The sequence below is a fragment of the Delphinus delphis genome, chromosome 19 (assembly GCF_949987515.2).
Source record: "Delphinus delphis chromosome 19, mDelDel1.2, whole genome shotgun sequence".
Lineage (NCBI taxonomy): Eukaryota > Metazoa > Chordata > Mammalia > Artiodactyla > Delphinidae > Delphinus > Delphinus delphis.
In genome coordinates this window covers 53,019,617-53,091,705 of record NC_082701.1, presented here as the reverse complement: position 1 = coordinate 53,091,705, position 72,089 = coordinate 53,019,617, and the positions used below count along the sequence as shown (strand labels likewise).

The following is a 72,089-nucleotide window of genomic DNA, read 5'->3' as shown; positions in this document are numbered from 1 at the left end:
AATGCAATGTGGTAGCCTGGACTGGATTCTGGAACAGGACTAACACATTACTGGGAAAACCTATGAAATTCCAAATTCCAAACAAGCCTGTAGTTTAGTTAATAGAAATGTACCGATTTCTTACTTTTGACATATGTTCTTTAGTTATATAAGACATTAATGTTATGAGAAACTGGGGGAAGGGTATATGAGAACTCTTTGTACTTTCTTTGTGATTTTCCTGTGAATCTAAAATTATTCCAATGTAAAAGGTTTATTTTTTAAAAGTCTAAAGGAGTCTGGATTCCCGATGGTATTACTGAAGCAGTGAACCAACACCAGCAGTGGCCTACCTCCAGATTTCTTGTTACGTGAGAAAAAGAAAACACATTTTAAAAAGTAAATGTCACTTAACTAGTCTGTTACTTGAGCTGAATAAATATGAACTGATAAAATGTGTTTATTGTTTGTCTGATGCGATTAGCTCTTGAACCCCACAGCTGAGAACAATGGCATTAAGTACCTCACAGCAACTGGGGCCAGTTCCTGACCCTCAGTGATGGCCAGCATCTGTCATTTCAGCAGAATTCACAGGACCAACACCCCACTCCACTCCCATCCCTAGTTTGGATAAGAGAAGGACAGGAAGTGAGAGGAAAGGAGTTGTCTCTGGGAACCTGCCTAAAGAAAACAACTAGTAAGACCCTTTAGTAAGTAGTTATGACACAAGATCAACACACAAAAAACAACAGCTTTCTTTTCAACTACATTCATCAACTATACATGAATTAGTAAATATAATGGAAAACAAATCTCACTCCAGTATCAACAAAGATTCCAAAATATCTAGGAATAAAACTACTAAAAATGAGCAAGATGCATATGAATAAAACTATAAAACTTCACAGGACATAAAAGACTTGAATAATTTAAAAAACACTATCGTGTTCCTGGATATAAAGATGCTACATTGTAAAGATCTCAGTGCTTCCTAAATTAATCTACAAATTAAATACATTGCCAATCAAAGTTCCAATGTAAAACCTAAATCATATATACTACACAAAAAGGATTTGTATCTAGAATATATAAAGAACTCTCAAAACTCAAAGTAAGGAAAAAAAACACCATTTTTAAAATGAGCAGGGCTACCCTGGTGGCGCAGTGGTTAGGAATCTGCCTGCCAATGCAGGGGACACAGGTTCGAGCCCGGGTCTGGGAAGATCCCACATGCTGCGGAGCAGCTAGGCCTGTGAGCCACAACTACTGAGCCTGCAAGTCTGGAGCCTGTGCTCCGCAACGGGAGAGGCCACGACAGCGAGAGGCCCGCACACCGCAATGAAGAGTGGCACCCGCTCGCCGTAACTGGAGAGAGCCCTCGCACAGAAACGAAGACCCAACACAGCCAATAAATAAATAAATAAATAAATAAATTTAAAATGAGCAGAAGATTTGAACACTTTCACCAAAGAGGATATGAGGATGGCCAATACGCACAAGAAAAGATGTTCAACATTAATCATTAGAGAAATGCAAACTAAAACCATGATGAGATACCATTACACATTGATCAGAATGATTAAAATAAAAAGTACTGACAACACCAACTGCTGACGAGGATACGGAAGAACGTGTACTCTCAGACATCGCTGGTGGGTATGCAAAATAGGACTGCCGCTGGGGAAAACAGTTTGGCAGTTTTTCCAATTAAACATAAACTCAGCATGTGACCCAGCAATCCCACACCTTGGTATTTAGCCAAGAAAAGTGAAAATTTATGTTCACACAAAAATCTGTATATGAATGTCTAAGATAGCTCTCTTTGTAGTGTCCCCAAACTGCAAACAACCTAAATGTCCTTCAGCAGAGGAGAATGAATAAGCTGGGGTACATCCATGCCATGGAATACTACTTAACAATAACTCAGGAACTTGGGTAAATCTCAAAGGCACTATGCTGAGTGAGAGATCAGTCTCAGAAGGCTACATTCTATATGATTCCATGTATATAACATCTTCAAAAAGACAAAATTATAGTGACAGAGAACAGACAGTGGTTGTCAGGGGCTATGGCTGGAGAAGGGTCTGACAATAAAAGGGCTGATAAAATTGTTCTGTATCCTGGCTGTGGTGCTGCCTACACAAGTCTACACACGTCAACACTCACAGAACTGTACATTCCCCCCAAAGTTAGTTCTACTATATGTTAATTTAAAAATTTTTCCAATGTAATTTTTAAAATGGAACTTGAGAAGCTAACACCCAAGCTCAGCCAGGAGAAAAAAAATGAACAAGGATAATGAAAACATTTTGAGAACAGTGTTTGAAGACCTGGCCCACCAGATTTGAAAACTTCCTATAAGATTATCCTCACTGTATGACATGGAAAGTATGGCTGGTACAGACAAATAGATCTGTAGAAAAACAAATAAATCACCAGGGGAGTCAGAAGCAGGTATATGTGCAAATTTAGCTCAGGATAAAGTTAACATCTTAGACCAACAGGAACAAGATGGTCTATTCAATAAATGCTTGGGAACGAATGGATACCTATTTCTTTCAAAGTACAGTTACATCACATTATGTATTAAAATAAAATTTAGCTACATTAAATAACAAATTGTATAAAACAAGATTGTAAATGTTCTTCAGAAATCTGTGTGTGTGTGTGTGTGTGTGTGTGTGTGCGCGCGTGTGTGTACAAGAATGTCTGCTGGGAGCATCATTTGTAACAGCAAAGAGAAACAGTGAGAAAGAAGACAAAGAAATATCCATCAGAAGTTAAACGATATACAGTCATACTATGGAATAGGTGTATCGACATATACTCTGATATGAAAAGATCTGGAAAACGTAGAGCAAAATGTACAGAAAGATGTCTTTATATTGAAGCTGCACGTCAACTGGTCTGGAGGGCGTGCTCCAAGTAACGGGGGGATAGAAGGGACAGAGGGGAGGGCGTGGTTTGTGTTTACTCTGCACACTTCATTTTAAACAGTTTATCGCTACAGAGAGTGATGTATTATTTACTGTTGAAACAACTAACTTCACCAGCATGGAGCTGCAGGAGGAAGGAGGTCTGAGAGAAGAGCCTTGGAAGTCTGGAGACAGGCTCAGCAAGTCTGAGAGAGGCTGTCACAAGAGAAGAGACGTTTGTGCCAAGTGACAGCCGGATCCTTCCTGGCCAGCAGGGCTTTTTGTTCAGGCCAGACCTTTCCCTTTGCCATCCAAGGCCCAGCTCCCCCAGTAAGAAGTAGTTGTCAAGGAATAAGAAGACTCTTCTTGTGAAGATCCAGGGTTAGTAAGTGTTTACTAATTTGCATTTCCCAATACTTTTCGCAAGAGAAAGAAAAGCAAGGGGTTTCCCTGGTGGCGCAGCGGTTGAGAGTCCACCTGCCAATGTGGAGGACGCGGGTTCATGCCCTGGTCCGGGAGGGTCCTGCATGCCGCGGAGCGGCTGGGCCCGTGAGCCATGGCTGCTGGGCCTGCGCGTCCGGAGCCTGTGCTCCGCAACGGGAGAGGCCATAGCGGTGAGAGGCCTGCGTACCGCAAAAAAAAAAAAAAAAAAGAAAAAGAAAAGCAAGGTAGTGTTAAACTGTGAAAAGAATGCTCTATCTTGTGCTCTTAAAGATGAGGACGAGTCATATTCAGTGTTACTAACTGAGGTTTAGAGAGTGAACAGCAAGTTCTAGACCCACAGAAATCCCTTGATGAGCACCTCCCGAGGGATTTATAAAAGTAAACCATTAAAGAACATTGGCAGAAATAACTTACACGTGTATATTTAATAGTTTACATATATGTAATGTGTATGTATACATGTATATACATACATATGCATGCACACATACGTACATATAATGCTATACAGTGTTTTGCCATTTACAACACCCTCTGCACACAACTTTGTATGTGGCCCTTAAAGGAGGACAGGTGTTATTATCCTGACTTGACAGATGAGAAACTAGAAGCTTGAAGAGCTTCATGATCTGACAGTTCTCTCAGCAGGTCTCACGGCCGTCCCAAGTGGGTGCCCCAGCATAGGTGAGGTACCTGCACCACCAGAAGGTGCACCTCACAGAACACACCAGCGGGGACTTTGCAGCTTCTTTGGAAAAACACACAGAAAAGTCCATCTCACCTCAGCAATGGAAAGAAACAGTTTGAAAAACATGGCTCTGAAAAATGCTATTTAGTGATTATATAACACATATATTTATGCAGACACATAAAAACTCCCTTTGGTAGAATTATTGAAGCCTCAAATAATAAGACTAGAACTTGAAATTACTTCAACAGAATAAACAATAATACTCTCAAGGTAAATTCAGCCCTGCCTTGTGTTTTAAACTTATTCTCAGTCACTTTAATTTTATGTGTAAAACACCTTGCCTCAGGAGGGAATTCCTTTAGCTGCCCTCCTAATCTTAAAGTCCTTTAATATTGCTGGAGTAAACTGGAGTCATATTTGGAAGTCATGGTGAGTTTAATTATCACAAGGTCATTGAGTAAAATTTCCTCTTATGACACAGTTTACCACTTGAAGTGAGCTAAATCAGCTTTCTACAAACAATGATAAGAAAAAATTTTTTAATTTTTTTTAATTGAAGTATAGTTGATTTACAACATTGAGTTAGTTTCTGGTGTACAGCAAAGTGATTCAGATATATATATATATTAATTTTTTTCAGATTCTTTTCCGTTATAGGTTATTACAAGATACTGAGTATAGTTCCCTGTGCTATACAATAGGTCCCTGTTGTTTATTTTATAGATAGTAGTGTATATCTGCTAATCCCAAACTCCTAATTTATCCCTCCCTCCCCACCCTTTCCCCTTTGGTAGCCATAAGTTTGTTTTCTATGTCTTTGAGTCTGTTTCTGTTTTGTAAATAAGTTCATTTGTATAATTTTTTTAGATTCCACATATAAGTGATATATGATATTTGTCTTTCTCTGTCTGACTTCACTTAAGTATGATCATCTCTAGGTCCATCCATGTTGCTGCAAATGGCATAATTTCATTCTTTTTTATGGCTAACATTCTATTGTATATATAATTCTTTTTTTTTTTTTTTTTTGCGGTACGCAGGCCTCTCACCGCTATGGCCTCTCCCGTTGCAGAGCACAGGCTTCGGATGCGCAGCCTCAGCGGCCATGGCTCACGGGCCCAGCCGCTCCGCGGCACGTGGGATCTTCCTGGACCGGGGCACGAACCCGCGTCCCCTGCATCGGCAGGCGGACTCTCAACCACTGAGCCACCAGGGAAGCCCTATAATTCTTATTGAATTAGAGTTTTCATCTTTTCCAGATACATGACTGGGAGGGGGATTGCTAGATCATATGGTAGCTCTATTTTTACTTTTTAAGGAACCTCCATACTGTTCTCCACAGCGGCTGCACCAAGAAAAAAATTTTTGTAATGTATACAGTTTCTTATAAAAACATTCATAGCTTCACAATTATGAGTCAAAGATCCTTGGAACTAGCAAAACACATTTTTAAATATTACAGGAAATCTCTTTGCTCATCTTAATAAAGAGACTTAGAGAGAAATTAAACGTCAGCAGGACAGTGCAGAGAGACTACTGATTTATCTTAAATCCTATGTAAATGTGTGCTAATCTTTTTCTTCTGACAGCATGTGATGACCAGGTGAGAGCTCATTTTCTCACAGCCCCCCCAGCCCCTTCACTTTTTTGTTTAAAACTGCCACCCAGGGTCTGTAGTTTCTGTCTTCAGTTATAATTTCTAGTTAGGGTTGAATTTAAGAAGACAAAGCTTAAAATGTTCTGTTTACATAACCGCTTATAATTACCATGCATTGTGCTAAGAGCCTTATCTACATTATGTCCTTTAGTCCGCACAGTATTACAGCGAAGGAAGCAACAGAAACTGTCAGAAGTTAAGTAAATGTGGTCAAGGCCACATGGCAGTAAATTTCAGAACCAAGACTTGAACCTCGCAGAGCCATATGAATCCAGAGTTTGGTGAAAATAAAGACCCAAATGTGGGATCTAACACTTGAAAATTGATAACTCACACATTTAACTTTGTGTTTTCTTTATAAGCATTTCACTAACGAAATAGTTATTGTGTCCACCAGGCTCCAGGAAATACCCTAACTGCTGGTCAGATACAGTGGTGGATGAGATTCTTGGAGCTTACATTCTAGTGTAAAGACACTAGACAATAACCTCACAAACAAGGGAACAGATAAATAAAAAAAGAAATACACTGGATAAGGGCTCTGTCGAGCACTACTGAGGATGAGGAGGGATTCTAGTTGTATTCCTGCCCCACCTTCTCTCCTGGGTTTGAGCTCTTGGAGAGTAGGAATACATTTCAGATTTCCCTGATTGGTCTTAAACAATGACTTGCACACAGTAGGATCAACACATCAGTGACACACTATTTAAAGAGCAAAGTATACTCTCTGATGACCTTTTATTTGAATGTAAATTACGGTTTATCTGGAAATTATACCCCTTTGTAGCTTCAGTTTATTCTACCTATATCTGAAGGTGGCATGCAGAAGGATTTTCCTCCTTCATTCTATAGGGTACAAGAGCTCATATCATACTCACTGTAGTCAGAAAGATCAGAAAACCCCAGAGTTTGAAACGAGCAGGACCCTATGGGGCCTTCCTGGGGAAAAGCCCCCACCCTCTGTCCCTCACCTCTTGTTTGTAGAAAACCTTTAGCCTCCTAGGCCTTCCCTGAGTTCCAGAGAGCAAATTTAATCAGAGAAGTGACAAAATGCAAAAACAAAGGAAAGCAGTCAAGAAAGACAAATCGATAATAGTTTAGCCATAAAACAAAGTCAAGGAATCTTAGTTCCTCCTCAAGGGCTATAGATAAAATCCTGAGCCATATACGTTGTTTTTACAGAAACCAAACTCCCACCAGATGAAAACTGCTGACCACTAGCACACAGACCTCAGAAAGGTTGGAACCAGAAGGTTGATTGAGATTCCTGAAACATCACCCTGTTACCTCACCATCAACCAATGAGAGAACTGTGCATGAGCTGATCACACACCTGCAACCCCCTCCTTCACACTGTCTTTAAAAACCCTTTCCTGAAAGTCATCAGGGAGTTCAGGTCTTTGAGCACGAGCTGCGCATCCTCCTTGCTTGGTGCCTGCAGTAAGTGTTGTCCTTACCTTCATCACAGTCTGGTGTCAGAAGAGTGGCTTTGTTGCACGTCAGGAGATGGACCCAGTTTGGTTTGGTAACAAGCTCAACATGGCAAGTTCTCCTGATAGAAAGAAAAAATGCAAAATTTAATTTAACTTGCTGAACACTTTTACTTTTTAAGTCTTGTTTCTCAAAATTCTCCCATAACTTAAATCAGTAGCTAGAACTATTAGATGAGCCACAAGTGCATCATTTATTAAACAGTTGATGCTGCCCTGCAATAAATGGCAGGGAGAGAATATCCATCTTCCAAAAGGCTTGCTCGACCTAATTTCTATAAAAGTCCCCAGACACTAAGACATACAGCTGTTCATTACTTAATTAGTGGGCTTCAAAAACATCACATTTCTTTCTTTTATTTGACAAATAATTTTGAGTCCTGACCATATGTCAGGCACTGAGACAGGTACTGGAGAAAGAATGGTGAGCAAAACTAAACCGTACCCTTCACCTCATGGAGTTTACTGAATGATGGTACTTTTTTCATACAGTTTCCTGAATTCCACCCCATACTTGCTGAATCAGAATCCCTAGGGCAGTGATTCTCAAACTTTAGTGCAAATCAAAATCAGACTGCTGTCCCCTCCAACTCCAGAGTTTCTGATTCAGGAGTTTTGGGGTTGGGTTCAAAAATGTGCATTTCTAACAAATTTCCAGGTGATGCTGATGCTGCTGGTCTGGGGACCACACTTTGACAACCACTGGCCTAGGGCATAGGACCCAAGCATCTGCACATAATTCTGATGTGTGTCCAGGTTTGAGAACCACTAGAGTACATCTGCCCATCACCAGGTTGGTTGCCACTGATCAAGGAATTTCAAAAGAAGCACAAGTCCGGTCCCTGCTTCCAAGAAACCTACACTGAGACGGGAGAGATAAAACACAAAGTCGAATTTTATGAACAGCTGCAGTGCCTTGCTGGGTGTTATTATTTACACAAAAACTCCAGACATATGTGTTCTCAGTGGAGGCTGGAATGGGTGAAAAAATCTGCTGGGTCTTGAAAACTAAGTGGTGTTTGGAGAGGTAGTCAGAAATTGGCAAGTTAATCATGGAAAATTAACTTAGAGTCCATTTCCTTCAACTATGGTGACAAACCGCACTACTAGTAGCAGTACGTGTGACTCTGTCACCAAAAGAATTCATAGATATTTTCATATCATACTTCAGTGGTTGCAGATATTTCAAAATATCTACAAGATATTATAGACATCACCACTTTGAAATTATAAGTTACAGATCTGCCTCTAGATTTTATATGAAGTGCAAATATATTTGCTTCTTTTAGCAACACAGCTTTCAAAATATTTTGATAACTATTTCAGTATAACTTTAGTATAAGTTTCTTTCGAAATTTTACGTATTTCACTGTATGCACTTAAAAACATTCTGAGAAGGGGTCTATGGCATAAAAATAGGTGAAGACAGCATTAGCAAGGCCTGGTGGCTGTGAGAACAGAGTACACACAGAAGACAGGGAAGCAGGGTGTGGAGCTGGGGATAAAAGTAAACTAAGTTTGGACTGGTTGGGTGAGGGCTTAAAAGCCAAGGAGAGAATCCATAAGGTATGGCGGATTGGTTGTCATTAAGACATGTAATCGTCGGCCTCAGTTCTAACTGAACAGCTGCCCTGGGGCTTCTCAAACTTTAGTACAGATAAGAATCCAAGGAGAGTTTATGAAAATATAGATTCCTGGGCCCCACCTGCAGAGATTCTGATTCAGTAGGTCTCGGCGGGGGCGGTGGGGGGGGCAAGTCTGCATTTCTAATTAGCTCCCAGGTGACTCTGACCACATACAGCGGTCTGTCCACACAGACTCCACTTTGATTACCTCTGATGTAATTAATGACATACACACAGAAAAATCAAGTTCAGGAACAGCTACGTGTTGTGTAAATACTTTCTGCCATTAGCAGTATGGTGCAAGTACGAAGTGGGAAAGAAAAAAGTCCCATAGCTAAATAAGTATATGAAAAACTTAGAACAATAAAGTCACACTTATGCTAAGAGCCTTCATCCATGCCAATGTGCACAGTCACTCTTCAGGAGAAGGGCATGGAAGGCGGCGTGTCCCAAGCTTATGTGACCACAAAGTCCCTTTCTCTTCAGTCGTGCTGGACTCAGGACACATTTTGAGTAAAGCTGGTCTATGGCACCTTTTGGAAGAACTTCCCCACGATACCAGAGATTGTTAAAAGCAGTCTGCAGATAAAGAATTTTTGTTCATAAGCCTTTGCCTATGGGTCCTGAGTAGCTCAACAAACATCAGAAGATTCAATTGAAGACAGCTCCTAGAAGCTCAATTTCCTTATTTCACCTACATTATTGATTTTCCTGAATGCTAAGTTAGAATCATTTGTTCTAGTAAGACCTCAGGGGAGAAGGCCTATCTAAACACCCAGCTACCCCGTGATGAGTCTTGAACAGCTCTCATTCCTGCCTTTTTCCTGACTGCACAGGGCACTTTTTATTAAGCACATGCATGCATGCTGGGTACATGTAAACACACAATACACCCACGTGTGTACACACACAGGCATCCAATCTTCAAACCATTCATATAATTTTTACTCTCAGGATTGTTCAAGATTGGCCAGCTAACACTTTCCATGAGGATATGATGTATCTTGGGGGTTTCAATGGTTATTTTTATTCTTATTGCTCAATGGGGAAAAATACAGGACACGAGGCTTCAGTCTCCCATGGGGCAATCAAAAGAGAGCAAATGCCTGTGTTCATTGACAGTTTATAAAAGGGACAAAGAATGAGGAAATCCACTCAAACATCTGCCGTCAAGTCTTTCGGACAGGCCAGAAGAACAACTGGGTCTCCTCCACAGCACTCGGTCTCTCAATGCTTGGCCTTTCGCTGCATTCCTTTTGAAGTATGCTTCCCAAGTCCTGCCAAGTGCCGGCTTCTGCACAAGACTAGTGCTTTGGATGACATTATCATCCTTTCCTTCAAATAAAAAAACCTGCTACCTCGAGACCTAAAAATACTCCTTAGCCTTGGAGCTCAGCCTTGTTTTCATCAACGCCTGTCCACTGGACCAGTTGCTCAACTGGGACAAGCCAAGAGCAAACAAAAAGCAGCAGTTTTGAGGAAGCTGAATCACATTAGGTTCTCCTCGAAATGTCCAGTTCACAGAAAGAGGAGGAATCTTTCCTCCTCTGACCATGAGGATTCTGTTCCCACCCCAAACTCACACTCTTTTTTAAATTTTTTTTTTTTTTTGAGGGGGATGATCTTGGTAGGACAGAATAAAAATTATTTTGATTGAGCTTTTTTCCTTGCAACTGGTACAAAGGAAAACAAGATTGGGTTAATTGAATACGTTTTCCATTCCTAAAAATTGACTTTAGAAATCTTTTCACAGTCAAATAAAATAAAACTTTCTCAGAGAAACATTGGGTAGATTTTACTTTAAACCATGTGTGAGATGATTTTAGTACTCAATGGTACAGCATTCTAAATTCATGGAGTATTGTTTTGGTTAATAGCCCCATACTTGGGGGACTAAATATCTATTTTATTCAAGTCAAACTCTTGTGTCTAGCCCTCAAGGCCCCTTGCCGTCACATGCTGTGAGTGGGTTTGGGAAGACAGCGTAGGAGCTGAGTAGTAGTCACAGCTGTTTCCAGCTCTGAGAGGCCTCAGTGGGCGAAAGGGCCGTCCCTAGTCAAGGGAGAGGGTGAGGAGCTAGGTGTCCTGACAGTATAAGCCAGCATGGTCCAGGGAGGAAGAGAGCAAGGGCAGATCAAGGGCAGAAGAGGAGCCCAACAGTGAAAGGCTATTGTGGTGAGTATGGATATGGGGGATGGAAAACCAACCACAGTGCAGAACTGAATGAAAAATAAGGAAACGGGGTGGCAGGGGCTCAGTGGTCTGGGGACAAAGGCAGAGAGCTCCTGCAGCAGGTGCTCTGGTCACAGCCTCGTTTTCAGTTTGGGATTAGAAGACATTTCATTCTGAATGGGTTAGTCGCAGAAACAGCTTCGGACAAATCTAGTCTCAGTTTGTCTCCCTCGACGTCTGCCTTACACATCTGTTCGGCTGGCATCAGACAAGACAGCTCCCTCTTCCTCAGACAGGCTTCAGGCTTCCCCTCTTCCCGCCTCTGTTCTTTCTGTTTCCGTTCTGGCACCCAGAATTTCTTTCTTCCTGGATTTCCACCTGTCAAATCCTACCCACTCCTTCCTGGACCATCTCAGATGTCAATTCTATGAAGCCTTCCCTCATTCCTCTACCAGATCCCATCCCTGCACTAAAGAAATGTGTGTGTACTGTTACAGTCAGTGCAGTAACTTCCAGGTGACTGAGAGAACAGGGTAGCAAAGGGTTGGGGGCAAGGACTATTCCATCCCATCTCCTCTGGGGGTGCACACTTAAAACTGTCTGCATTCCAGAATAACTACTGGTAAATTTATTTTAGTATATCCTCCTACCTTCCCCAGAACATTGTAAGATGTCTGGTGAAGGCTAGCAGTTTACTGACTTACATCCTAATAGTCCACCTGAAGGAGTTAGAGCAGTTCTAGAATGAACAGCAATCAGAGTTACATATATTAGGCATTAAAAGCAATAGAGAGTGGAGCAGGAAATCTTGATCTGAGCTCCACTCTGCTTAGGCAAGCCATTTCATGCACCCTCTGAATCGTGGTTCTTCAAATATAAAATGAGGAGAGTTTATCTGCCCCATCCACATGCCAGAGCTTTGAAAGACAAAAGTAAGATAATGCCCATAAGATGTTTACAGGCTGTAAAATGCTATGAACATAGTGGCATTACGAAAATAATGTTCGTTTATTTTTAATCATTTGACTAACATGAATTGATGTCTACTATTTGATAAACAGGAGGATAATTGAGACCAAAACATACTTATTACACCTCTTAATTGCATAATTAAATTAACCTGATACAAGTTGGTAAGTGAATGTTGAGATGTGCAGAAGTGAATACATTTTTCTCTAATTCCACCATTAAGAAATTATCTTGACTTTCATTCTTTTGTTGTTCTTTTTCCAAACTTCTAGAATGTCCACATACCGATATTAACTTTTGTCATTAGGAAAACAAACAAACATTGGTTTAGTCTTAAGGGAGTTAGTTATTCTTCTCTGAAATTTCTCCACGAAGGGTCACCAAACTCCCTTATCCACACACAGATTACATGCTCTGTGCTGGTGGAACTGCAGGGTGTCAGGCACCAAATATAGCCCACCTTCTTCTCTGCTAAGCACTTAACAGGATGCTTTACATACAAGGCTTTGGATTCCTGCCTTTTAGCACAGCACAGTTCCCGCAACTTCCTGAACAATTCTACCCACCAATGCGCACAGATACAAACTTTCCCTCTCCCACACCTATTTTAAATTAGGACTAAGTAATGTATTATTTCAAAACTCAATCCTCATTTTAGGAGGCCATGTAATACGTGACAAAACCAAATTATAAACGGCTTTTGAATGACCCTCACCATCTCTCTCAATAACTTTGAATTATGAGCACTCCCATAGGCCTCTTGATAGCCATTTCCTTTTTTCTTTATAAAGCAAATTCTCAGGGAATTCTATGACTAGACACTTGGAAGTGCAGATTTCTACTGATGGGACTTTACACATGTGGGTTGCTAGTACAAAGAGACCAATCTGAACCAGAAAGCCAACACATTCCTAGAAAACAACCTCAGCGTCCACAGTTTTCAACATGCTGACTGATGGAGTCTAATCTACAGAAGAGAGAGAGAAGTGGCCACTGAACACTTACCTCTTGGATCTCGACTCCTCTGTCTCTTATCTCTTTAATTCTGTGGTTGCAATTCTTTCAATTACATCCGTTCTTTGTTACATTTTTTAGAGGGATCCACTTTTGACAAATCATCACTTTTTATTTCTAAAGCAATTAAACATGCACCCAGCGCAAAAATTCAAAAGGTATGAAAGGTATAGTGTGAAACCTCAGTCTCCCTTCGACACTGCTACTAAACGTTAATTTCTCCTCCCCCAGGAAAGCACCAGTTAACCAGTTTCTTGAGCATTCTTTCTTTTCATTTCTACCACCAACTCTCTAGACTGGACTCTCATTTCTTCACAACTATCTTAATGTAACAGCTTGTGTCTTTCCAGGCCAAACTACCCTTCCTCTAGCAGGTAGGATAACTGCAAAAAATGTCTGGGTAAGTCCTGAGCTGGATTTTGATTATACATGAGATATGTGAATGATACAAAAGAGAGGCAGACATTCCATGGTGGCAGTGGGGAGCTTACCTAAGAGCCTGGCATATAGGAATGTTCTGGAAATGTTTACTGGGTAGCTGAAATAATCGGTGAAACAAGCATGTCTTGTTTCATACATGAATCAGAAAGGAAACTACTTCACTGCAACGGAGAGTTCACAGTAAGAAGTAACAAAAGATGGGGGCATAGAAATCACAATTGTTAATATCTATGGAATTAATAATGGGTGCCAGACACTGTTCTAAGTTTTAAGGCATTGTATTATTTATTCTTCAAACACCTTTATGAGGTATCCTTCATTATCCATTTTATAGATCAGGAAGTGGAGTCTACTGGGGAGGTTTAGTAAATACCCAAGGATACCCAGCTTGTGTGTATTCAAGTCAAATCCAGATTCCAATTTGTTGCTGGGAACAAGAATGATCAGGTTAAAGAAACTTGGAACATCGGGAATTTGTAAGCTGGAACCGGGGTCACTTTCTATATGTTTGCACCATTCTAGGTGTTGATGAAGATCAAACAGATGCCTAAAATATGGCTCCTTCCCTGCAAATAACTTGTACACTGTACTTTTAAACCTGCAATCACTGTTTAGAAGGTGACCCAAGCCACTTCATTATGCTTTTTTAGTTTCCCAGCTAAATTATAACCTTCTGAAGACAGTCAGTGGCTGCCATTCCCTTGGGACCTTCTTTAAGTATTCACTCTTGAGTTCCTTCTATTCCCAAGTTGTCACTATTCCTAAGTGTGATACATATCCCAAGGGGTAAGCAACAAAGTCAAAAGCTCCTGACACATTAGAACAGTGGCCAAAATATTGGCGAAAGCAAGAAAAATTCCAGAAGAATATGTGTGTCTTTGAATTGTTTGCGGAACGGAAAAGCAGATTATCCTGGCTGACATATTCCCTAAGCCCTAGTTCGCAGAGAACATCAACCAGGGACAAGTCATGAGCCACATAGCAAAGGGAACAATTAGAAGTATTTCTCAACCAATGGCAATGAGGCTTTGCATTTTCTTCTTTACATTAAAATATATATGTTAGGGCTTCCCTGGTGGCGCAGTGGTTGAGAGTCCGCCTGCCAATGCAGGGGACGCGGGTTCGTGCCCCGTTGCGGGAAGATCCCCCAAGCCGCGGAGCGGCTGGGCCCGTGAGCCATGGCCGCTGGGCCTGCGCGTCCGGAGCCTGTGCTCCGCAACGGGAGAGGCCACAGCAGTGAGAGGCCCGCGTACCGCAAAAAAAAAAAAATATATATATATATATGTTCGACACTTCTGTGAGTAAATACGGTATCTGCCAAAGGAGTTTACAAACCGAGGAAGCAGAATACATAACCATGACATGACTTAAAAATGGAGGGCATTTTGTAAACAACATAAGACAGGAAATATTTAATAAAGCATAGAGAAAATGCCCACGGGCATCAGGAATAGAACAAGACTTATCAAAATATTGGTCTGAGCAGTAAAAATGGCTGCTTAGTATGGGGAAATAGAACCACAGCTCACCTCAAAGCAGAGCTGCCAGCCAGTGAATCTTAGCATCAAAAAGGTTACCGAGGTGCCAGGCAATGTTGATCCCATCAGTCACAGGGTGGCTGATGGGCAGAGAGGCCAGTGCCTTGGGAGGTGCTCTCTAGCTGTGAGAAGTTAGCCAGGGGTTCCTCAGAGGGCAGCCTGGGCTGAGTTAGAGTTTGACATGACAGCGTACTCTACAATCCTCAAAGCAGGCAAGCACAGTGGTGGCATTAAGCATGTGCTGAGTGGAACCAAGAAGGCATGTACATCAGAAGCCAGCTGAGAGTGTGATGCTGCCAGCTGTAGGCAAGAGACCCCTGGAGTTTCTGGGAGGGCTGATGTTCCAGGATGCCTGGAACAAGGCGTGCAGCCAGAGCGCAGCCAGACCACGCAGGGGTATAGGAAGGCCAAGTGGGTTGTCTTATGCAAACAGCTCACAGTGGGAGCTCCAAATTTGGGCCTTTGACTCTATCAGACACTTCTGTGTATTTGTGGTTGATGTGCCCTTCCAGTAGTGACCAGCCTAGATGCAGGATGAATCCTCTAACGCGTGGATGTTTTAAAGATTAGGGCTTCATCATCTTTTGAAATATTTGATATAAAAAAAGAGTTCAAGTGGATTCAAAATTTATTCTCATTATCCTACAAATTTCAGCATTGTATTTGTCAATGAAGGAAAAACTATAAATTTTTAAAATACAATTTCAACAGTTGTAAAAAATATATATATATGGTTTCACATTTTTATAGCCTTCTTGGGCAAAGTTTCTCCACAGTGGTAATTATTAAGAATGCACATACTCTATGCCCTCTTTAAAAATTTCTGATCAGGAAACGTGTCATTACTTCAAGTACAAAGTCAGATATAAATAACTTTTGTTCATGGCACCTAGCTGAAATTTCTCCTTAAAAAAAGAAAATTGGAAGTGTTAGACACATTCAGTATTTAATATATTCCTTAATGCTATGCGTATTATATTTATGTTACATAAATAAAGACACGTTCTCACCACGGCCTTTATTTATATACATAACCAAATCACGCCCACGTTTTTCTAGCACGCTACACGAAGGTTATCATTTTTTTCTCCAGTGTGCTCACATGAAAAATATTGAAAGGTACTCCCTAAAAGCACCTTTAAATATTCAGCCTTTCTTTTTGCAGGCAAGTCAAATGAGTAGGTGGACAGGAAATAGTGTGCTGTGTAAGGACTAGCTTGGGCAAAAGCAGAACAGTGAGAGAGTAAGGGTATTCCCAAAACTACAAGAATATTGGAAGGGAGGACTTTCTTTTTAAATCGCTCAAGGCACATAGCTTAATTTTGCAGGGCTGGAAGAAAAAGATCGACAGGTAAAAATTAACCCTCACAAAATTAAAATAAATATTTGTCCTTTATTTCTATCATTTCATCTGTTAAGTATGTAAAGTGATGCAACACAACCCCAAAAGGCATGCCCAGCAAGGCCAGGAGGAATTTATGAGAGAAGCCAGGTATTCTCGCTGCCCCGCCACTGCCTTTAACCACCAGTGTGAACCTTCCTTTCAGATCATCTTCTCAAATTATCCATAAGAGATTTATCCACATACTCAATAAGAAAAATATTTCTAATTATATCCAACCATTCTTAACATGAATGAGATTTATGTGGGGATACAAGACTGCCAAGACTTTTTTTGCCAAACAATTCCTTTTGACTTAAGAAAGAAGAAGCAGCTGCATTGTTTCCATAGCTATCCATATAAAGGAGCCCTTGGAATGAGGCTGACTCGTCCTGCTTTAAAAAGCTCCAAGGTAAGTGGGAACAGGACCGGACTTTCAGGAGGAACACTGGCTAGCTACACCGCCCAGTGTCAGCTGCAGCTGCTGGCTGGGGTACTGCTCTTTCTGATACTGCACATTTTACGTCCATGACTTTTGTTGCCTTCTGTTTACAACAGCAAGTAATGCCACAAATGGGATTTTTGTTTTGCTTTGTTTTCTTTTTGGTTAACTAATCAAGTACTTTTTCCTTTTCTTTTATAGAACTGTCTCACTTCCAGGCTGCATCTTCTCACTTGCTAACAAGGTAAGATTTGGACTAACCAGTCCCTGGAGGAGAAGGCGAGAACCTCTAGAACAGATTTGTGTCATTTAGCAACCTTTGAGAAAGTGATTGTCTCAGGAAATATACCTTAACAACTGTATTTCAGGAAAGGTGTGGGAGAAGGAGACGGAGGACTTGCCTTTAGAGCGATGCACCTAGTCTTAGGACTCAGGCACTGGTGGGACGATATTTTTGCAAGAGAACAGTTGTTAATAGAATATTATTTTGTTTCTGTAGGAAAAAAAATCTGCGCTAAGATTCCCTGGCTAAAAATCTCAAATTTGATAAAAATGTGTCCTGCTTTTAGAATTCATTTAGCAAACATGATATCTAACAAATAAGAAGTACCTAGGAAAATGCTTCTTTTACTTCTTTAAAGACTTTTAAAAAGTTACTTTATCTAGTGCTGAGTGCTGTATGAAACCAAAACACTATGAAATTTTTGTCACATAGATAGTAAAGATATTAGTCTGCCCCACTACTACACACTGCATTTCTAAAGAGAGAGACTGGTGGGAAGATGATTAAAATGAGTTTCAAGTAATTTGATCACGTAATGACTGAAGTAGCATCCTCTGCTAAACCTTTCATTCTACTGATGCCACCGGCAACCTGCTGACAACACAGAATGGGGCAGCCGGAGCCTGCCTCTTTTGGAAGGAAATGTGGAATAGCAGAGGGAGACTTTAATGTGGAAGAATGAGGATAATGTCTGCTGTGGCTCTTATCCTCAATTAGTTTAACTGGGTTAAACTGATTAACGGGATTTAATATGCAAAGAAATTATGTTAGAGAAACTCTACTAAGCACCCAGCTAAAAAAAAAAAAAATAGTAAACACAATTATAATCCGACTCGCCGCCAAGTCCACTGAACATGAGCACTTCTAGCTGAACGTCTCGCAGAGAACATAAAGTTCTCTTACGTTATATGGCAGGAAATAGAATTCTCTTGCATTATAATAAATGACATTTTATATCTAGTAGCCTCAACTATTTCAATTTGCTTTCTCAGTCATCATTTTAACTTTTCTTTTTCAAAGTGTCTTCACTCTGTCTCATGGGTTGTGGATTCAGAAAGGCAATATTATAATCCCTATTCTAAAGATGGAGACACTGAGGCTCAGAAAGATCAAGTGCAACCCCAGATCACAAGCTCCTTAGCAGCATGCGAGGCCGCCACCCAGCCCTCTTATTAGAATGTCATTCTTGAAGGATGAAAGAAGAAAAAAGCCACTGTGTACAATGCTGGGTACACAGTGACCCCTGATGCCTCTGAGTCCTTGTAATATGTTTGTTTCAATAACTGTAGCATGGAGTACAGTGCACCTGCCTGATGGAATTTTCAACTGGGCCTATGAAATATCATCAAGATAGAGATTTATGGATATAGATGACAATCCGGAATCTCTAGTATGAAATGTTTCATCTCCTTTAGGACCTCTGAGTTCAGCAGCCATGAGTTCAGACCAGGAAATGGCCGTTTTTGGGGAGGCCGCTCCTTACCTCCGAAAGTCTGAAAAGGAGCGCATTGAGGCCCAGAATAGGCCCTTTGACGCCAAGTCATCTGTCTTTGTGGTCGAGCCCAAGGAATCCTTTGTCAAAGGGACTATCCAGAGCAGAGAAGGTGGGAAAGTGACAGTGAAGACCGAAGGAGGAGCAGTGAGTAGAGTCCCAGGAGCCTACCACATTCTACTCATTATTTTGTGTGGTCACTCAGTTGACAAACAGTTACCCTTCCTGTTTACCAGACTCTGACAGTGAAAGATGACCAAGTCTTCCCCATGAACCCTCCCAAGTTTGACAAGATCGAGGACATGGCCATGATGACCCACCTGCACGAGCCAGGAGTGCTGTACAACCTCAAAGAGCGTTACACAGCCTGGATGATCTACGTGAGTGCCCCCCACCCCCAAAGTGGGCTTTATCACTGGACCCTGTCAGCCCATTATAGTATAAATGGGTTACAAGTAGTGACTCGTTGCGCTCTCACTAGTAATGTCACTAGTTAAAAGGCTCACGGTTGCTGCTGTAAGGCTCAACCCAACAGCTGGCACTTAATCCTTTGTCTTCTCATCCAAAGCCAGGCAAGGCCGTTGTCCACAAGGACTGGGTTTGCCAGAGAGCCCTTGAACAAACGCTAGAGCAGCTACTGTTTATATCTCAACCACGTGCTTACATCTCCCCTCATCCCCATTCCTGATGCAGAATCATTCAGAAGGAAAATATAAACTCATGTATTAACACTTAAAAATAATGTTTCTAAAGACCAATTTTCACTCCTCCAAAATAACCACAATTTGTATCTCTGTGTTCTGGTCCCTTCTGGGTGGAATGCCTCTTTGATGAAAACTTCCCAACTTCCCCAGGCAAGGTTGGATGTCATGTCCTATTGTTTCTGTCTCTGCAATAATACTGACAATGTTTTTCCACCATCAGTCATTTACGTGTCTGTCTCCTACATAGACTGAAAGTTCCTCAAGGAACAACATCTCATTTATGTTTCATTCTTAGGGCCTTGCAGAGGCTTTGCACATAATACAAACTCAGTAGTACTTTCTAATTGAATCTATTATGTTAGGCTGACATTTCTGTATAGGGTTTTTTTGTTTTTTGTTTTTTGTTTTCTGGCCGTACCATACAGCTTGCAGGATCTTAGTTCCCTGACCAGGGATCAAACCCGCGCCCCCTACAACGGGAGCTCAGAATCCTAACCACTGGACCGTCAAGGAATTCCTGTCATTTCTGTATCGTTTAGCCACTGCTACTAGTCAGTTGGACAACACCTACACAAGTGTACCTGGTGTTTAGAGTCAGCATCAATTCTGATTGGTTTGTACTTATCCTAGATCAGTTGTCAAAGATTTTGGAAATCCATCTGTTGTAATCATAACGTATTTACATCATTTTGTGTTCTGTATCTTTATAACTCAGTAGTATTTTACAAATATCTCCCCAGTACTGCTGCATACCTTCATGTGTGCCTTTTTAAATGACTGGATCACAGTATCTTAAGAAGATTTTCCATATTGTTGAGTACTTCGGTACCAAATTTATGTTTTTATGAATTTGAATATCTTAATGCTACAAAGGAAATATATGCCCATTTTCTAAACTACAGTAAAAAATGTCTTATACTACATTTAAAAAACCCCACAACTTTGGAGCTCCTGCTATGTGAAAATCACTGTGACAAATCCCAAAAGGAATAATGAGAAGTCTAAGCTATAGTCCCTTCCCTCAAGGATTCTGCTGTCTTGTTGAACCTTTCAACTAGTTTTTGTGCTGATGCCTTGAAGACATGTAGAGCACTTAATTAAAGTGTTCCTTTTAGTGAAAATTCATTTAATGAGTTAATTGCACAAATCACAGCTAGTTATTCTTTCTTACTCCCTTGCATAGACCTACTCGGGCCTCTTCTGTGTCACCGTCAACCCCTACAAGTGGCTGCCGGTGTACAACCCTGAGGTGGTGGCTGCCTACCGAGGCAAAAAGCGCCAGGAGGCCCCGCCCCACATCTTCTCCATCTCTGACAACGCCTACCAGTTCATGCTGACTGGTGAGTTGGATGTTTTGTGCATCTTTTTAGAACAGAACCATAGGAGAAAGAGCCTCTACCCGTCTCAGCACACTCTTTGAGGTGGTCCCCTAAATGCTATTGCCCTTTGCCCAGAACCAACCTAAACACACTCCAGATTTTAAGGTGTATCTGGTATTAAAACAGTTATACCGTACGTCTTATTCCTAGAATATTGTCTCAGCTAGGTCAGTCTAAGGTACAAAGGTAACCTGGGGAAAGGGCTGAAAGATTTCCCCTTCAGAGAGAGTAAAACATCAAAATGAACTTTTACTTTCCCTAAAAATATGACTAAGGCCATGATTATTTCCAAAGGTACCACCTTTACCATATTTACTCCTTCTCACGCACTAAAAATATCTCTAATGCCTATTTTTCATTACTTCTTGTACCTACAATAAACATGTTACTAACTTGTCATCTAAATCCACCTGAAAACCCCAAAGTCCACTTTCGGTGAGTATTTAGTGGTGGAGTATAAAAAGAGAAAGTCTGCTGCTTCTTTGCAGCGTTCTGTTTCAATGGCAGTCTGTACACTAATGTGTGGCAGGGGTGGGCACAGGGAGCAGGAGAGAGCAGTGCTGGCAAAGGTGCTAGGCCTAGGGCCGCCAAGTCCTCGGGACTGCTGAAAAATTCCAAGTCCATGGGGCTTCCCTGGTGGCGCAGTGGTTGAGAGTCTGCCTGCCGATGCAGGGGACACGGGTTCGTGCCCCGGTCCGGGAAGATCACACATGCCGCGGAGCGGCTGGGCCCGTGAGCCATGGCCGCTGAGCCTGCGCGTCCGGAGCCTGTGATCCGCAACGGGAGAGGCCACAGCAGTGAGAGGCCCGCGTACCGCAAAAAAAAAATTACTAAGTCCATGCCATTTTATGTACTCTCCATTTACAAATATTGGGTTGGCCAAAATGTTCGTTCAGGTTTTTCCGTAAGATGTTAGGCAGTATTGACCGTCCTTAATCTCTCTTTTGTAGACCGTGAGAATCAGTCAATCCTGATCACGTAAGTAGATTTGATGCTTTCTTTTCATGACTGCAATAGCTACCAGCTGTGGGACCCCTACTGACTTGGTTTTTATTTGACAGCGGAGAATCTGGGGCTGGGAAGACTGTGAACACGAAGCGTGTCATCCAGTACTTTGCAACAATTGCAGTCACTGGCGAGAAGAGGAAGGATGAAGGTACTAGTGGCAAAATGCAGGTGGGTCTGATTGCCACGTCAGGATCCAAGCTGTCTAGTAAGAAACTCCCGAGCCCCACATGTGAGGAATGCTCTTGCCTTTGCAGGGGACTCTGGAAGATCAAATCATCAGTGCCAACCCCCTGCTTGAGGCCTTTGGCAACGCCAAGACCGTGAGGAATGATAACTCCTCTCGCTTTGTAAGTCTCTTGGACACTATTACAGACACTGCTCACTGGTCAAAATTTATGGGATGTTTGTGAAAACATTCTCTGAGTCTTTTTCATTCCATTCGAATTTAATTATATTATACCATGGCTCTTTCCTTTTCCTCTGAGCATGTAATAACATGGATCCAAGTCTTGTCTAAAAAGATATATGACCCGGGCTTCCCCGGTGGTGCAGTGGTTCAGAGTCTGCCTGCCGATTCAGGGGACACGGGTTCATGCCCCGGTCCGGGAGAATCCCACATGCCACGGAGCGGCTGGGCCCGTGAGCCGTGGCCGCTGAGCCTGCACGTCCGGAGCCTGTGCTCCGCAACGGGAGAGGCCACAACAGTGAGAAGCCCGCGTACCACAAAAAAAAAAAAAAAAGATATGTGACCCTATATCTGAGTTCATCTTTCACTATTTACAATTATCCACAAGTTTTAAATTTTAAAGATAAAATTATTTTACCTAAAAAATAGGAGATACACCTTTTTCTACCTGAAACAAATTGTCTCTGAATTGATTTAATATTAAAATGTCAGCACTTCAAGTGTTTTGAGTTTCTCAAAGATTTGATATGATTCAAAACCAAGTAGTAATGTTAATTTTTCTTTCAAGGGTAAATTCATTAGAATCCACTTTGGCACTACAGGAAAACTGGCTTCTGCTGATATTGAAACATGTAAGTGCTTGCATATACCTTACAATAATTTCTGTTTCTTATGACCTATAATATTGACTAAAATTTGCATCTCATATGAATTTTTACATTTTTCCTCTTTGTTATTTATTTCCTTCCAGATCTGTTAGAGAAGTCTAGAGTTACTTTCCAGCTTAAGGCTGAAAGGAGCTATCATATTTTTTATCAGATCACATCCAACAAGAAACCAGAACTAATTGGTAAGAAACGTAATAATTCCTTTCCAAAATTACTACAGCCGCACCTAGCAATGCCTGGTCCAACTCAGTATTCCACGATGGAATTTTGTCAACTGTACATATTGTCTTGATTTTGAAAACAGCTTTGTAAGTTTGGTAAAAATTTATGTGTGCTCATTATAAAAATTCAAAGGGAAAACTGAAAATAACACCTCCAAATCCTATCACTATGAAAATAATCACTATAAACACTTGGATGAATATCATTCCAGTCATTTTCTGTAGATATATCTTTACAAATAGATACATACATACAGTAACTGGAATCACAGTTACATGCTCTTCCGTAATCTCTTTTTTTCATTGGGCAATAACATATCACGGCTTTTTCCATCCTAGTGCCTTAGAATTTGTCTAGAAATCTGTTATTTTAATGAAGAGGATATTTCTGCTTACCTTTTCTCTGTTCCATGTACTTAGAAATGCTTCTGATTACCACCAACCCATTTGATTTCCCATTCGTCAGTCAAGGGGAGATCAGCGTGCCCAGCATTGATGATCAGGAAGAATTGATGGCCACGGATGTAAGTAGAACACAAGAAAATTAGAATGATTATTTGGGGTCAGAGCAACGGTCCCGCTAGATAAATCCTCAGTTTCTCATAGAAATCACAAAAGAAGATTCAAAGATGGGCGTGGATGTGCCACCTGGAGTCAACTGAAAAGGCTGGGATGTGCCCCTGCAACATCTCACTTGCCCATGATACTCTTTTAAAGAACTATCCTTTCCGAATTTCCCTAAACCATTTTTTAATAATCTACTTGCATTAAATCCATACCACCTCTATAAATAATAAGTTTACTATCCTTGTTCTCTATTTTAAGTTTACTTTTTGCATCTTCAGAGAGTATGCGCCTGTGATTCCAATGCTCTGTGCTGGCTTCCAGTTGACTAGCTCCCTAGACACCCAATCTAAAGAGTTCCTTGCTCCCATCAGTACTGGTAGTTTCCTCAGTCTGACCAACAAATCAGGAATTATCCAAATGTGAATTATTAATAGTAAACATATTAACTATTAACTATAAACATGTTAACTATTAACGTAACAACATAACCAGGTTATGGATCATAACCTGACAGTCATTCTATTGGTTGTGTTGGCAGAGTGCTATTGATATTTTGGGCTTTACTAATGATGAGAAGATCTCTATCTACAAGCTCACGGGGGCTGTGATGCATTATGGAAACTTGAAATTTAAGCAAAAGCAGCGTGAGGAGCAAGCGGAGCCAGATGGCACTGAAGGTATCAACTGAGTATCCACCTGACTTCATGTTTGTTTGAAAATCACACTCTTTTTTAAAAAAAATTATTTATTTAATTTATTTATTTTTGGCTGCATTGGGTCTCCGTTGCTGCATGCGGGCTTTCTCTAGTTGCAGTGAGCAGGGGCTTCTCATTGCGGTCGCTCCTCTTGTTGCAGAGCACAGGCTCTAGGCACGCGGGCTTCAGTAGTTGTGGCACGCGGGCTCAGTAGTTGTGGTTCAAGGGCTTAGTTGCTCCGCGGCATGTGGGATCTTCCCGGACCAGGGATCGAACCTGTGTCCCCTGCATTGGCAGGTGGATTCTTAACTACTGCGCCACGAGGGAAGCCCGAAAATCATTCTTAACTTGTTACCCTTGAGCTTTCCTGGGAAGACAAATTCATTTCCAAGAATTGCATTTGAAAGTATACCTATATAAGATATGTGCGGCATGGGTATTAGACATATGTCCCTACAATTTCTGAAGTTCTTCAGGGAACACTACCCATAACTAAAGTCTTGAAGTTAGTGAAAAAAACGGGCAAGAATACTCAAAAAGATATTCTGAAAACACTGCACAAAATGCCTGTAGCTTAAAAAATTTTTTTTTATTTGAGGAAGCGGGTTGCTTTGGGCCATAACATCATTCTATCCTTTCTTCCTTTCAGTTGCTGACAAGGCAGCCTACCTCCAGAGTCTGAACTCTGCTGACCTGCTCAAAGCCCTCTGCAACCCCAGGGTCAAGGTCGGCAATGAGTACGTCACCAAAGGCCAGACCGTAGAGCAGGTACGTACATAATTCAAATTCACAGCCAGGGATGCAAGCATTTTATGGTCCTCTATGAACCTCAAGGGATACACCTTTGTCTTTCAAGGTGTACAATGCAGTGGGCGCCCTGGCCAGATCTGTCTATGAAAAGATGTTCCTGTGGATGGTCACCCGCATCAACCAGCAGCTGGACACCAAGCAGCCCAGGCAGTACTTCATCGGGGTCTTGGACATCGCTGGCTTTGAGATCTTTGATGTGAGTTGGTAGTACGCTGCTAAGGGGTTTTTACAGTAAAGCAATGGAAACATCAATAAGAAGAAATCTGTGAATATTATAACCTTTTATTACCAATGTCAAAAAGTTATGCTAAAATTTAAAAGACAGTGATTGGGCAGCTAATCATTTATTGTAGTGGCAATCCCACTTCTATGAGAAATAAGCTACTTACTGAGGACTCTTTAACTTGCTACATGATCCAAAGGGAGTTGGGAATTAGGTGGTTGTAGTGAGAAACCCCACAATGCAAAGTGGAGTTAATATAAAAATATCAAAATAAACCTGTGCAGTGCATAATATGCTCTGAATATATGGTAGGGAAACCATTCAGAAACACTTAGGCAGATAATAAGAGCTGAGAAAAGGTCAGCAATTTAGAGTCAGCATTAATAAATTCAATGCAAGGAACTCTTAATTCTCATCAATGTGATATGGGATAAAAACTCATATTTGATTATAAGACACATTTTTCCTGCTTATAGTTTTAAAGAAGTTTATCTTTTTCTAATTATAAATGCAAAACTTAGGCACGACAGAAATTATGGAAAATGAAGGAAAAGGAGTCCATATTAATTCTGCTATTTGGATCTAGTTAATGTTAACATTTTGGCTTTTAAAAAAATATGAGTGTGTGTTAATATACTGTACATAATATTTGGAATCTTGATTTTTTTCGCTTCACATCAAAGAGTAGGGGTGGCAATTATTGCTCCCTTGCAATGCTGACCATGATGGCTTCCACACAACAGACTCCTCCCAGTCAGCTTCTAATGGGTTTCAAATTAGCTGTTAAATGAGTCAACAGAAAATGCAGAAGATGATGGGAATAAACATGGAATGATTAAGTAGGAACTCAGAAAAACACCTGAGTCAATTTAAGCAAGTGCAAGAAAGGAGAGTTAATAATGATGATGATTTAGGATTTTGTATAAAATGGCAGCAGAGGAAACAGTAGATTTCACAGCCCCCCAAGGACTTTGATACCCATAATCTAAAGGCTAGTCTACATTTTTAAATAAAGAAGCCCTATATCTTGAACTGCTCAATTTGCTAAGAGAAAAGTAAACGCATCCATTTATTTAGTTCAACAGCCTGGAGCAGCTGTGCATCAACTTCACCAACGAGAAGCTGCAGCAGTTCTTCAACCACCACATGTTCGTGCTGGAGCAGGAGGAGTACAAGAAGGAGGGCATCGAGTGGGAGTTCATCGACTTCGGGATGGACCTGGCTGCCTGCATTGAGCTCATCGAGAAGGTCCGTTTCAAGTTTTAGAAACTATGTTTTGTGAGAACTAAATTATTCACTGCACCTTGTTTAATTCTATAGACAAAGAAAAATGCTTATATAGAATTGTAACTTTGTGCTGTGGTCTGCTTCCAGCCGATGGGCATCTTCTCCATCCTGGAAGAGGAGTGCATGTTCCCCAAGGCCACAGACACCTCCTTCAAGAACAAGCTGTATGAACAGCATCTTGGAAAGTCTGCCAACTTCCAAAAACCCAAGGTGGTTAAAGGCAAGGCCGAGGGCCACTTCTCACTGGTGCACTACGCCGGCATCGTGGACTACAACATTACTGGCTGGCTGGACAAGAACAAGGACCCCCTGAACGAGACGGTGGTCGGGCTGTACCAGAAGTCTGCAATGAAGACTCTAGCTTACCTCTTCTCTGGGGCTCAAAGTGCTGAAGCAGGTAATGCTCAAAAAAATCCCAACATGTTCTCCTGATACTACAAAATGTGATGTTAGATTGAGGCTAGTGATATCATAGCCTAGGCTGAAGTGTTGCAGGGCCAAATCTATTGTGCCTCCAAGTCCTGAGTAAGTAGGCTGCATTGCGATTATACATTCACTCCAGCACTGATGGAGGCCCTACTGCAAAGAGTCAGAAAGGAACTTTCAACATCTCAACCAATGAAAAGGCTTGGCTTCTATGATTCTCTCCTGCTTTTTCCTCCGTATCTGCTGGTTATTGAGTACCACTGAAAAGTGGATGCAAACTTAGTTGACATATAAGATTCATTCAGGCTCAAACAGAGAGGTCATCTGTGTTGGAAAAATGTTCCATGTGAACACAGAAATCAACAAATAGGCAAGAAATAGCCCTGTCAATTCAAAACTATGTTTGAATGACAACTTTTCTTATTTGTTCTCCAGAGGCGGGTGGCGGTGGGAGTGCCAAGAGAGGTGGTAAGAAGAAGGGCTCTTCTTTCCAGACCGTGTCTGCCCTTTTCAGAGTAAGAAACAAACTGTTTTTGACACTCTTGTTATTTTGGGAATTAGTTTTTAAAAGCACAAAGCCTTCTCTCCACAAGTCATTTAGGAAAGGACTAACCTTAACTAATGGCTTCTGTTCATCTAGCTTTGAAGAGAAGAGCTTTAAATTACTCAGAAATTATCAGGTCATCTTTCATGCTAAGCCAAATAATAAAAAATATTTTATAGGAAATGTTATAAAACGTAATGCTCTGCTATGCATAATCTAGTTGAGTCATGCAAATAAGCAATGGCACGTGCTCCAAGAGACTAAATCATCAGTAGGACTAATGAAAATCTAACAGCTAGGCCTTAAGGAACCTAATATGGTATCCATGTTCCTAATCTAGTCAATTCTCAATTTAACTGGTAGGATTGTTCCCCTTATAGATAATCTTTATGCCCTAGAAGTTGACAGAGTTGGAAAGGGGAAGCTATATTTATGAGAATAAGTCCAAATGTAGTGTAGGCTTGTATTTCCTTCCTGGAGAACCACAGAGTTTGGTAGAAGGGTGACCATCCAGGATGGGAAGGCAATGGCTTTGTAAATGTACGTGGGTGGCCAGGGACAAGGGTAGGAAGGAGGACGGTGCTTGCATACACTGAGAAGAATCACCTGACAGCCTGCTTTATATGTGTAACTCCTGCCAACTCAAGTGGAGAAAGAGGTATTGAGGAGGAAACTGCATCTCAGGAAAAGTTTACCAAGGTGGTACCTTAAGTTAAAATGGTCCAGAAGGATCATTCAACTCAGCCATGGACATTGATTTTATAGACATCACCACATGCTCATAACCATGTCTAAATCTTAGATAACAGGATTTTCCCTGATTTCACAGGAGAATCTGAACAAGCTGATGACCAACCTCAGGAGTACCCATCCTCACTTTGTGCGGTGCATCATCCCCAATGAAACAAAAACGCCTGGTAAGAAGTTCTAGAGTGGAAGCACAAAGCATGACTGCCATACCTCCTTTTAACAAAACTCTGCAGTGAAATAAATATGGGTTTTTTTTAGGGGCCATGGAGCATGAGCTTGTCCTGCACCAGCTGAGGTGTAACGGTGTGCTGGAGGGCATCCGCATCTGTAGGAAGGGGTTCCCAAGCAGAATCCTGTATGCAGACTTCAAACAGAGGTCAGACTCTCCTAATTATGGTGTTTCCTGGAGTTTAGTGTAAATATATTTAGTGCAAGCAAAACAGTTTAGTGAAAACTATGCCTTTGTTATTTTTAATTTGCTACAAAAAGAGTAAAAAATTATAAGCCTCAAAACACCTTTAAAACACAGATATACCACATACTAAGCACTCTAGAGACTTTTCACTGGATTTACCATGCTCCTGGGCTTAGCTCATAGATGTCTACATTAACGTCAATAATTATGAGAACAACCATTTTTGAGTGCTTGATATGTTTGGATTATTTCATTTAATCCTTCCAAAACCTCAGTAGAGGGAAGCACTATCAACAGCAAATGCATCTAGCAAGGATAATATGTTACACTGTGTTGCTCATCTACACACTATGGGAACAAAACTGTAGAATACTTTCCTGAGAACAGGGTCTGATGAGGCAGAAAGGAAAGTTGCAACTGTGCAGGAAGGTAAAATGGAATAAAAATAGACAGTAGATACTAGATTGACCATCTATGTATACAACGTCCTTCCTGTGAAGAAAGAATAATTGTTTTAAAGCTCTGGGTTTTTTTAATGGATCATTTAATACTTAGCTACTACTAGTCTCATCAATAAACCAAGTTTTAAAAAACTATATTTACTTTACCAGATACAAGGTATTAAATGCAAGTGCAATCCCTGAAGGACAATTCATTGACAGCAAGAAGGCTTCTGAGAAGCTCCTTGGGTCCATCGACATTGACCACACCCAGTATAAATTTGGTCACACCAAGGTAATAGTCTCTAAGGCCCACCAGACACTATGCCTGTCCCTTTGGAGTCTGTGTAAAGTTTCTGATCTGCAACTCTGCCCACACACAGGTCTTTTTCAAAGCTGGCCTTCTGGGGCTCCTAGAGGAGATGCGAGATGACAAGCTGGCCCAGCTGATTACTCGAACCCAGGCCAGGTGCAAAGGGTTCTTGGCAAGAGTGGAGTACCAGAAGATGGTGGAGAGGAGGTATACAAACATATTGCTTGTCTACTCACATCCTTCAGAAGCATATTTGAGGTGGCTTACAGTTAAGGCTCAGATATGATAAGGCCACCAGAGTAAGAAGGAATGAATAGGAGTCTGATGCTGAAGTGGAGATATACATGTACCAGAAAAGTTAAGGTAGGAATCATCACCACAGAATACATCGAATGCTCAGGTAAAAAATAAAAAAGAGAGGGAAGCATAATAAAAAAGAGAGATGTGTAGGTCTTATCTAACAAGAGAAAACATACCATTGAGTAAGCAGAGACAAAGTGTTGCCCTAGCATTTGGTTCTAATATGAATTTACTGGGTAGATCATTAAATAAGATACACTGAACTGCATAGCAGACAGTATTTTCAACAGTGGTTGTACTCAACATGCAGAAACAACTTCTTCATCTGATCGTTTCTATTATTGAATTATTATGATTTAAATTATTAAGGGCAAAATTGGTGAAAAATATTTTTTCAGTAAGTTAATACAATTTCACCGAGGTACCTGGCTTTTTAGTGATCTAATTTGATGCAGGGACAGAGTTCTAAGACTACGAGTCAGGTGTCTCAAACTGCAGGACGCATATGAACGGGATCCATAGGGAGAAATGCATTTTATATTGCCACCTGTATATCCATGCATACATGTATGTGTGTGTAAATATATAAATAATTTACATGGAACAGATTTTCTATCACCTGTAGTTCTGCTAATATCTTTTACTGTATTCTATTTCATTAAAAATAATAAGTTTGGTCACGAACCTATATATATATTTATATAGAGAGATATATGTAGATATATATATAGATATATATTGGGGCAATTAATTGCCCATATATGAAGGTAATTAATTTTTAAAAATAATTTAGATGAAAACAAATGTGATGAGATTAGAGAATGCAAAAATCATACAACATTAAAATATAAAACCAGAGATTTTTCAAAGAAATTCTGAGTTTTTAATGAGTCCCTTTATCCCATGCCCCACATCCCTGAGGGGTCTGGTTCCCCCTTCACTGCTCTCGGTGGCATTCACGTAGGAAAGTTTGCAAAGCACTAAAGCAGAGCAGTACTTCTCAGAGGGTGGTCCTTGGACCTACACCATCAGCATCTCTTGCAAACTTGTTAAAAATGCAAATTTTAGACCCCACCTCATATCTGCAGAATCTGAATCTCTGGGGAAAGGGTCCAGGAACCAGTATTTGATGAGATGAGATCATTAAGACACTAGATGAGGGACTTCCCTGGTGGCGCAGTGGTTAAGAATCCACCTGCCAATGCAGGGGACACGGGTTCGATCCCTGGTCTGGGAAGATCCCACATGCCACGGAGCAACTAAGCCCGTACACCGCAACTACTAAGCCTGCGCTCTAGAGCCTGCGATCCACAACTACTGAGCCTGCGTGCCACAACTACTGAAGCCTGTGCACCTAGAGCCTGTGCTCCGCAACAAGAGAAGCCACCACAATGAGAAGCCTGCGCGCCGCAACGAAGAGTAGCCCCTGCTTGTCACAACTAGAGAAAGCCCACACGCAGCAATGAAGGCCCAACACAGCCAAAAAAATAAAATAAATTTTTAAAAAAAGAGGTTAATGATTCTTATGCACACCAAAGTTTGAGAAGCACCAACGTAGAGAAAGGAATGATTAATGAGTCCTTGACCACCATCCCCAAATATAATTTCTTTCATCTGTGCTTTTGAAAGTAGGTGAGGAACATGGTGGAAGGCAGAACCTCCAACTCTCACTGCCAAGATTTCATCTCATTTCATCATCCACACAATATCTAATTTGCATCAATTAAATTTCAGGGAGTCTCTCTTCTGCATCCAGTACAACATCCGAGCCTTCATGAACGTCAAGCACTGGCCCTGGATGAAACTCTTCTTCAAGATCAAGCCCCTGCTGAAGAGTGCGGAGACGGAGAAGGAGATGGCCAACATGAAGGAAGAGTTCGAGAGAACTAAAGAAGAACTTGCCAAGTCAGAGGCAAAAAGGAAGGAACTGGAAGAAAAGATGGTGTCACTGTTGAAAGAAAAAAATGACTTGCAGCTCCAAGTTCAGGCTGTAAGTAGTGGTATCATCCTGTGCACTGCTAATCAGGACGCAAGCGCTATGACTCTAGCCACAACTAGAGGCAGGGAGTTGGGTAGTCAGTGTGAGAGACACTCACTGGAGGCAGAAGGTTAAAGCACTCTGATGGTACTAATGAAGTCCTTATTCCTTCATCACCCAATAAATGCCCCCAAACCAGAACCAGGGCAATGAGCTAGAACTGACCATTTTCTTCCATTCTGTACAATTTCATCAAACTACAGGGTTTACAACTTCTTTTCCCTATGAAGACAGTCCTTGAAAGTGATTTTAACATGAAGCTAGCCCAAATAAAATATTAAGGAGAGGATACCATGGAGAGAGTGATTTGTTTTCTCTGAAACTTCCCTGAACTTCTAGATGTCTATATGTCTATGGGTCTTAAATCACAGCTGTATAGCTGACAAATGACAGTATTCTACATCAATTTTTATTGAATTATTGTTTTTGATCTCCAAAACTGAGATTTGCTCTTTCCAATCCGTCTCCATAGTCAGTGCCGTAGCACATCACACCCGGGTTGCTGCATCAGTACCTAACTCGCTCTGCCTACCCCCAACTCTCTCCCTCCATCCAGCCTGCTGCTACTCCCAAACCAAGTGTTTTAGAATTGCTTCCATCAACTCTGAAATGTAATTTATGAGACTGTCTTTCATTTGGAGTGAACTGAATTGGTCTGGTATAATTTACTCATCACAAAATCGTATGTGTTTCCTGCTGATTAAGATTGGTCTCTTCTGTCAAGTTTGGGCAGTGTAATAATTCCTTCTTTTAGATTACAGAAGGGAAAAGAGCTGTTTTTCTGTCCCCACCCCTTTCAAATCTATCCTGAATTCTCTTCTCTTGTCCCTAGATAATCACTTAGACTCCGTCCTACACCACTATACTCACTACCTGGCTATGTGCAGCACATTTTATTCTTTTATGTATTCAAAGACTGGTATGGAGGCTCACTGACGAATGTATCTATCAATTTCTCTCTCATTTCCTGTCCACCCCCAACCCTCTTAAGTAGAAACATAGGTTGCTAGGAATTTCTTGATCACTGTATGCCTCAGATAGAATTTAGGGCATCTTAACCAGGATCATCCGCCAAGACTACGAAGGGAAATAATCCAGTGGCGGCTCCATCCAGAGTTTCTCCCGCTGGAACCCTTTCTCTCCCCCTGATCCTTCTCCCAATATATTCATCTCTACAAGACCAAATCCTACCCATTCTCAAAGCCCAACTCAAATGCCACTTCATTCATGAAACCATATCTGATACAACTTCTCTGATCTCTTACGTCACTAATTGGTTTCTGAATTAATGGTAGCTTGTTGGGGTTAAGTTTTCTAATCTACTGTAGAATATACTCTTCTAAAGGAACAGGACAATATCTGATACATTTTGTTTTTCTCACAATGTGAAGCGTCCTGCATCACACACAGCAGGTGGTTCATAAAAGTTTAAGCCAAAGAACCAATAGTGGTGATTTACACTGTTATCATTGTGAAATACTTCATTCTTACTTCCCAATTTTGATTTTGTTGCCAATTCAAGGAAGCTGAAGGCTTGGCTGATGCAGAGGAAAGATGTGACCAACTGATCAAAACCAAAATCCAGCTCGAGGCCAAAATCAAGGAGGTGACTGAGAGAGCTGAGGATGAGGAAGAGATCAATGCTGAGCTGACGGCCAAGAAGAGGAAACTGGAGGACGAATGTTCGGAACTGAAGAAAGACATAGATGACCTTGAGCTGACACTGGCCAAGGTTGAGAAGGAGAAACATGCCACAGAAAATAAGGTAGGAAACGTATACAAGGAAAGTTTACTTTTTTTTTTTTTTTTTTTGCGGTACGCGGGCCTCTCACTGTTGTGGCCTCTCCCGCCGTGGAGCACAGGCTCCGGACGCGCAGGCTCAGCAGCCATGGCCCACGGGCCCAGCCGCTCCGCGGCACGCGGGATTCTCCCGGACCGGGGCACGAACCCGCGTCCCCTGCATCGGCAAGCGGACTCTCAACCACTGCGCCACCAGGGAAGCCCTACTTTTTTATTATTATTAGGGAATACAAGCATAAAACTGAAGCCACCAAAATGTAACATGTAATGCAAACTGTTTTTACTTCCTAAGGTGAAAAACCTCACAGAAGAGATGGCAGGTCTGGATGAAAACATCGCAAAGCTGACCAAGGAGAAGAAGGCCCTCCAGGAGGCCCACCAGCAGACCCTGGATGACCTGCAGGCAGAAGAGGACAAAGTAAACACTCTGACCAAAGCTAAAACCAAGCTAGAGCAGCAAGTGGATGACGTAAGTCTAGGATTAGCAAGGAACTTATTTTCTTTGAAAGGAAGCTAAGCAATCCTTTTGACTCAACATTATTTGTATTTAGCTTGAAGGGTCTTTGGAGCAAGAAAAGAAGCTTCGCATGGACCTAGAAAGGGCTAAGAGGAAACTTGAAGGTGACCTCAAGTTGGCCCAAGAGTCCATAATGGACATTGAAAATGAAAAACAACAACTTGATGAAAAGTTCAAAAAGTAAGTATGAAAGAATTGCTTATGAACTTGCTTCCAATGTTGCATATGAACTCAACTGTTATCCTCTGCTACTCTGCAAAAAGGAAAGAGTTTGAAATCAGCAATTTGCAAAGCAAGATTGAAGATGAACAAGCACTTGGCATTCAACTGCAGAAGAAGATCAAAGAGCTGCAAGTAAGTTCATATTTCCATCAGTCTGGCTCAAAGAGGCACAGTTACGACATAAAAAGGCTAAAATTGAGCTTTTCCCCACTGCCAGGCCCGCATCGAGGAGCTGGAGGAGGAGATCGAGGCAGAGCGGGCCTCCCGCGCCAAAGCAGAGAAGCAGCGCTCGGACCTCTCCCGGGAGCTGGAGGAGATCAGCGAGCGGCTGGAAGAGGCCGGCGGGGCCACTTCGGTCCAGATTGAGATGAACAAGAAGCGGGAGGCCGAGTTCCAGAAAATGCGCAGGGACCTGGAGGAGGCCACCCTGCAGCACGAGGCCACGGCGGCTACGCTGAGGAAGAAGCACGCGGACAGTGTGGCCGAGCTGGGGGAGCAGATTGACAACCTGCAGAGGGTCAAGCAGAAGCTGGAGAAGGAGAAGAGTGAGATGAAGATGGAGATTGATGACCTTGCTAGCAACGTGGAGACTGTCTCCAAAGCCAAGGTACCGCAGTCTGAGAAATTGTTATTAACAACAATGACCCTTTATGTGCATGTCACAGTTTGCACAGGGCCCTTTACACACAACATGTCGTTTGTTCTTTGTAGTAATCCAGGAGGTAAGCAAGAAAGATGTTAGTATTTGTATTATTTCCACTTAATCATATGAAGAAACTAATATTCAAAGAAGTTAGTAAGCGCATCGGCCCCATGACACTACTAACAAATGACAGCACCAGCAGTGAGCATCGGTTGTGAGTGTTCTCTTCTCCAACTGGAGAACACAGGTCTCCAAAATTCTCAATTATCCAATAAGCAAAGTTTCACGGTACATAAAAACAATCAAGTATTTATAAACATGCTTTTAGAAAACGTGCCATTCAATTCTCAAAACATCTTAAATTTAGTATATGATCTTTAATTTTTTTATTATAGGCATACCTCAGAGATACTGCGGGTTTGGTTTCAGACCACCACAATAAAGCAACTATCAAAATAAAGCAAGTCACGCAAATGTCTTGGTTTCCCAGTGCATATAAAAGTTATGTTTACACTATTCTGTAGCCTATTAAGTGTGCAGTAGCATTATGTCTAAAAAATATATACATCCCTTAATTTAAAAATACTTTATTGCTAAAAAAGTGCTAACCATCATCTGAGCCTTCAACGAGTCATAGTAGTAACATCAAAGATCACTGATCACAGATCACTGTAACAAATACAATAATGAAAAAGTTTGAATATTGTGAGAATTACCAAAATGTGATGCAGACACACGAAGTGGGCAAATGCTATTGGGAAAATGGCGCTGACAGACTTATTGGACACAGGGTTGCCACAAACCCTCAATTTGTAAACAAACAAACAAACAAAACAAACAAAAAAACACACTATCTGTGAAGAGCAGCAAAATGAGGTATGCCTGGAATACTGAACAAAGCTTCACAATTAGCTTTTTAAAAACCCCAATGTATAGTTTCAACTTAGGACAGCAATCATAAAATATATAGAAAAAATTCTAATATATCGTATTACATATATGAAAATTTATTTTATATGTCAAAATAAATATTTTTCTGTTTTAGAAGAAATAGCAAAATATTATTAAAATGTCTTCATTTGCTTCTTCTACTTTTTCTCTCGCAGGGAAATCTAGAGAAGATGTGCCGCACCCTGGAAGACCAAGTGAGCGAGCTGAAATCGAAGGAGGAAGAGCAACAGCGGCTGATCAATGACCTGACAACTCAGAGGGGACGCCTGCAGACAGAATCTGGTAACTCTCTCCTCTATGAGGCCTAAAAGTGGAGATGATGTGGTCAAAAACAACTGATATCGTGATGTGAGAGCCTAATAAAAGCAACTGAGAATATGTGTGATTCACCAAACAGCTCAGGCTCTCATCCTACATGCAAGGTCACTTGGGGACAGTGCTGGAGATGAAGACTTCCACAGGACTGGGTCAAGCTCTGCTCCACAAAGGCCTTGAGGATTTGGTCACATGGAGGGGATGCTTGGTATCAGGAGTCACTCCAGCATGGGTCCAGGGCTTCTGTTTTAGACTAAGCTTCTTTTTATCTAGATCAGAGTGAACCAAATTCCTGAATAGGGCAATGGATAACCCAGTCCCTCAAATGTCTTATGAAACAGGGACAATGTAGAATTAGACATTTTAGCTACCGTCTTTGACAGTTATCAACAGGTTTTGCACGATATTATATAACCCTGAAAGAATCAGTTATGGAGAGAACAAAGAGAATTTAAGCTGTATTTATTCATTCAGGTTAATATGTAAGTTTCACCATAAAGATGAGAAATCTGACACTAGCATGAAGGTGTCAACAGAGAATTGAATCACCTGGGTACTCAACTGGAAGGCGGTGCTGAGAGTTTAAACTTATTTCTAATATGGGCTTTTGCAAAACTTTTCCTTTGCTTTAAAAAGTGGTGCCATTCCTTCTGCCTACAGGTGAGCTTTCACGTCAGCTAGATGAGAAAGAATCTTTGGTGTCTCAGCTATCAAGGGGCAAGCAAGCATTTACTCAACAGACTGAGGAATTAAAGAGGCAACTTGAAGAGGAGATAAAGGTAACTATCGTTGTAAGACTCATTTTTTTCCCCTAACCTGACCCTAACTGGAGTCCATTACACCAACTTTAAAAAGGTTTTGAAACTTAATAATTAAACAATTAAACGTACAGTAAAAAGAAGGTGTAACTACCTCCACAGGCCAAGAGCGCCCTGGCCCACGCCCTGCAGTCCTCCCGCCACGACTGTGACCTGCTGCGGGAACAGTATGAGGAGGAGCAGGAAGCCAAGGCCGAGATGCAGAGGGCGCTGTCCAAGGCCAACAGTGAGGTGGCCCAGTGGAGGACCAAATACGAGACGGACGCCATCCAGCGCACGGAGGAGCTGGAGGAGGCCAAGTATGTGCACAGATAGGAGAGAATGTGCAGAGAACACTGGATGTTGAATCAGAAAGACACAACCTTTGAAGATTCAGTGAATTAGCCCATAAACGTTCATTAATTAGCTCCTACTTGCCAGGCACTATCAGGCCCTGAGAATAAGACATGAATAAAGCAAACACCATCACTACCCTCCTAGCCTCAACTCTAGGCTAGGAAACAAAGAATAACAAGTAATTATACAGATAATCAGCCTTATTGCTGGTTGTCAAGCACACCAAGCTCATTGCTGCTTCAGGTATTTGCAGTTGTTGGCCCCTCTGTGTCTGGAATACCCTCCCCCCAGATCGCCCTCTGGCTCACTCTGACTTCTTTTAGATCTTGACTCAAATGTTACCTCCTCGGAGAGGACTTCCCTGAGTATCTAGAATAGTTGGCCACGCCATACTCCATTTTATTTTCCTTCACTGCACTTATATCTGCAAGATGTTGTTATGCATTTTCTCACTTGCTTATTGTTTCTCACTTGTTTGGAAGCTTCACGAGGCAGGGACCTTTTCTGTCCTGTTCACTGCTGTGTACTCAGCATCTGGTTCATAAAAGAAGCTCATCAATATTTGTTGAGTGAATGATTGGATGTTTTTAATATGAAGTTCCCCATACTTTTCAGCATGGTAATAGTTCATAATTCTTGGTTTGGTTCACTTCTTTCTACAAACATACATAATCTTCAAGGAAGAAGCTGGCCCAGCGGCTGCAGGCTGCTGAAGAACATGTAGAAGCCGTGAACGCCAAATGCGCTTCCCTTGAGAAGACGAAGCAGCGGTTACAGAATGAGGTCGAGGACCTCATGCTCGATGTGGAGAGGACAAACGCTGCCTGCGCAGCTCTGGACAAAAAGCAAAGGAACTTCGATAAGGTAGTTTCTACAGCAGTCTCTGCTTTCCACCATTGTCCTCTATCCTTTCCAGGAGGTAACCACTCTTGGTGGGTGTTTCAGGTCCTAGCAGAATGGAAACAGAAGTATGAGGAAACTCATGTCGAGCTCGAGGCCGCTCAGAAGGAGGCCCGCTTTCTTGGCACTGAGCTGTTCAAGATGAAGAACGCCTACGAGGAGTCCTTGGATCAGCTAGAAACTTTGAAACGAGAGAACAAAAACTTGCAACGTGAGTCCCTTTCACTTTCAATAATTTTCATGCCTTGGAGGAACCTTCCTCTTATGTCCTCTGTCTCATCAAACCTCTACCTGTCTTTTACCCAAACAACAGAGGAGATTTCTGACCTCACTGAGCAGATTGCAGAAGGAGGGAAACATATACATGAACTGGAGAAAATAAAGAAACAAGTGGAACAAGAGAAGTCTGAAATTCAGGCTGCTTTAGAAGAGGCAGAGGTACATGTCAAAAATGTGCATTGTAAACAGATTCAAAAAAAAATTAGGACTAGCCACATATATTGAACAGAAAAAGAAATAGCACAAAATTAGTGGGAGGAACATGTGCAGAAAAACTTCTGAATGCTTCCATTCCCTGCTAATGTCACCCCTTGCTGTCATTAAGGCATCTCTTGAACACGAGGAGGGAAAGATCCTGCGCATCCAGCTGGAGTTGAACCAAGTCAAGTCTGAAGTTGACAGGAAAATTGCTGAAAAGGATGAGGAAATTGACCAGCTGAAGAGGAACCACATTAGAGTCGTGGAGTCCATGCAGAGCACGCTGGATGCTGAGATCCGGAGCAGGAATGATGCCATCAGGCTCAAGAAGAAGATGGAAGGAGATCTGAATGAAATGGAAATCCAGCTGAACCACGCCAACCGCACGGCTGCTGAGGCCCTGAAGAACTACAGGAACACCCAAGCCATCCTCAAGGTAAATGGGCTCAGGAGATGGTCCCAGGGCAGTTGGGGTGACTGCAGCCCTGAGAACAAGGTGTCTCAATGATCCTTCATTCCACAGGATACCCAGCTCCACCTGGATGACGCTCTCCGGGGCCAGGAGGACCTGAAGGAGCAGCTGGCGATCGTGGAGCGCAGAGCCAACCTGCTGCAGGCCGAGATCGAGGAGCTGCGGGCCACCCTGGAGCAGACGGAGAGGAGCAGGAAGATGGCGGAGCAGGAGCTCCTGGACGCCAGCGAGCGCGTCCAGCTCCTGCACACCCAGGTGAGTATAACATAAAAGTAAAAAATACAGTGGACTGGAAATGAAATTCTTGCTCAAATCTTAGTACTATCTAAAAATGTATTCATAATGTTTTATGGAGGTTAAAGTTTAAAATATCTTTGGATTAACAATATTTTTGTTTATATGAACTGTGACATTCAGAGTTGACTGTCTTGTAAAAGTATATTGTCAACTCAGATAATTTATGGAACAAGAAGGGATACTAATTAGTTACCTTAATTAATTAGTTTGTGGGTTCATTAGAACACTGGACATTGTAATTTTGCTCTCATGTACTCAGTATTTCTAAATTTGATATTTTAACCAGAACACCAGCCTGATCAACACGAAAAAGAAGCTGGAGACAGACATCTCCCAAATCCAGGGAGAGATGGAGGACATTATCCAAGAAGCTCGCAATGCAGAAGAGAAGGCCAAGAAGGCCATCACTGACGTGAGCAGAGGGCCACACGGGGGTGGTCAAGTTAGAATCTTGATGGGCTGTCTCAGCTCTCTCTACTGGTTCTATTTTACTGCTAATTAGGCAGCCATGATGGCCGAGGAGCTGAAGAAGGAGCAGGACACCAGCGCCCACCTGGAGCGGATGAAGAAGAACCTGGAGCAGACGGTGAAGGACCTGCAGCACCGCCTGGACGAGGCTGAGCAGCTGGCCCTGAAGGGCGGGAAGAAGCAGATCCAGAAGCTGGAGGCCAGGGTGGGTCTCTCAATATCTATCTATTTCCATTTATTCCCAATGCCTTACTGGATCAAAGTTCTTAAGAGCCTACTCATTCGCAGGTGCGTGAGCTGGAAGGAGAGGTTGAGAGTGAGCAAAAGCGTAGTGCGGAAGCTGTCAAGGGCCTGCGCAAACATGAGAGGAGAGTGAAGGAACTCACCTACCAGGTACAGCAACCGTTTTTATCAGCTAAACACTCCTTGCATATACAGGAAACACTCACATGAGATGATACAACAGTCATGTGCTTTTGAAGTAAGGCCCTGTGGTTTTTATCATCTTTCAGACGGAAGAAGATCGGAAAAATATACTCAGGCTTCAGGACTTGGTAGATAAACTTCAGGCAAAAGTGAAATCTTACAAGAGACAAGCTGAGGAGGCTGTAAGTATCCTTAAGACAGAGGGAAGGGAGAAGTCCTCTCTTAAGAAAAACTAATAAATAAATAATTAGATTTACTATTTACTTCTTGTAGTAAATAAGCTGTTTGCTTCATAGAAGACTGTGTACTTCTTAAAAACGTTTGCATGTTTTTAACTCATTGCTTACTATTTGTAATATTAATAGATTGATTTTTAAAGTTAACATTCAATCCACAAAGAATCAAAAAATTTCAAAGCAGAAATAATACAGGCCACATTCTCTAGCCACAGTGTGATAAAGTTGTAAAGTAATGAGAACATATAAACAAAAATTTCCAAGCACTTAAATGTTAAAAAACTAACTTTCCTAAAAAATGTTTGGATTAAATTAAATAAAAACATAATTACTGAATGATTTTTAACTGTAAATAAAATTTCAAGGAAGAAGTCTAGAATTTATAAGTCTAGAATGTAACCAAAGCTGTCCTTGAAGGACAATTCATTGCTTTATATGCTTTCATTATGAATCAAGAATTTTAAAAAATGAAGAAAACTGACAGTCCAATAAAGAAATCATAAATAATAATAAAATAACAAAAGAGGTGTTGATAAAGATAAAGGTAGAAATTAATGAATTAGATTATTCTATTTTCTAATTTGATAATCTCACTAACATCTAGGGAATTAATAAAATAAATACACTTATAACTAGATTAATCAAGGAAAAAGTGAGAGAAAATACAAACTCACAACATTACAAATGAGAAATGGGACAAACCATACAGGTAGAAAGGTTATTTTTAAATGTAAAATATAAATCTGTTAAGACAGTTAAAATCTTAAAGAAATAAGAGAATATAAATTATTAAGTTGGCTGAATAAGTTATTTCAGAAATACTTCTGAAACTAGACTCAGGTCCAGATATGTCTTTCAAAATTTCAAGGAACAGATAATCCCTGATTCCAGAGCATGGGAAAAGATGAAAAGATTTCCAAATCATTTTAAGAAGCTTGCATAACCTGCATACCAAAACCTGTCCAAAAGAGAATAGGGGGGAAGATACTAAAGGCAGTTTTATTCATGAGTATAGTTATATTAACCCTTACTTTTATTAAGGAGACTGTCGGGACTTCTCTGGCAGTCCACTGTTTAAGACTCTGTGCTCCCAATGCAGGGGGCCTGGGTTCGATCCCTGGTCAGGCAACTAGATCCCACATGCATGCCGCAACTAAGAGTTCACATGCCACAACTAAGGAGCTCGCCTGCTGCAACTAAGATCCGGTGCAACCAAATAAGAATAAATAAATAAGTATTAAGGAGACTGTCCATCAGTGATTAAATAGGCTTAATTCCTACAAAGTAAGGATTACTTAATATTAAGGAGTCTGTCAGTAGAATCATTACATCCAAAGTAGGAGAAAAAAAGTGATTGTTTTGAAATGTGCCAAAATGATATATGATAAAATTCAACATTTATTTCAATATAAAGAAGGTATTAAGAAATTCATCCGAATGATAAAGAATATCTAATTCAAGAGAATAGTCATCTTCCAGCAAGCATTAACAAGCATGATTTTATCCTTGCCTTCTTCTCTGCTCTTATATTTTTCTTACTCTAATTGTAGTACATATTTTTTTTCCACCTTTTGGTTGCAAAAGTAGAGTTGCGATTATTTATGAGACATGAAGCCCCAAATAAATCATAAAGTTAATTTTAATGATAAGCAAAATTCAGAAGGTGGTAAGACAATAAGGTTTCCCACTGGGTATTTTAACCTTTCTGCAGATGGCAAGTCCTTTCTTCCCTTAGGCCTACAGAGTCTAGAAAGATGCCCGGTATGGGTGCCTCACAATTCCATTTTTATTCTCAGGAGGAACAATCCAATACAAATCTATCTAAATTCCGCAAGCTCCAGCATGAACTGGAGGAGGCAGAGGAAAGAGCTGACATTGCTGAGTCCCAGGTCAACAAGCTGCGGGTGAAGAGCCGGGAGGTTCACACGAAAGTCATAAGTGAAGAGTGATCATGTCCTGACGCTATGGAATGACTGGAGAGTAGCACAAAATGTGAAGTCTTTGGTCATTTCTCTCTGTAATTATTGTCTATCCTGCCCTACTGCAAAAGAAATAAAGAGCGTAGGGCACTGTGCAAGCAATATCCTTAGACTGGTCTTTTCTTTTCTCTCTCTCTTCCTGAAGCGATGTCAAAACTTGAATAATCAGGGCTTCCCTGGTGGCACAGTGGTTGAGAGTCCGCCTGCCGATGCAGGGGACACGGGTTCGTGCCCCGGTCCAGGAAGATCCCACGTGGCGCTGAGCGGCTGGGCCCATGAGCCATGGCCGCTAAGCCTGTGCGTCCGGAGCCTGTGCTCCACAACGGGAGAGGCCACGACAGTGAGAGGCCCACGTACCGCAAAAAAAAACAAAAAAAAAACTTGAATAATCACAAGACTATCAAACAATCACATCTGACCTGCCACTAAGAAGGAATTATGTACTTGCTTTTATTTTAGATCTATAGTATTACTTTAAGACCATAAAGTTGTCCCTGATCAGGGAAGCCTGTCCGGATGCACAGAAATACGGAAGTTATTTTTATTTCTAACCTTTCCCTAATAGTGGGGTATAGTAGGATCTTAGAAAGCTTCTGCTTCCCCTAACATGAACCTATTTTCCAGGTCTATACAAAGGATGGCACTAGTTACATTTTCACACAGGGGATGCCTCCTGAACTATATCATTAATTCTCGTTGCTTAATAACTAATACAAATTCAATGTAGTATTATTAGCATGGGAAGATTTTCATCATTAATACATGTAATATATACAATATATTCATAGTATATGCACTGGATAATAGGTACCACATGAAACAGTGAGATGTGATCTTTCTCCATATGAAAGCTACAAAGTGGCTATAAAGTCTGGAGACAAAGGAACTATTATTCTATATATTATTATCAATAGGCAAGTATGTTTTCAGACTTCATGGCCCCCTGTAATCAGGTAAAGAGCCAAAATAAATGAATAAAAGTATCGATAGGGCTTCCCTGGCGGCGCGGTGGTTCAGAGTCCGCCTGCCGATGCAGGGGACACAGGTTCATGCCCCGGTCCGGGAAGATCCCACGTGCCGAGGAGCTGCTGGGCCCGTGAGCCACGGCTGCTGAGCCTGCGCGTCCGGAGCCTGTGCTCCGCAACGGGAGAGGCCACAACAGTGAGAGGCCCACATACCGCAAAAAAAAAAAAAAAAAAGTATCGATAGAATATGATCCCCAAATAAATTATTCAAATGTATATTAAACCCACATAATGATACGTATGATATGAATTTGGTGCAAAACCTAGCTATGGTAGCAACCTGAGTTACTCAGAGGAGCTTCCTGAGAGAATCAAGATTTTTTTTTTAATAAAATTTTATTTTATTTATTGATTTTTGGCTGCGTTGGGTCTTCGTTGCTGCACGCAGGCTTTCTCTACTTGTAGCGAGTGGGGGCTACTCTTCGTTGCAGTGCATGGGCTTCTCATCGTGGTGGCTTCTCTTGTTGCAAAGCACAGGCTCCAGGCGTGTGGGCTTCAGTAGCTGTGGCACACGGGCTCAGTAGTTGTGGCTCACAGGCTCTAGAGCGCAGTCTCAGCAGTTGTGGTGCACGGGCTGAGTTGCTCCGCAGCATGTGGGATCTTCCTGGACCAGGGCCCGAACCCGTGTCCCCTGCATTGGCAGGCGGATTCTTAACCACTGCGCCACCAGGGAAGCCTGAGAATCAAGATTTTTTAAGCTGGATTTAGTGGCGATGCATAGCCAAAAGTATAGCCTTCCTGGACAGCGTAAAGGAAAAACTGAATGGTGACTTCCCTTCTGAATAGAAAGCAAGAGCATGTTGGTTTAAATGGCCCTACAAGAGAATGACTTAATTAGATGTGTGGAAGTAGGTTCACAGATAATTTGGATTCACATTGGCCTTAGGAAGGGACTGGAATTGCTCCTCGCTGCACTGGCCCCCTTCACTGCGTTCCCATGTCACCCGTAAATGCTTAAGTGCCTCAGAACTTGGCAGTAATAACCAAAACCAACATCTATTCTCTACTTATTGGAGAATCTATCCAGAGCAGTCAAAAGGCTGTCTTAAAATTCCCATCAAATCCTAGTGAGAGCATTATTAAAATGTTCTCTCTTTCTGAAAACACTGTGACATTTTGCAGATGCCTGATAAAGAAAGTGTCTAAGAAAATAAAATGATGTACCTGTGGTCACAAAGCAGGTTAAGAGTTGGCTAGGAAAGCCCCTCTCAGACGCATGTTTCCTGGAAGACCCTTCCTGATAGCTTTAACCTACTGAGGTAGAGGAGTGTTACCAGCAAGCACACTGCACTGCAAATCAGGCGACCAAGGTCTACACTGCTGTGTGATTTGTGAACTCTCTTCTGTTCTTTGAATCTCAGTTACTTTATTAGTGAAATGAGAAATATGGATTAGATAGTCCCTTACAGCAATAAAATCCTGTGACCATTACAAACAGTGTCTCCAGATATCTGCTTTCAGAAGGCAGCCTCTTTCCATTAAATCAACTGAAATATAAGTACAATAATACATGAATGGTTGTAATACAGGGTATATTAAGCAAATTTTGTCTCAGTCCCAGATAGACAATGCTGACATAAGAGATGCAAGACCACAGAGACGATAAAACAAATATTTTTTTAAATTAAACATCAGAATAGAAAATAACGTGCAGGTATTGTTTACAAGCAAAATGTGAAATGTATACCATGGATAACTGATGGAGAAGTCACAGATGCTGCATAATTAGACAGAGAAATACCCTGTTTTCTAGTCTGTTCCTATGTTGAGTTTCACAGAGGAAAAGAGATTTCACAAGCAACTTACATTTAAAAAACAAAAGTGCAAGAAGCAGGACCACCCAGCTTGGCGAAGCCCTGGAATGATCTGACAATGAATCAGAGGCGACTGACTGAAGGAAACAAAGAAGCTGTCTATCTTTAGCTGCTCTTCATGAAGCAAGTTTTAAAATTAAATTTCCAAGCATCCTTGAAAAAGTACAATGAATGGGGGGAAAAATCATGGTTTCTTGGGAGAAATTAACAATCTTTTTCTGACTCTCTGGTAAAGAGCAGAAACTTTCCTCCCTAGTATAGTATCTGCAGTTGTGTGGGCAGTTGAAAAGACTACACGTGGGCAATTCAGCGAAACACAAGAGCAGCAGGCAGCGAAGTTCAGGGAATACAGATCACAGCTGGTTTTGAAACACCACCTTACATTATTCCAAAGGCAGTCACTTCCAGGTTGCCAACAACTCAAATTATTTATAGTAGATTGATTTATACACTCAACCCAATGTGAGAAGAAATATTTCTATTTATATCCAAACATCTTTAATATGAGGGGAATTATACTTGGGAGACCTTCATCGCCAAAAACAGGTTTTGCCTAATATGATTTAAGAAAGGGGAGGAAGCTACGTGTTTTCCATATCTGACCCTATAAAAGTACCCTTGGAATGAGTATGATTTGTCTTTCCTCATAAAGCTTCAAGGTAAGTGTGTGTGAGGACAGGGCTCTGTCTGAAGGGCCAACAGGGATGCCTGGCTGCCTGCATGCATGCCACACATCCTGGCCCGCACTGCCCATGGCAGCTCTTCCAGGGAATTACCAACTTACTACGTGGCCATTTTAATTAGATGTTTTGCTGTTCCCAGTCATTTCCTGCTTAATTCAGAATCCTTCATGCTATTATTGGGAATTGTTAGCATTTAATGAGAAGAAATTTGCTCTTTTTCTTACAGTTCTGACCCACTTCAAGGTTGCACCTCTAAGGTAAGATACTGATTTTTCTCATTCCTCGCAGGGAGCAAGAAATCTGCAGTGGCTTGGAGAGTGGTCGGGGGCGGGGGCAGGGGTGGAGGTTATAAAATAAAAGCATTTCAATTTCAGGGCTGTTCATGCTTCCCTTGAAAAACTCTGACGGAGACTTTAGAAACTGGTTCTCATTAATTTATATCTTTTGAAATAAATGAAATGCCTTCTCAGAATCTTTAGGAGTTTTTAGATATAATTTTTTCCATTTCCAGCATTGCAGACTGTATTTTAAATAATTGAATTACAACATGCAATACAACATTTCACAGTGTTACTGTTCATTTACGGAGAAAATGTATGGGTTGGCCAAAAAGTTCGTTCGGGTTTTTTCCGTAACATCTTTTTTTAATTTATTTATTTTTGGCTGTGTTGGGTCTTCGTTTCTGTGTGAGGGCTTTCTCTAGTTGCGGCAAGCGAGGGCCACTCTTCATCGCGGCGTGCGGGCCTCTCACTATCGCAGCCTCTCTTGTTGTGGAGCACAGGCTCCAGACGCACAGGCTCAGTAGTTGTGGCTCACTGGCCCAGTTGCTCTGCGGCATGTAGGATCTTCCCAGACCAGGGCTCGAACCCGTGTCCCCTGCACTGGCAGACAGATTCTCAACCACAGCGCCACCAGGGAAGCCCCCGTAACATCTTAATGGAAAAGCCTGAACAAACTTTTTGGCCAAATCAATAAATTTCCTATACACAGCTTTTACTCACCACTGTATATAATATAAAAAACCTTGAGATGCTGTCTAAATGGATTAATAGAATGGATTGAATCCTTGCCTTGGAAAAGTGGCTGAAAACTGCATATTGTTTCACACTCTGTAAAATGGACATTTTAAAAAATATAATATGAAAAATGTGAGCATTTTTAGCAAGATAAAGGATTTTAATTATGCTATCCAAATCACTGTAGTTTGAACAGAAAAATGTTGAGAAGATAACCCAAGTGCTTTTGAGTTTTCCTGGAAAAGATATCTTTTTTAACAGTATGTAGGTTCCTTAAAAAACTAAATATAGAACTACCATATGACCCAGCAATCCCACTACTGAGCGTATACCCTAAGAAAACCATAATTCAAAAAGAGTCATGTACCACAATGTTCATTGCAGCACTATTTACAATAGCCAGGACATGGAAGCAACCTAAGTGTCCATCAACAGATGAATGGATATAGAAGATGTGGTACATATATACAATGGAATATTACTCAGCCATAAAAAGAAACGAAATTGAGTTATTTGTAGTGAGGTGGATGGACCTAGAGTTTGTCATACAGAGTGAAGTCAGTCAGAAAGGGGAAAACAAATACCGTATGCTAACACACATATATGGAATGTAAAAAAACAAAAATACAATGGTTCTGAAGAACCTAGGGGCAGGACAGGAATAAAGATGCAGATGTAGAGAATGGACTTGAGGACACGGGGAGGGGGAAGGGTAAGCTGGGACGAAGTGAGAGAGTGGCATGGACATATATACACTACCAAAGGTAAAACAGATAGCTGGTGGGAAGCAGCCGCATAGCACAGGGAGATCAGCTCGGTGCTTTGTGACCACCTAGAGGGGTGGGATAGGGAAGGTGGGAGGGAGATGCAAGAGGGAGGGGATACGGGGATATATGTATATGTATAGCTGATTGATTTTGTTATACAGCAGAAACTAACACACCATTGTAAAGCAATTATACTCCAATAGAGATGTTAAAAAAAGATCTTTATTATAAAATAGGTTATATATGACCATTATGCACAGGACTGATGAATGTTAAAGTGGCAGGAGACAGATCTTGAAAAGAAAAAGTTTTCTGAAATTTTTATGAGAATACTAGTAATATAGCAAGAAAACATAGGTAATAACATTTTATAATGCCTTTGAGAAATACTAAAGACAGGTGAAGAAACTGAGTTTGTCAAACTTATGACACAGGAACAAGAGAAGTTGATGTAGAATAGGATATTTTTAACTAAACAATGCAAAACAAGGCTCCTCACATTTCTGCTTTCCTTTATTAGGTAGTCCTTGTAAATCCCAAATCTATAATGAAAAGGTTTTCACCAGGTACTAAATAGTTCCTATAACTTTAGCAACATATTTCTATTGATGTTTTAATTTATAAAGCCAACTTTGGTCCTTCCCCACACCCAACATGTGTTCTAAGAGGTGTGAAGGGTGCCGTAGAAGGAAAACACTCCCTGTCTGCAAGGTGCTTATAATCCCACCGGAAGACAAGAACTACAAGTGAAAGAGCTGGAGAAATCCTGCAGTCATCTTAGCATGGTGTTCTGTATAAGCTGATGATAGGAGGCTTCTTAAGATTAATATGCAAACGAAACAGAGAAAGGAGCTACAATATCATACAGTAGATGAGCCAGAAACAACTGTCTCTTTCCAAATGCAAGAATAAGTATCTATCACCACTGGCACAGAACACGGAGACTGACATTTCACCTCCAGCCAAGCCAGGGAGTTGACCATACCCAAAAAGATGCTAGTGCTCAACTTGTCAAGGAATAATGTCGTGGTTTTTTTAACGTGAATCGAATGGCCCAGTTGCTGATTTTCTGTAATATCTTTACTTCCTCTGCCAGGCAGTGTCTCTGATTTGGCTGCCATCAATAACCCACAGCCATGAGTTCCGACGCTGAGATGGCCATTTTGGGGGAGGCTGTTCCTTACCTCCGAATGCCTGAAAAGGAGCGCATGGAGGCCCAGAATAGGCCTTTTGATGCCAAGTCCTCAATCTTCGTGGTAGACCCTAAGGAGTCCTTTGTGAAAGCAACCGTGCAGAGTAGAGAAGGAGGGAAGGTGACAGCCAAGACCGAAGCTGGAGCTGTGAGCAAAACAACTGGAGGGGATTAGACTGGGCCCCACTGCCAGTTAGGGGAGCTGACACTCCTTTGTCGACCTGGCCTCTCTTACTTGACTTGACAGACAGTAACTGTGAAAGACGACCAAGTTTTCTCCATGAACCCTCCCAAATTTGACAAGATCAAGGACATGGTCATGATGACCCACCTGCACGAGCCAGCAGTGCTGTACAACCTCAAAGAGCGTTACGCAGCCTGGATGATCTACGTGAGTTTGTTCTCATGGCCTCTGCTCATGCAGGTGGTTAATATTCTGAAAAATAGTATGTTATGAAGGTCCCCATGAAATAATTATATTCCTTTTTTTCCTTTACGGTGCAGACCTACTGAGGCCTCTTCTGTATCACCGTCAACCCCTACAAGTGGCTGCCGGTGTACAGCCCAGAGGTGGTGGCTGCCTACAGAGGCAAAAAACAGGAGGCCCCGCCCCACCTCTTCTCCACCTCTGACAACGCCTATCAGTTCATGCTGACTGGTGAGTGGCCTGACTGTTTTTCATACAAATTATTTCACCACCTATAATCACAACATGGAAAAGTTAAAAAAACCTTTAGGAATACTCAAATCCAGCCCCTTAGGTGCACACAAGAGGTGACTAAAGCACAGCTCAATCATTTTAGTACCTATGTTTCTTGTTGATTTTGAATTAGATACTTTAAGAAGTATTGTTACGTCTTTAAAGTCATCAGAACCCATTTCAGAGATAATAGCCTCTCTGTGAATGAAAATGGTATTCGGGGAGTACTTCATTCAAAAGGAAGTTGTCACTGTCCCCCCTTAAAAGGACTTTATTCTGATTGAGGCACCCTCTCTTACCTGGGACCTTGAGGCAGAGAGGGTGTGTGTGTGTGTGTGTGTGTGTGTGTGTGTGTGTGTGTGTGTGTGTGTGTGTGTGTGTGTGTGTGTGTGTGTGTGTGTGTGTGTGTGTGTGTGTGTGTGTGTGTGTGTGATCCATTTAGAAACTAAATCTCAATCTTGGCCTGATTAACACTATTTTGAACTATGAAATACAGTCCAAATCCTTAGAATATTGTGCATTCTTCAGTTATATGCATTCATTAGCAAAGAGCAGGCCACTGGAACCTATAGATGACAACTAGGGAATGTGTCTATGGAAAGGATTGCTCTTTCTTTTAAACCAGAAGGACACACTTCCTGTGGGGCATAAGGAGTTTAAAACACTACACATTTTAATGTTTCTCTTCCCCAACTTAAGAGACATAATAACAACACCACATGTAACTTTACAATAATATATGGAAAAACCCCACTGAGTGTGACACTTACACTCAATGCCCTCAGTGTTTCCCTATAGAAAGTTTTGTTTGTGTAACTAGAAGATATGCTGACTGTCCACTGTCTTTCTTCTAGATCGAGAGAATCAGTCTACCTTAATCACATATGTATTATTATTCTGAGACTTATTCCTATTTTATTTTCACTGGGAAAATCACAATCCAACAGAAGAAATTAGTTCATGCCCCATAGTAAAGCAATGGCATAATCAGCCTGGAACTAAATATTGCTATCACTTATTATAGGGCTCGGATTGCATCCAAATATAAAATAACAATGTCGCAAATTACATCATTTGCTAGCCCATTCTTAAAAGTTCCAGAGCTTGCCAGGGATTAGGAGATATAAAACACCATGTCCACACATGGCCAGAACCCAGTACCGGACCGTGAGCACACACACCTTCTGAAGTTTGGGCAGTTTGCGAACGTTACCAGTGGTTCATTTTCAAGGCCTACTTGAGGAATGTCTATTCCTTCAAAAACCTAACTTGGGAATATCTTTAGTCTAAGGAAGCTGAAGAACACATGCATTGCTTCAGAGAGTTTTTTACTAATTGTTTCATTTACTACATAGTGCTTGAGGAGCTGCTTCTTGGACCCCTGAAGCCCGGCCTCAGCACCTAGAAGAGAGCCTGACACATTTTAAGCACTCAAGAAATAAGTGCTACATGGTTACTGATCGACTGTCTCAGATGCTTATCAGTGCAAAGCAACAGAAATAATATGGGCTAAATGTGGCCTGAAGAGAAAGATCTAGGGGACTCTGACAAAGACATATAAAGACAGGCACATAAGAGTAAATGCTAATGGAGGAAGTAGTTTCCTTTGTCACAGAGCTTAATTTCTCACACATATTTCATCACTGCTTGACAGTGGAGAATCCGGGGCTGGGAAGACTGTGAACATGAAGTGTGTCATCCAGTACTTTGCAACAATTGCAGTCACTGGGGAGAAGAGGAAGGAGGAAGCTACTACTGGCAAAATGCAGGCGGGTCTGATTGCCACGTCAGAATCCAAGCTGTCAAGTAAGAAACTCCCGAGCCCCACATGTGAGGACTGCTCTTGCCTTTCTTTGCAGGGGACTCTGGAAAATCAAATCATCAGTGCCAACCCCCTGCTGGAGGCCTTTGGCAATGCCAAGACCGTGAGGAATGACAACTCCTCTTGCTTTGTAAGTCTGTGGGTCACCGAAGGGTTTTCTCAGGTGTCCTCTCAAATGCCAGAAAAGGCTCTCTGAGTTATTAACTCAATCTCTTTTTACTCGTGTGCTAACAGTCTTGTACATAACATCATCTTTTTCACTTGCAAGGGTAAATTCATCAGGATCCACTTCGGTACCACGGGGAGACTGGCTTCTGCTGATATTGAAACATGTGAGTAACAGGACCTCCTAAACAGAATCCAAGAATGACAAATGATGGTTGGGAGGAACATCTTACAGCTCCTGCTGAGTCTGGAGCCTGTGAAACACCAGTCACTGCCAAACATGCCTGTGGGTAATGCCAGTCTTAACCAGAGCCCACAGTGTGCTTCCTCCACTTCAGTCAGGAGCCAACGGTGCTCTAGAAACTGCCAGGAGTTGCTGGGCTTATCTGAAGGATGCCAGCCTCAGAAATTTCAAATTTTTCTAAGAAAAAACTAAGACTGGGGGTATATAACTTGGGTTTAGTGTATGTGATTTCTTCCTAGTGTGAGCCTTGATAAATGTTGCTCTTAGTAACCCCTGTTATAAAGCGAGAAGAGACCCTGAGGAGGAACAGGTTATCAAGAATCAATTATATTTGAAATGTCAAGAATCTTCTGTATGAGAAATGAATATGTCTTGAGCCAGGCAACTTCAGTTTCCTTCTAGAGGTGGCAAGAGCAACCACAGTGGTAGAGACGTAATATGTGATATCCCACAGGACCATTCAGCTGAAATCTCATGGGGCCAGTGAGATTTAGCTTATGACCCCAAGTTCCAAAATCATTCCAGGAACTTTATAATTTTTCCCGCTAATCCAATGTCTACTTTCCATTGCAGATCTTCTGGAGAAATCTAGAGTCACTTTCCAGCTAAAGGCAGAAAGAGGCTACCATATTTTTTATCAGATCATGTCTAACAAGAAGCCAGAACTAATTGGTACGAAAGAGCTTAAATTTATTAAGTTAGAGGCCAATGTTTTTCTTAGCACACCTTCTAACGTAAACCATACACCCTGAATTCTACGCACCCAGAAATGCTCCTGATCACCACCACCCGTATGACTATGCCTTCATCAGTCAAGGGGAGGTCACAGTCCCTAGCACTGATGACCGAGAAGAGCTGATGGCCACAGATGTCAGTTACACATGAAGTTTTTTAAAAATAAGTCATTGTGTATGGAAATGACAACGACAACCTGCTGTAGGTGTGAATAAGGACACAGTATAAGTTCTTCTAAATAAGTTAGTGTCTTTTGCCCTAATTCTGCCCTCTCATCTCTCCTGGTAGAGTGCCACTGACATCCTGGGCTTCTCTTCTGATGAAAAAGTGTCCATCTACAATCTCACGGGGGCAGTAATGAATTATGGGAACTTGAAATTTAAGCAAAAGCAGCGTGAGGAGCAAGCAGAGCCAGATGGCACCGAAGGTACCAAATGAACCTCCATCTGGGTTAAATGAGAGAATAGAGGCAAATAAGCCCACTCCAAACTCATGGCTCCTTTGCACCTGAGCATATGATGGCCACATACAAATATAACCCCACATAGGAATGATTCATTCCTTACTCTGCCTCTAGGAATGGTGGGGTCATAGTGGGTCATGCTGGATGTCTGAATTGTGTCTCTGCAGTTGCTGACAAGGCTGCCTCTCTCCAGGGTCTGAACTCTGTTGACCTGCTCCAAGCCCTCTGCTACCCCAGGGTCAAGGTCGGCAATGAGTATGTCACCAAAGGCCAGACTGTGCAGCAGGTAATGGCACAACCTCTGTGAATCTCACACTTCCCAGGCCTTCAGGACACGTCTTTAATAACAGCAACGGTCATTACTCTGTCTATGAAGGTGTACAATGCAGTGGGCGCTCTGGCCAAAGCCGTCTAAGAGAAGATGTTCCTGTGGATGGTCACCTGCATCAACCAGCAGCTGGACACCAAGCAGCCCAGGCAGTACTTCACTGGGGTCTTGGACGTCACTGGCTTTGAGATCTTTGATGCGAGCTGTTTGCATCAATGACAAGCCTCAAAGCACCCTTCCGCTTTGTGTCTGCTTTGCTGAGTCTCCATTGGATTTTCCAAACTCACTCAAACTCTTTGGTATTCGAAATACCCAGTTCAACAGCCTGGAGCAGCTGTGCATCAACTTCACCAACGAGAAGCTGCAGCGGTTCTTCAATCACCACATGTTCGTGCTGGAGCAGGAGGAGGACAAGAAGGAGGGCATCGAGTGGGAGTTCATCGACTTCGGGATGGACCTGGCCGCCTGCATTGAGCTCATCGAGAAGGTACCTGCTGTGTGCACTCAGCAGCCGCCCCTCGCCGACCTGCTGCTTGACACTGCAGCTCATACCCGCCCCGTATGCACTCTGCCTTGGTCCAGCCGATGGGCATCTTCTCCATCCTGGAAGAGGAGTGCATGTTCCCCAAGGCCACAGACACCTCCTTCAAGAACAAGCTGTATGACCAGCATCTTGGAAAGTCTGTCTAGTTCCAGAAGCCCAAGGTGGTTAAAGGCAGGGCTGAGGCCCATTTCTCCCTGGTGCGCTATGTCAGCACTGTGGACTACAACATTGCCCGGCTGGCTGGAGAAGAACAAGGACCCCCTGAACGAGATGGTGGTCGGGCTGTACCAGAATTCCACAGTGAAGATTCTGGCTTTCCTTTTCTCTGAGGAAACATCTGAAGCAGGTAATTATCAACAGAATTAATCTTTTACTTCATGTATAAAACTGAGGCAGAGAAAGCCTGTACTATGAGTGCTTGTGATTTCTCTTCCCCTTAGAGGGTGGCGGTACAAAGAAAGGCGGCAAGAAGAAGGGTTCTTCTTGCCAGACCGTGTCAGTTGTCTTCAGGGTACAAACTTCACTTTCTCTCTCTAATTAGGTGCAGGAAGTTAAATTTTACTTTACTATGTGGGGAAGGGTAAATAATCTTGCAAGGATTCTAGAACTAAGTGTGGCTCCAGGAGACAGGTCAGCTGGTAGTGGTAGCATTGACTCTCACAGGAAGGTGTGGGGTAGCTTGGAAGAGAGAGCTCAGTATATAGGAGACACAGGTGCCAGGTCAGAGTCAGTATGAGACGGTAAAATTCAATATTGGGGCTGGGAAATAAGGTCATTTGACACTTAAAAGCTGCTTCTGGGAGAAGATTAAGCAAAACATGAGATTTTCTTTGGGAGCGTCCAAATGGGGTAGGTGCTTAGGTGTATACTGGCGTAAAACTGAAATGAGTAGATTGTGAAAGGTGAGGATAGAAAAATAGTGGTAGGATTTGGAGGCTGATCTAAAGAAGAAAATAAGAAATCAGGTGTGATAAGAAATAGCTTTTTAAGGAAAATTTACTTATCTTTTGACAATCCTATCTGTAATAACTGAAGTTCTAGTTATTCTGAAAAATCAGGATTTCCATAGGGTGGAAAACCTCTCACATTGGCAAGATGGCTATCCGTTTTCTGCCAATTCGCAGAACAAGGCATTAAAAGGCCCCTTTCTATGAAACCAGCAGGAAGACACAGCTACGTAATTATAAGGAATAAGCATGTGCTAGAGAAGCAGATACAATTGAAAGTTGGGTAAAGAAAGAAATGGGATAGCTGGAAGAAGATTTTGAGTTTTTTGTAAATCGGACCATATTATCTAGGCAAAAGATTATGGGTAGAGTATTTCCATAAGTTAAAATGCCGTAACTTTATAACATATGCTAAGAAATTCAACAGGAATGAATAACCACTTCAACAGTGAGTTTATAATGCACAAAGATAGGGAAAATAGAGATATTTCCAGAGACAACCCTCTGCAAATTCAACCTGGATACTAATCATTGAAATTAAAACAGTATCATGGACCATGATAATTATGTCTATAAATATGAATGTACAAAAATAGTGTATTTTTAACCAAATATTCACATGGTTCCACAGGAGAATTTGAGTAAGCTGATGACCAGCCTGAGAAGCCCTCACCCCCACTTTGCACAGTACATCGTCCCCAGTGAAACCAAAACCCCTGGTAAGACACTTCTGATATCCAGACAAGCTCTAGTGTAATTTCTCATCAGACTATTATATGGAAAATGTATCTCTCTTTAGGGGCCATGGATCATGAGCTTGTCCTGAACCAGCTGAGGTGTAACGGTGTGCTGGAGGGCATCCTCATCTGCAGGAAGGGGTTCCCAAGCAGAATCCTGTATGCAGACTTCAAACACAGGTCAGACTTTCTCACTGTGAATTATTTTACAAGGTTCTTGTTATTTCATTTTTCAATGAAATAATCCTATCCTTTATAACTTCTATTAAAATTGAAGAGCAACAAATTTAACAGACTCCGTATTGATATACCAAAAGTTTGACACCCTTTGAATATACAAAGACTAGATAAAGAGATAGATACGATCGCTTGTTTACCTGTGTTAGACTACCCAACAGTTAAGTTGTTTCTATAATAAGGCAGGAAGATTTCTTGTTGGTGACAACAGCTCTATCATTTATTTGTTTGGCTTAAACAGACACAAGATATTAAATGCAAGTGCAATTCCTGAAGGACAATTCATTGACAGCAAGAAGGCTTCTGAGAAGCTCCTTGGGTCCATCGACATTGACCACACCCAGTATAAATCTGGTCACACCAAGGTAATAGTCTCTAAGGCCCACCAGACCCTATGCCTGTCGCTTTGGAGTTTATGTAAAGTTTCTGATCTGCAACTCTGCCCACGCATAGGTCTTCTTCAAAGCTGGCCTTCTGGGGCTCCTAGAGGAGATGCGAGATGACAAGCTGGCCCATCTGATTACTCGAACCCAGGCCAGGTGCAGAGGGTTCTTGGCAAGAGTGGAGTACCAGAAGATGGTGGAGGGGAGGTAAAATAGGAAACGTTACTAAACCCCATCAGCCTAGGCCTTTTAATTGTTTCCTGTTGTACCTGACTTTGAACATTTCTGTTCCTATCACAGAGGGTCCATCTTCTATATCCAGTACAATATTCGTGTTTTCATGAATGTGAAAGACTGGCCCTGGATGAAGCTATATTTCAAAATCAAGCCCCTCCTCAAGAGTGCAGAGACAGGGAAGGAGACGGCCACCATGAACGAAGGATTTGAGAAGACCAAAGAAGAGGTAGCTAAGTCAGAGGCAAAATGGAAAGAACTTGAAGAGAAAATAGTAACTCTGATGCAAGAGAAAAATGACCTGCAGCTCCAGGTTCAATCTGTGAGTATCAGAAGCCTTTGCTTGCAATCTGATGCTAAAATTTCAATTCAGCAGTCGCTAGGGGAGAGTCTAAATTCCACCTTATTAAGGGACTGATTATCAATCTTTCTTAATTCACAACTCCTCTGAATGTTCCATAAAATTTCATATACAATATTACTAAAAAGCTCTGTGGTAGGATTCCTTTCTGTTGAGAAGGGAAAAATAAAAGCATTTTTCCTTTCCCCCTGTTGTTTCTCCTACCAAAATATGGGCAGTAAAGAAAGTGATCTTTGTTCCCTAAGATTCTCCCCGCTGAAAAATGCAAATAAGAGCAGTGAAGAAAGAACAATGTTGACAGTGAAGAGCGAGGAGACTTTATGATGAGAATGTATCAACTCAAAACCCATATTCTGAATTTTAAAATCTATGGTCCCCTGGCAATTTCCCTCTCAACTGTATCTTTAGAAAGTCTCTAGGACCTGAAAGAATAAGATCATCGCAAAGAAAATGGCAATACTTTCTATAAATAGTGTCAATTAGGCAAAGCATGAGAACTAGTACTGGTGTTCTTGTTTTGATGTCCCAAGAAATATCCAAAGGCTTGAGAAGAAATATTTGCTCAACACCACTATCTAACCCATTTCTGTGACCCAAATGACAAGAAAATTTCAGCTGCCACCACTGAAATCAACAACAGAAACATTAAAAGCTACTCTCTAGTTCTCTGAATTTAGAAGGGAATCTGCACTGGTTCCAGTGGGCGCACAGGTTTTAGACACATAACTAGAAAAATTAAAGAAAAATGAATTATAACTACCTAGGCTGGCACTGTGACTTTCCTTGTGGTTTATGGAGACAATGGTTTTCCAAATTGAGGAGGGGTTCATCACACCATTAAGAATCAAGAGATAACTGTATGGAAGTTAATTTCTCTCAGTATAGTATGATCCAAGTATAATCAGTATAACTGATCTAAGTATGCTCTTCTCAGAATAATATGACTTCGTTTCAACATTATTCTATCAACTACCCATTTAATAAATATTTCATGAAGTTCCAAGCATTAGGGATACAACCTTGAGCAAGAGACATAGTCCCTGCCCTCAGAGGGTTTATATTCCAACTCCTATTTCTTCTCCTAAGAAACACGCTTGCTACTTCTCTAGCACCACCTTCTAAAATGTTCCGTTCCCCTTAGTTCTTCCGCATGCTCCCATTAATTCCACCCACTCTGTCACTGCAGCATGTATCTTCCCTTTAATTCACTTTTCTGCTAAATATCCAACCACTTCCTTTGCTTTCCATATACTAAACTGTTCTGGAAAATAATATTAAATAAATAAAACTAACTGAAGTTATATACCAACACATTAAACACAGGTTATCATGCAGGGGAGTAAAAGAATTTCCTTGACCCTCTTAGGGTTCCTTGGCTGCGTCTGAAACTTAAACTGACAAAGAATGACAGGAGAAAAACAAACAAATTTTATTTAATTTTTATGTGTACATGGGAGCCTTCCAAGAGAATAAAGACCTAAAGAAGTGGCCAGAGCATGGAGCTTTTATACCCTTTAGACAAAGAAATGATAAATATGTGAAGAACTGACAAGACAAAGGGGTCTGGACTGGGGTAGTAAGTGATGAAGAAATAACTAGGAAGATAAGGGTTAGTTTAACAAGGTTTGTTTATACAGCCTTCTCAGTCCTAAATTCCCCACCTCTTGTGATAAGAATGTCTTCTTTCCTCCCAGTACAGGGAGGGGACCTTCCACATGGAAGTTTTATGATCTGTTTCAGGGAAGAAGGCTGAGGGGAATGGGTCAGGGTGGGCTTCCTATTTCTGCTCTTTTCTCAAACTCCTTTAGCTTAAGATATTCATTATGCCAAGGTACCATACTTTGGGATAGTGTATCCTGAACCCCATCATTAATAAGTATAATTTTATTATAAATTCATCAGGAATTATGACAAATTCCTTTTTTAAAAATCTCCAGTGCCATAAGTGGAGTGCCCAATAAATATTTCCTAAATGATGGAAAGCTAATAAAAATTAACCAAAAGCTTTAAAGCACCATTTACTTGTTTGCTTTCAAAATCTTAATAAAATCTGAAAATGTCCACAGAACAAGATCTAAAAGTGTCTACTGTCCCTTCTCAGGAAACAGCTAGCTTGGCTGATGCAGAAGACAGATGTGACCAGCTGATCAAAACCAAAATCCAGCTCGAGGCAAAGATCAAGGAGGTGACTAAGAGAGCTGAAGATGAGGAAGAGATCAATTCTGAGCTGACGGCCAAGAAGAGGAAACTGGAGGACGAATGTTCGGAACTGAAGAAAGACACAGATGACCTTGAGCTGACACTGGCCAAGGTTGAGAAGGAGAAACATGCCACAGAGAACAAGGTATGAAATACATTTGTATACAGCATATAGAGACTCTGCCATCTAACTAAGCTGCTTTAGAGCAGAGATAATCTCTTCCTTAACCTTTCTAGATGAAAAACCTCACAGAAGAGATGGCAGGCCTGGACGAAGTCAAAGCTAAGCAGACCAGGGAAAAGAAGGCCCTCCAGGAGGCCCACCAGCAGACCCTGGATGACCTGCAGGCAGAAGAGGACAAAGTGAACACCCTGAACAAAGCTAAAGCCAAGCTAGAGCAGCAAGTGGATGACGTAAGTCTAGGATTAGCAAGGAACTTATTTTCTTTGAAAGGAAGCTAAGCAATCCTTTTGACGCAACATTATTTGTATTTAGCTTGAAGGGTCTTTGGAGCAAGAAAAGAAACTGCGCATGGACTTAGAGCCAAGAGGAAGCTGGAGGGTGACCTAAAATTGGCCCAAGAATCCACAATGGATATAGAAAATGATAAGCAGCAACTTGATGAAAAACTCCGAAAGTGAGAGAGTTCAACTGTAACCTGCTCGTTGTCTGGATCTCAAAAATATTACTTCGCAGCACACAGAAAAAAACAAATAATGACATCTTTAACTTTTGTATTTAATGAAAATGGTATAGTACTGACTTGTAAAACATGCACTTAGCACTTCCTCAACACCAGCAGTACAAAAACGTTCAGTTACACATAGAGAAGAAGACTGGCAAGAGGACAGAGTATGAGCTAATGTGTTGCTCTCCTAACAGGAAAGAGTTTGAAATGAGCAGCCTGCAAAGCAAGATTGAAGATGAACAAACACCTGGCATTCAACTGCAGAAGAAGATCAAGGAGTTACAGGTAAGTCCATGATTTCCATCAGTTTCATTCAACATGACAAAATACTAACACAAAGGAGCTGACGTTGAGCTTTTCCCCACTGCCAGGCCCGCATCGAGGAGCTGGAGGAGGAGATCGAGGCAGAGCGGGCCTCCCACGCCAAAGCTGAGAAGCAGCGCTCGGACCTCTCCCGGGAGCTGGAGGAGATCAGCGAGTGGCTAGAGGAGGCGGGCGGCGTCACATCCACCCAGATAGAGCTCAACAAGAAGCGGGAGGCCGAGTTCCTGAAGCTGCGCCGGGACCTGGAGAAGGCCACCCTGCAGCACGAGGCCACAGCGGCCACGCTGAGGAAGAAGCACGCGGACAGTGTGGCCGAGCTGGGGGAGCAGATTGACAACCTGCAGAGGGTCAAGCAGAAGCTGGAGAAGGAGAAGAGTGAGATGAAGATGGAGATTGATGACCTTGCTAGCAACGTGGAGACTGTCTCCAAAGCCAAGGTACAATCATGATTTAAGTCTTATAGAGATTTCTGTAGGACAGGTGTGAGTGAGCCTTTCAAGAATCACTAGTAACTGGCAGAAGGAGATTATGGCAGGAGGCTGGTCGCAGGAAGGGCAACTCCCATGTCATGGGGCCAAGTGCTCCCTCTTTACAGGAGAAGAGCTGTCCCCAAAGAATATGCATCCTGAAAACTCAAGTTCTTTCCAATAAAAAATACAATTCAATGATGTATTTTGAAATTTTTGAAACACCTCACCTTGACTAGGCTTTTTGTTTTTCCCTTAAGCACAAAAACATAACCTGCTTCTCAAAGAAATTTCATGAGCTGAGTCATCAAGTATCACTATTCTCATATCACAGATAAGCCAACTGAGTAAAGGCTTAGTTTCACAAAGCAATTTCGTGGCAGTAGGTTTAGACTATGTGTCTTGTTACTCTTTCCATCACAAACTAAGGCCTCAGTTGTTGTTGTTGTTTTTTTGTAAAGGTAGTTTATTCTCAAAATAAGTGAGTACTGCAGCTCCTATGGAATGCTTAGATTATTGCAAATTTCTATGGTCCAAGTACTTGCTTAAGATGCCATTTACCACTTTTTGAATGCAGGGAAACCTTGAAAAGATGTGCCGCGCTCTAGAAGACCAAGTGAGTGAACTTAAGACGAAGGAGGAAGAGCAGCAGCGGCTGCTCAGTGACCTGACGGCTCAGAAAGCGCACCTGCAGACGGAATCAGGTGGGCCATCTACCAGTGTTGACCTTGAATGATAAATTTATCTTGGCTATCCAGTTGCTGAAAAACTCTACACTGAGTTATTTGAGCTCACATATGACTTCCCTGGGAGGAGCCGCTCATATGAACACCTTATTGACCACCAGCATGGACTACTTTCTTCCTTTCTGTCTTTTTGGTTTGGGGTTTGTTTTCTTTTAAATAGAGACCCAGGCTCTCTTATTTTTTAACACTTTAAAGCAGATTTCACTCTAATCTAAACGTTATCTAATAAAAAAGTGTATCCTGACAGTATTTACTTTTGCTTTTCAAAGTGCTTCCACAAGTTAATTACTTTTTTACCCTCATTAGTCTGTGTAATGTTATCTCCATTTTAAAGATGTCGGATTATGGTAGTGGTGAAATGACCTGTCCAAGAATGCTTACTCCAGTCTTTTCCCTGAAGTCTTGCCAATTGCCGGTAGCACCACAGTTAAGTAGGGAAATATGCAGGACCACAATCCAGCCAGGAGCATTCAAGTGAGGTACACAGAGTTTTGATTATCCAAATTGGAGGGTCTCTGCATTTACTCCTCCCCCTATCAACTTGTCCAACTTTCTACTAAAGTTCTTCTCCCCAAGTGAGAGGTAACAAGATGGAAATTGTTTTGTGGGTCATTTGGACCATTAACGTAATAGGTAGATCAAATTGTTGGAGAACCACTTTACTCTTTCATATTCATTCAAATATTGTTCTTTCTAGAACAAAGCTCAAGTAAGGCTTTTATTATTGTTATACAGTTGATAAGTACACTTTATGAAAAGGAAAAACTGTATTCACAAATAATCAGAATGCTCCCTGTAGTTCCTTTTCCTCATTACATGTTTACTCCTAGTAATTTAGTGGTATGAAAAAAAAAAAATGAAAGCTGTGATTCTTATTAAATGTTAAAGAGATAAGGCTTACAGGTAACCAGTTCAAAAATGGTGCTGAAAGTGTTTTCTCTCTTTTTAACATAATACAGTTGACCCTTGAACAACATAGGTTTGAACAGTGTGGGTCCACTTATACGTGATTTTTTTCCTATAAAAACATACCACAGTACTAGATGATCCACAGTTGGTTGAATCCATGGATGTGAAAAAAGAGGGCTGACTGTAAAGTTATAAGCAGATTTGCAACCATGCAGAGGGTCGAAACCTCTAACCCCGATTGTTCGAGGGTCAACTATATAGTGTATTTTCTGAATTATGGTGCTTAAAGAATGGGAGACAAATTTAAATGCCACTTAGTTTAAGAACTAATTAGTTATCCACAAACCAACTCATTCTTGGGGTGGAAAGACACTTGATTGTTTCTTAATATAAAAATTCTTCCAGGATTTTCCTTCAAACATCATTTCAGAGGGAACTGCTCAAAGTCTCCTATTTTCCAAAGAATAAATTCTGTTTCAATCAAGTTTCAGTGAAAGGTAAACTAGTACAACACTGTTGCCTTACACAAAAAACACTGGAATGGTTTTTGTTGGTTTGATTTACATTTTTTTTCACGTATTTCTTCACCAGTTTCCATTGTGATCAAATCATTTGAAATAGCTCCCCAAATCTTTTGTGTTGTTCAGAAGCGTGTAATCTGCCTCAGTCTTCCCTACTTCTCATTTTCACATAGATGTCCTCACCAGGGTTGAAGTGGAAATTGGTGGTTTGCTAAAAGCCACACTCTCCATCACGTTTCAGACCCAGCTCCCTTTCCCCGCTCCAGTTTGTAATTTAGAGCTTTAACTTCCAAAGTAAGGTTGAGTTTTCTGGTTCTAGATCTTTATAGGTGAATACTCATGACAGCTAGATGAAAAGGACTCATTAGTTTCTCAGCTCTCGAGGGGCAAACAAGCATTCACACAACAGACAGAAGAACTGAAAAGGCAGCTTGAAGAGGAGAGAAAGGTTAGCCCTACTTACAGCTGTTGTTTCTGTCATTATCCTTGCTTTTGAGATTGTTTTCTGCTTACTTCTACAGATTTTCTTCTGGTGGCCTACAGGAGCTTAGGGACTAAACATCACCTTAAAGATATAAAATTAAGTCACCAATCTCTATGTTCTCAGGCCAAGAGCGCCCTGGCCCACGCCCTGCAGTCCTCCCGCCACGACTGTGACCTGCTGCGGGAACAGTATGAGGAAGAGCAGGAAGCCAAGGCTGAGCTGCAGAGGTCAATGTCCAAGGCCAACAGTGAGGTTGCCCAGTGGAGGACCAAATACAAGACGGACGCCATCCAGCGCACAGAGGAGCTGGAGGAGGCTAAGTATGAATGAAAATAGCTCTGTTAACAATCAAAGTGCACCTGATATTAAATACCACATGGGCAAATGTCCATTGCTCCCCAAATAAAAACCTACGAAAAATCATGCATGACATAAACCTAAGCAAGAAAAACAAATACTCTAGGTTGTCTAGGGAAAGAAGTTAAGTTAGAGGGTAGAAGGAAAAAGGACATAGTGCAAGAGGAAGCTGAATGATTATTTTTTAAAAGGGGAACTTCTGACATCATCCTATCCATACAGGTGTAGATAGAATGAGTCAATTATACTCTCCCGTGCTGCTCCTCCGTCTTAGCCATTAATGGAAAAATCGGTCCAGGGTGACAGATATGTAAGAGAAAAATAATCAGACTTTAAAGCACAGCTCCTCCTTTTGAGATGTAAAAACATGGTTATTTGTAGAGGAAAAAAGAATACAGTGTTAAAGACTAAAAAGTAGACACTAAGCTCTGTAATAAGAAATAACACATATTGTTGTTAAAGGTCTAAATATTCAATGCAATCAAAGGTTCAAGACTGAACTTAAGAGGGAGAATCTTATTCAACAGAAAGTTTAAGGAAGGGACCTTCTCATTCAAGAGAAAGTTTCAGGAGAGATCTAGTCATTTATTCTGTGAATAATGTAGAGCCAGATAGGAATTATAATGTTTTGGTGGATGCCTTAGAAGAGTTTCTGAGTGACCATTCACTTCTATTGTCCTTATTTCACTTTTTAGGAAGAAGCTGGCCCAGCGTCTGAAAGATGCCGAGGAACACGTAGAAGCTGTGAACGCCAAATGCGCTTCCCTTGAGAAGACCAAGCAGCGGCTCCAGAATGAGGTCAAGGACCTCATGACTGATGTGGAGAGGACAAACGCCACCTGTGCAGCCCTGAACAAAAAGCAAAGGAACTTCGATAAGGTAATTTCTGCACCAGTTTCTGTTTCAGCATTCAACATGTGATTAAGGAGAGCCTCCCACCTTCCATGTGCCTATTCAAACCATCCGAGGGCTGTTCTCAGCAGCTCCAGTTCCACGAGTAGGTGGGGAGGAGTGGGGACTCCTGTGCTTTCTACTCTTCTCATTCATAATTATTTTTCAGTCCCCGATCATCTCAACTCTGTTTGAAAGTTGCCAGAATAAATGGTTTTCATCCCACCAAACTTTCTCTACTCAATTTCTTGACCATTCCTTGCCCCTCAGGTCCTATCAGAATGGAAACAGAAGTAAGAAGAAACTAATGCTGAACTTGAAGCTTCCCAGAAGGAGTCCTGCACCCTCAGCACAGAGCTGTTCAAGGTTAAGAATGCTTATGAGGAATCCTTAGACCAACGTGAAACCTTGAAGTGGGAAAACAAGAATTTGCAACGTGAGGACACTTTACCTTTTCTTCAACAAAAGATTTGAAAGAATGTTTTCCCTCACTGAATGAATTTTTAATTTTTTTTTTTTCATGAACAGAGGAGATTTCTGACCTCACTGAGCAGACTGCAGAAGGAGGGAAACATATACATGAACTGGAGAAAATAAAGAAACAAGTGGAACAAGAGAAGTCTGAAATTCAGGCTGCTTTAGAAGAGGCAGAGGTACATGTCAAAAATGTGCATTGTAAACAGATTCAAAAAAAAATTAGGACTAGCCACATATATTGAACAGAAAAAGAAATAGCACAAAATTAGTGGGAGGAACATGTGCAGAAAAACTTCTGAATGCTTCCATTCCCTGCTAATGTCACCCCTTGCTGTCATTAAGGCATCTCTTGAACACGAGGAGGGAAAGATCCTGCGCATCCAGCTGGAGTTGAACCAAGTCAAGTCTGAAGTTGACAGGAAAATTGCTGAAAAGGATGAGGAAATTGACCAGCTGAAGAGGAACCACATTAGAGTCGTGGAGTCCATGCAGAGCACGCTGGATGCTGAGATCCGGAGCAGGAATGATGCCATCAGGCTCAAGAAGAAGATGGAGGGAGACCTCAATGAAATGGAAATCCAGCTGAACCACGCCAACCGCACGGCTGCTGAGGCCCTGAAGAACTACAGGAACACCCAAGCCATCCTCAAGGTAAATGGGCTCAGGAGATGGTCCCAGGGCAGTTGGGGTGACTGCAGCCCTGAGAACAAGGTGTCTCAATGATCCTTCATTCCACAGGATACCCAGCTCCATCTGGATGACGCTCTCCGGGGCCAAGAGGACCTGAAGGAGCAGCTGGCGATCGTGGAGCGCAGAGCCAACCTGCTGCAGGCCGAGATCGAGGAGCTGCGGGCCACCCTGGAGCAGACGGAGAGGAGCAGGAAGATGGCGGAGCAGGAGCTCCTGGACGCCAGCGAGCGCGTCCAGCTCCTGCACACCCAGGTGAGTATAACATAAAAGTAAAAAATACAGTGGACTGGAAATGAAATTCTTGCTCAAATCTTAGTACTATCTAAAAATGTATTCATAATGTTTTATGGAGGTTAAAGTTTAAAATATCTTTGGATTAACAATATTTTTGTTTATATGAACTGTGACTTTCAGAGTTGACTGTCTTGTAAAAGTATATTGTCAACTCAGATAATTTATGGAACAAGAAGGGATACTAATTAGTTACCTTAATTAATTAGTTTGTGGGTTCATTAGAACACTGGACATTGTAATTTTGCTCTCATGTACTCAGTATTTCTAAATTTGATATTTTAACCAGAACACCAGCCTGATCAACACGAAAAAGAAGCTGGAGACAGACATCTCCCAAATCCAGGGAGAGATGGAGGACATTATCCAAGAAGCTCGCAATGCAGAAGAGAAGGCCAAGAAGGCCATCACTGACGTGAGCAAAGGGCCACACGGGGGTGGTCAAGTTAGAATCTTGATGGGCTGTCTCAGCTCTCTCTACTGGTTTTATTTTACTGCTAATTAGGCGGTCATGATGGCCGAGGAGCTGAAGAAGGAGCAGGACACCAGCGCCCACCTGGAGCGGATGAAGAAGAACCTGGAGCAGACGGTGAAGGACCTGCAGCACCACCTGGACGAGGCTGAGCAGCTGGCCCTGAAGGGCGGGAAGAAGCAGATCCAGAAGCTGGAGGCCAGGGTGGGTCTCCCAGCCTGTTCAATTCCCAGCCTGTTCATGCTGCTAGTTACAGCCAAGTGGCTAAACACCTTTGTCCTCTTCCAGGTGAGGGAGCTTGAAAATGAGGTTGAAAATGAACAGAAGCGCAACGTTGAGGCTGTCAAGGGTCTTTGGAAACATGACAGAAGAGTGAAGGAACTTACTTACTAGGTGATCAGCCTTTCCATATAATTCAAGCCTACTGCTTTCAAGAAAATAAAAATGAGTTGTTTTCAAACAATGACACTATTTGCTACCTCTTTCATTCCAGACTGAGGAGGACCGCAAGAATGTCCTCAGGCTACAGGACTTGGTGAACAAATTACAAACCAAAGTTAAAGCTTATAAGAGACAAGCTGAAGAGGCTGTAAGTACCTCCCCAGTGAGAGAGAAAGGTTCAGGAGCAGGGCCAGGATTTGTGGAGACTAAAGCTCATAGAATTTAAGAGGCTTTCATTAAGGCAAAGAAGACTAAATTGGGAACACAAAATTAGGTTTGAAAATGAGTATTTATTTAGAATGAAAAAAATCGTACCACTAATTATTGGATCCTTAGAGATTCGGGTTCATTTCTTCTGAGACCTCTAGCAGTTTTCCAGACAAAGCAGTGTAGAGATGCATCTTGGTTACAACCCACCTCCCTCCCTAACTAGAACACTCTACTCCCAGCAATTCCCAGCACCCATAGGGGCTGTGCAAATGAGCACTCTGAATCTAAGCCTTATTTAAGTTCATGATGAATCGACCTCAGAACATTTCTTTTCCATTTGGCTGCAGTTATCTTTCTCATCCTGTTAATTCTAAAACCTTCCTTAAGGTTCTCCACACCCAATACTACCACAGTGCCTACTTTTTAAAGTTCGTTCCACAGAAACAAGGCTGACTCAAATTCCTGCTACTTTGATATCCCTGTTGTCACTGTAGCATCTTAAGTTTGTCAGGAAGAGAGTCAAGTGAGAGAGAGTGAACAGGGGGTTGTAAGCCCACCAACACAGAGGTGAATATGTGGGATGCCCTACCCCAAATAGGTACATCACCAAAGAACAGAACCTTTTGCTTTCTCACTCATGAAGCAAATTCTATAGCTGCTCTTAGTAACAAAGGCAGTAAGAATCAGAAAATGTCAAATTTTCTTGTTCTCTCAAATGCATTTCTTTTCTCAGGAGGAACAAGCCAATGTCAACCTTGCCAAATTCCACGAGATCCAGCACGAGCTGGAAGAGGCCGCGGAAAGGGCTGACACTGCCGAGTCGCAGGTCAACAAGCGGCGGGTGAAGAGCCGGGAGGTTCACACAAAAGTCATAAGTGAAGAGTAATTCATTCAAATGCTGAAAGGTGACCAAAGAAATGCACAAAATGTGAAGTTCTTTGTCACTGTCATATGTCATTGTAATGTCAAGGAAATAAATCTGCAGAGAATTTTGCAATCTAAAAATACATGTGTCTCTTAATTACAAGCTCAATAGTGCTATTAGAACTAATTCATTTATTCAACATTTGTTATGCTCCTACTGTGTGCAGTCAGAGGCAATGACAAAAAACAAATGTGGTCAGGGAACCAACTTTAATAGAAGGCAAATGAAATGAAGTGGTCTAAGAGGATGCAAAGGTAGTTAATGGGATACTCAATTCCATTCAACCAATTTTATTGAGTGTCAAGAACGTGTCTGTACAGAAATTGGTACCAAGGATATGACAACCATCCCTGCTTTTGAAGAGCTCAAGCCAGCAAGTGATAGCAATTCAAACAGATGCTGGTACAATTTGCGTACTCTGAGAGAAGCATGAAAACAAAGTGTGGTAATAACATAGCATGAGATGTGAACCTGGGGAATCCAGAAAGGTTTCTCAAGGGAGATGGAATTAGCTCCTAAAAGATGAGTAAATAGTTATCATGTGAAAGAGAAAAGGAGATGGCCATTCTAAGAAGAGAAAACAAGCATGAGATTTCAGAGTAGTTGAAGCAGAGGCTCCATGAACAAAGGGCATCCGAGAAGGCCAGAGATAGAAGCTGAGACCTGACTATGAGGGGTTCAGCCTCACATGCAGGGCTAAGGAATTAGGACACGTATCTAACCGGTCAAATTTCACAAGGAGGAGAGGTGACGCAATTCTGGCAGTAGCGTGGAGGATGAAGGAGGATAGGAAAGACCAGACCCTAGAAATACTATGGAGGCTTTTTAAATGAGATACACCAGAGATGACAGTGACAGAAATGAACAAGAACGCAGAATGAAAGCAGGGTTCCAACACTGGTATAAAGAAAGGCCCAGGAGAGCACTGAGGAGGTTAGACAGTTTGACAGCATTCCCAGTTACTTTGTGGTTATAGATTTTTATTTCTGTCTGGGGGGAAATTTTTTTCCTCTGAACCACCTACCTCTCCAACAAAAAGGACAGAACTTTTTAGATAAATCTTCCTGTTGACCTAATTTCTACATACAATTCTGCTTACCAAGGAACCTGAATTTTCTCAGTACCATACATATTTTAAGCAGGAACCAGAAAAATAATTTCTTAATATCAAAAAGAATGTGACTAAAATTTTATCATAGCTATTGCCAAAGTGAGGGATGGGGAGCAGTGATACTTGTTTAAAGCTTACAATTTGGCTTCATTGTGTAGACATTTTAAAAATAACATAGTTGAATACCAATTTATTCTTTTACAGTGGTGGATACCCCTTTCTAATGAGGAGGCTGCTTTTGGGGAATCTCTTTCCCCGGTGTGAGAATCCTAATTAGCAGTAAGAAGCCTGCTTCATGAGAAGAGAATTTAAAAGGGGTAGAAAATAATTATAAGGAATATTTTACCTAGGCCACGAGGAAGACTAATGAAATATCCTGCCTAGAGTAGGCATTTATTATCAAATTTTAATTAAACTCTGTAGAGTTAACCTATTGACCTCAAAAGCAATGGGCAACTGCTTTATTATTCTGTCTCCTAACTATTTAAATAATTGCTTATGTAGAGAGTTGAGAGTGGATTTCATTATCTAGGGGTCAATTACTCTGGTGTCCCTGATTAAAGCATCAAGGATTTGGAGTCACAACTATGCTAGTTAATATTCTTCTTCATCTTCCTCACAGATTAAGTGATTCATAGACCTATTTCCTTATATCTTACAAGAAAACCACACATGATCATCTATAAATACTTATAACACTCTTTGTATTTTCTTTAATTGATATGAGGGATCATTGAGATTTGGGAACTGTTTCTAAACTATTGATACTGGATAAGAGAATCTAAACAGGATACAAGCAAGGAGAGAGCAGGAGGCTGACTCCAAAACCAACTTTAAATCAGGAAAAATAGAGGTAGTTTAAGTGATTCCTCCCTGATAAGTAGCTCTTAGACTAACTGTATTGGAAAGAAATTGAGACTGGGAGAAGACTGTGAAAAGTTACAAAGGGCAAGGGACATTTTCCCTAACTTATTGATGAACCTATTTAAAATATACACATAGGGAACTAGGCAGAGACAACCATGCCCTAGTGCTTTTGGTATCCAGCCAGGTATCATTAAACTAATAAAATCTCCTAAGAATTTATACTAAGGCCAGTTTCTTTACCACTCTATGTTCTGAGGCCTTAAAGGCCATGGTCACTGAAAGCAAAATCTGGGACCACTGACATACTGATACTTGGAAATACCATGAATCTTCTTCCCTTGGCTCAATTCATAACTGTTCACATAACCAAGAGATACCAAGAACAGAAGAAATCTCAAAACATTACCTCCAAACATTACTCCAAAACATTACCTCCCTGTCTATCAATCTTATATCTAAATAGCTTCCTATTAGAGACTGAATACTTGGCATCTTGGAGGATGTTCACTTTAATCTCTTATTAAATTGAATATATACTAATTTCAGCTAATACCCTAGCTAGAATTATTGGCTATTCAACTAAGAAAGTATCTAAAAGAAAGAGGTCTCTTGAGATGTGCCTGAAGGAAGGCAACCTGAGAGTGGGCAAGGGGGAGATAAGAAAATATGTCCACAAAGGCCATTTATTAACAATTTTGCTGAGGGGTGACTCTGAGCATTAAGACCTCCAGCATCCTTCCTCATGAGCCAAGGAATTATGTGAACCTCCACATCAGTGGTGTTCAAGTGTAGCATGCATCAGAATCATCTGGAGGACTTGGTAAAACACAGATTTTGGGGTCCCACTTCCAGAGTTCCTAATTCAGTAGGTCCATGTTGGGGCCAAGAATCTGCATTTCTAACAAGTTCCGGGTGATGCTGATGCTGCTGGTCCAGGACTACATTCTGAAAACCACAGCTCTATATCATGACCAAGTATTTCACAAAGGAATTACATATAATGTACTACAGCCCCACATTAGAGATGACAATGACAGAAATTAATAAGAACGCAGAATGAAAGCAGGGTTCCAACAGTGGTATAAAGAAAGGCCCAGAAGAGCACTGAGGGAGTTAGACAGTTTCACAGCATTCACGGAAGATGAGACTTTCATGCTTGCTAGCCAGTAATGGGACCCCACAAATGGTGCCAGTAAAGATGACATGGGGAAGAGGAAAACAAATACCGTGTGCTAACACATATATATGGAATCTAAAAGAAAAAAAGAAAATGGTCAGAAGAACCTAGGGGCAAGACGGGAATAAAGACGCAGACCTACTAGAGAATGGACTTGAGGATATGGGGAGGGGGAAGGATAATAAGCTGGGACAAAGTGAGAGAGTGGCATGGACATATATACACTACCAAATATAAAATAGATAGCTAGTGGGAAACAGCCACATAGCACAGGGAGATCAGCTCGGTGCTTTGTGACCATCTAGAGGGGTGGGGTAGGGAGGGTGGGAGGGAGGGAGATGCAAGAGGGAAGAGATGTGGGGATATATGTATATGTATAGCTGATTCACTTTGTTATAAAGCAGAAACTGACACACCACTGTAAAGCAATTATACTCTAATAAAGATGTTAAAAAAACAAAACAAAACAAAAAATACCTGGTTAACTCAGGTATGGCTTCACTCAGTGTTTTTTTAATGTTCTACAGAGATAATTTGGAAAGTACAGAAAAATAAAAAAATATTTCCTAATCCAATTTCTCAGAAATAACTTGGATTCCATCCAAGTTACTTATAGATTTTAAAAGTACTGGATTCCATACAGTACTGGATTCCACCCAGTACTTTTAAAATCTATAAATAGATTTATAAAATTAAAAACATATTGTATATATGTATATAATTGTGTATGTTTATATGAGCATGAAGTAAGGTGTGAAGGAAACTGACCAAATTGTTAACACTGACTATATTAATTGGGTCATGGGGTGATATTGACTTACTACAACATGTGATGTGACTTACTACAGTGAGCATGCATT

General features: G+C 41.5%; 2 protein-coding genes and 1 pseudogene across 2 annotated transcripts; all 3 read left to right on the top strand.

Annotated features, from left to right (window-relative positions):
• The first annotated feature begins 18,476 nt into the window (after positions 1-18,476).
• Positions 18,477-43,514, top strand: LOC132414386 (myosin-2). Its single transcript, XM_069540087.1, has 35 exons — positions 18,477-18,680; positions 18,770-18,913; positions 20,421-20,577; positions 21,567-21,594; positions 21,678-21,792; positions 21,879-21,971; positions 22,599-22,662; positions 22,782-22,880; positions 23,340-23,443; positions 24,025-24,163; positions 24,831-24,949; positions 25,038-25,187; positions 26,292-26,462; positions 26,589-26,898; positions 27,363-27,442; positions 28,301-28,388; positions 28,480-28,597; positions 29,248-29,371; positions 29,460-29,540; positions 34,079-34,224; positions 34,308-34,398; positions 34,484-34,873; positions 36,016-36,142; positions 36,836-36,954; positions 37,096-37,292; positions 38,010-38,193; positions 38,275-38,440; positions 38,543-38,667; positions 38,834-39,142; positions 39,230-39,433; positions 39,762-39,887; positions 39,978-40,148; positions 40,232-40,336; positions 40,456-40,551; positions 42,402-43,514. Exons 1-35 carry the CDS (start codon positions 18,477-18,479, stop codon positions 42,552-42,554), a joined length of 5,097 nt encoding a protein of 1,698 aa, XP_069396188.1. The 3' UTR covers positions 42,555-43,514.
• A 7,281-nt stretch (positions 43,515-50,795) lies between these two features.
• On the top strand, positions 50,796-66,019 carry LOC132414160 (myosin-1-like). Its single transcript, XM_069540077.1, is given in 23 exon segments — positions 50,796-54,025; positions 54,121-54,315; positions 54,317-54,428; positions 54,523-54,593; positions 55,661-55,748; positions 55,829-55,946; positions 56,245-56,368; positions 56,457-56,593; positions 56,687-56,942; positions 59,083-59,325; positions 59,418-59,594; positions 59,677-59,716; positions 59,719-59,818; positions 60,064-60,154; positions 60,241-60,630; positions 61,238-61,364; positions 63,166-63,284; positions 63,444-63,640; positions 64,373-64,556; positions 64,839-65,004; positions 65,097-65,221; positions 65,388-65,696; positions 65,784-66,019. Coding segments are annotated over 23 exon segments (4,020 nt in total). The 5' UTR covers positions 50,796-53,593; the 3' UTR covers positions 66,003-66,019.
• A 518-nt stretch (positions 66,020-66,537) lies between these two features.
• On the top strand, positions 66,538-66,891 carry LOC132414159 (myosin-8 pseudogene; annotated as a pseudogene).
• Positions 66,892-72,089: the final 5,198 nt, after the last annotated feature.

Bases quoted from the DNA above. Each gene is read 5' to 3' on its own strand.
- LOC132414386 (XM_069540087.1), top strand. From the start codon at position 18,477: ATGAGTTCAGACCAGGAAATGGCCGTTTTTGGGGAGGCCGCTCCTTAC. The intron at 22,881-23,339 runs GTAAGAAACGTA...CCATGTACTTAG, and splicing joins CAAGAAACCAGAACTAATTG to AAATGCTTCTGATTACCACC. The intron at 25,188-26,291 runs GTGAGTTGGTAG...CCATTTATTTAG, and splicing joins CTGGCTTTGAGATCTTTGAT to TTCAACAGCCTGGAGCAGCT.